Source organism: Sinohyriopsis cumingii, chromosome 1 (genome assembly GCF_028554795.1).
Source record: "Sinohyriopsis cumingii isolate HCF-2022 chromosome 1, ASM2855479v2, whole genome shotgun sequence".
Lineage (NCBI taxonomy): Eukaryota > Metazoa > Mollusca > Bivalvia > Unionida > Unionidae > Sinohyriopsis > Sinohyriopsis cumingii.
In genome coordinates this window covers 5699439-5771527 of record NC_142961.1, presented here as the reverse complement: position 1 = coordinate 5771527, position 72089 = coordinate 5699439, and the positions used below count along the sequence as shown (strand labels likewise).

The window sequence follows — 72089 nt, the reverse complement described above, 5'->3', positions numbered from 1 at the left end:
TTGCCTCGCTTGGCGATCAGCATTAAGAGGTTAGTGTTAGGACAGGTCGGCCTGGTGTCAGGATCATGTGACTAGGTGGGACTCCCTGCTACGTGTATGCGGCATGATTCCCCCAGTGCTAGACATCACTATAAAATGCTAAACTGCAGACATCGTAGCGATATGACTGGAAAATTGTTAAAGCCACGTTAAAAATCAAAATTACACACACACACACACACATATTTATGTTTTGTTGTTTTTCCCACGCATAAGCCTTAAGATATTACGCCAAAAGATGACTAAAAATTTAAATCACAATTTGCAAACATGTAAAAAATATAAATACTTTTTATAATACACTATATTAAATAAATTTGTGATATCCATACATTTCTTCAAGTAAACTGAGAAGACAGTGAAACATATATCCCCATGTTTTTGATAGCTATAAAATAATTTGGCGGTAAATCGTCCCTGACTGTACATTACGATTCACCTTGCATTGATTTGCTCTGAACCAAGATAAACAATCATGCAAATCAAAGAATATAAATCCATGTTATAATTTATTATTTAAATTTTTCTATTTTTCTCCTGTAAACTGAGTAGTAAATAAATTATCCAGGCAATGCATTAAAACACTCCTTAAGAATAAAACGGAGTTAATCCGTGTTTATAACTCCAGTGATTGTGTGGTAACAACCGCCAAATGAATAGTCCGGATATTTACACCTTTTATGCTTGTAAGCAGACCTATTAAACTTACATATCTAGTGCTTGAAAAGCTATGAATCTGTTACATGATGTGCCAATTTTGATCAAGAAGTTAACATAAATTTGCAGTGTAACATATTTTCGAGCTTTCAAAATGACGTCAGTTTCGGTTCTGATTACATACGTGACTCAGTTCATACTCAATTTCAGTAAAGCTGCATCAGCCAAAATTCTCACTTTTAGTACTTTTCTGACTCCAATAATTAGATGCAATTTAAAGCTTTAAGTTTAAAATAAATTACCATCACTATCATCAGCCAATAGGCTTATTCGCCGAAATGAATCATCTAATATGAATCGCTCAAGAATGATTTGTCTAGGTAGCCTGTATTTTAAACGTGCATTTTGTAAAACTTCCTGAATGCATGGTTCGAACTACGACAGAATGTTCTGTCCAGGATCCATTGTGACAATTAAACTGAGTGAAAGGAAAGAGTGTTAATGCCATCATGTGAAAGGGAACAACAAAAATTTAAGACTTTTTCCAGACTTTTTAGTCATTTTTAATTTTTTACAGACCTTTTCAAGGCTTTGAAAAGCAATTTTCGAATTTGAGACTTTTTCATATATATATATATACACACTCTCTCTCTCTCACCAATGCCCATAAATAAAATACATCCAAAGTTTTTATTTTTATAAAGGTACATGCATTCTGGTCTCCACAAGCTATTCACAGTTTTAATTTGGATGTTATATTTTAAAGTAGGTCTCAATGACTGAGACTCAATCAATGCGTTGTTTTCAAGTAACGTCACAAAACGTGTGTCCTTCCATATCCGCCATTTTGATTCTCTAGACACACAAACCGGCACCTAACAACATTGTTCATCCCACATAATTATGAAGGCATGTCTCATTTTGTGCGCAAGGATATAATATAACATCACATTCTGTTGTGTAAATCAAGTGCACGAGACCAAATGTGTGACTTTTCCCCCTTTTTCTTCAAGTAAAACACTGAAATTTCAACCATCTTTGTTATTCTTTCATAAACAAATAGATCCATCAATAAACAGACGCATAAAAAAAATGGATACACAAACAAGTAAAAACACGTAATGATTTTCAATTTACACGGGCTGAAATCAATCATTTGATTATAGTTCAAAATAAAAAGCCGATTTTTAATATGTGTGTGTGTGTGTGTTTTCGTATTTTTTAAAGTATTTCAAGAATAATCGGTTTTGACATTCAGTGCAAAGGCATGCTCTGTTAGGCAACTGTTTCGTTTTAATACACTGAAGACGAAATTTCTTTGAACGATTATTGCTTACATGCAGTGTTATCCTTAGTCCATAATTTCCACCACAAATACAATATTTGACACTACTTATTAAAACTGGTTCGTCAGCTGTCTTTGGAACATGTACGTGTTTGCGAAAAGCATTTGTACATAAAAACATAAAGTTCTGGCATAATACACATACTATAACATTTTATTTCCGTAAATGTTATTGTATCCCGAAGATCATTGTCCGGAAATACTCTTTCAGGGTTACAAGCTTAGGGACATCACACAAAATATTTTTAAAAAGACAATATTGTCTGTTTGTATAAAAAAAATAACTGCATTTATATTTGATATAATGAATAGCAATATGATCGATTTACGGTTTAACTTCACTCTTCTGTCTTTCGATGTAGGCCAGGTAATTTAGTTTTATTTTTATTTTCGTGCTATAGGGGCACATAATTTCAAGTATAATCTATGTGTCATTTCGATTAAGTAAATGTCCTAATCGACAATTAAATCAGATTATTATCTTGAATATACATGATGACTCGTGTTGATAAATGTTTGTTAGGGACTCAAAATGGCGGCGCAAGATACGCGCTCGTTGCATTGTGGGTATTTGCATACACAATCTTGATGTCTGTGAAAACAACCCATTGTAAATGACCAATGACCATAAGCTAATGTATTAATCTGAACCCTTTGTGTTGCATGCATTTTTGCTTAACTTGGGATATTAAAGTGATCTTGAACTGTGAATAAATGAGTCATATTCAACGGCAAACTGTAACCTTTTGCAGAACAGTTTAACATACTAGCAGATTTAGCCAAAGTAACATGACCGACTGCCAACAATATCTATATACACTCTACATTGATTACATGCACAGTTACATGCTGTTTAAAGAACGCCTATGCCTATACAAGACGTCAGGGGGAAAAAAGCTTTCAAATAGAGTCATTTCAGCAGTGTGTATTTAATGCAAAAAATTGATAACCACTGAAATTGCTGTTTTTAGTTTTAACGTCATTCTTCAGCACGTGATAAGACTATGCATCATGACCAGCATAAATGGAGGAATAAACTGGCAAGAACCAATTACCAACTGGTCGCTTCTGACAAGCTCTCTCATGAACCACGTGAGTTGAGCCGAGAATCGGTATCGCACATAGATGAGATGACGTGTGAGTAATCTATAAAGGCGAGCGCCTTACAACACCCTGCCACCCGAGGCGCCGTGAACCAAATAAAGTAATATCTCTGTTCCTACTATAATGTACTTATTTTTGTTACTTAATAATCAGTCAAATTAATAAACAAATACCTTATCCGGCATTTCGTTAGTAGTGAATTAATCTTTGCGCTCTAAGTGTGAAATGGCAACAAATAAATCCCATTAAAAATATTTGTTTTCACATATTATATCTGGTAGTTTACATCATGAGATTTTAGCATCGCCATTGGCTCACGTTAGAAAACAAATTTTGTCTGCATATATTAGTTTCAATAACGACCCGAGCAAATCGAAGAGGAATCTTTTCCTAAACTAACATTTAGAATCACGAATATTTTGCGGGTAGATTCTATCATATGAAGATTATATAATAATTTTACATAAAATAGTGGTTTATATTGCAGCCTGATAGATAATGGCATGCAAGACCGACAAGATGGGTGGGGTGTTTCTTACCCCAGGGCCAGTGATCGCTCTCTACGACCCTGATGGCAGATGATGTTTATATATCAATTTCGGACAAAAAGTAAGTGACTTCACATTTAGATAGACGTACTTGCATATCATGGGTTGGAAAGAGCACCTTGTCTGTGACCTACATCAAGCAAATGAGAACTGAGATTTCAGACGCATCCTGCGTCATAAACATTTTCACGAAGAATCCAAATAATAACGGCTAAATCCTCGTCGCAGTTGGCAGCATAGGCAGATGTCAGACAGTATTGAGCGCGCACATATTTATAATTGAATGTCATCGTGGTCTCATACCAAAAGATGAAATTATTGATCATGTCAAGAAATCCCTGTGTGAACGGTAATACATCCGACAACAGACTATATCCTTTGTGGTCTGCAAAACATTTGGCATGAAACTGCGCAAGCTGTTTTTGTATGACAATTTGGTTGCGGCGGTATATTCAGCTGCAAAAATAAAAAAATAACAAAAATTATTCTATTAAATGAGTTGCCTTGCACCGTGACATGAAGTTTTTCATAGAGATAAGAGTTGTGTTTACAAAGATAGATGATCTCGAAACTGGGGCGCATTATACATCTATTTATGTTCAAAACCCGTGCTCGCATTTGACAAAAACACGGATCTCAAAATCGTTTTCGGCTCGCTCAGTGACAAGTCGATAACGCGAAGGATATGGTTGGATTCTGCTATAACGCGAAGGATATGGTTGGATTCTGCTTGACACCTCAAGATGCGCAGTAACCACATCAAAATGGCCGATCATATATTGGAGCTACCTGCAACAATTAAAGATTGCAAGAATTATATCAATGCGCATATTAATGACACCAACTGTTTTATGTCTCCTGCTTTATGTATTTTACATCAGTAGCTTCAGAGTGCTTTACTCTGTTTGCACGATGACACTAAAGAAAGACATAATATATGGATTAAAAATTTCTCTGGTTTGCCGAATGTCCAATGAACACAAGTGCGAGAAATCTGATTGCAGAAAGCGTCTTTATGGCTTTCCTTGAGAGCAGCTTCTAATTAAGCATGGTAATCACTATGCTGACGTCATGAGAGTGCTCGTGCCATGCAACAATAATAATGTCAAATTTTGGTTACTTCATTCGTGTGATAAGACTTTCCTTTTGTAAAATACGCTGATTTTGTTCTTATATCAGAATGAGATAGCGATCCCAAAAAATTATACAAGAAAATACCATGAACATGTTTCGTGAAGCTACGCTTACAAAGTCGTCTGTGCCAACAAGAAGCTAAGCAAACCAATAAAATTATCTCTCAGCGATAACTGTGGTGAACATTTCATACAGGATTTGCTAGGAGAAGAAGTTACATGCATCGCATTCCACATGCAAAATTAATTTGAGATACTGAGGACAGAGTAAACGTTTTAAAATCTACATCATGTAAGATTTGCGAGCTTCAGAAAGTTCGGGACCACTGTCACTTCACTCGATGACATCGTGTCGTCGCACATAACAAATGTTACCACAATTAAGGACGCCAGAATTTATTCCAGTGGTTTTTCATGATCTGATAATATTCAGCGGTACTGCGATTAAATTGCAACAGGTTAGTTATTACGTTTAGAAATGCAAGAGGTTTAGGTGTATGGACGATGTCTACGCACAACGATAACTTATCAAGATTACTGGCATGACGTCTGATGTTCCTTTAGCAATAAGCAACAATATAATTACAGATTTTACGACTCCAACACGGGTTTGTTCCTGAATGATTTACATGCAGCAAAATTACATATTTTAATGAACAGGTGGCATCATAGCCACAACATCGTCCATCAGTACCAATACAGATTTGTGGGGTTGATTTGTCGGACTAGATTTCACGTAGTTGCATAGTTAGAATACTCGAGCGTGTACAAGGCATTTTACGCAATCACCAACAACGTTGCTAATATAAAACCTGAAAATGAGTCGGCGACAGCTAGTTTTTTTACGCTAACTTCTATATACAATTAAAATGTCCAGATGCGGTTTCATTTTGGAGATTTCAAATTGCTTCCTGTCACAGAAGTGCGAATTTACGAATAATTTACAAATGGAAGGATCAAATGAAGCAGCAAAGTGGATCGCTCTTTATACTATAACGGCTGTACTAAAAGCATTGAAGTATTACTGATATAATTGGGAATATCCTTGAATCAATTCACAATAATCCCCAAGATCTCCACATATATATATATATATATATATATATATATATATATATATATATATATATATATATATATATATATATAAAACTTGTAAAGTGCACGATGAAACAGAATTAAATGGAATTGTGATCAAACTTATAATGGCCATCATAGATAATGGAGATCTCGTCTATTTCGTGGGGAAAAACATTTGAGGCTTTTTAAATCTGTGATAAATACCATCGCAAATATAAATATGATGCGACTGAAAGGCGAGCTGCTATCGACTTCCTTAAAATAACGCTTGGTGGCAATATATGCGTGCTTGGAGGTCGAATGTCAATTAATGCCATCAGGCCAATTTTTCTGGCGCTCCAGATGCGTCAGATTCTTGCTATGTACTACATGGGACGCAAACCACCGAGGTTCGCAACTTTATGCTGCACAAAAAGTAGGTCTACCAGATATTTATTAAAGTATCATTTAAAAATCTATACCTTAAATATCCGCCACCACAGCCACGACTTCAGCCTTCACAGTCACAACCAAAAGCCGAGCCTCCTAAGCAAATAAAAACAAAATTAAAACGTACAGAAGCCTAATATTTAATTACAAAAGATCTGATGCGACTAGATTTTGATAGCAATCCGCTTGTCTTGTTGCGGATTTTAAATACGAAGATGCGAATTCAGAAGACAATGACTTTAATGAGCTACCTGCAAACATTTTCTTCAATACCCCCCCCCCCCCCGATGCTGGTCCTAATATCAAAACAAAATTAGAAGACAGAATTTTCAAATGCTTTTTTTAAGTAGTTTCTTGGGAGGAAGTCTAACTTTGGTTAAGCCTATTAACTCGGTGCTCGCTAGACAGAATCCGATTCTATAAAAGAGATATTGATTACAAATGAAAGACATCGTACTTCAGTCATATTAGCAGGCATCTTGATAGAGAACGGTTTAATGTGCTTACTGTATATTATAATGGGCAACCGCAAAGGAACTTAGGCTACAGATGCAAGAAATCTTATCGACATTACAGGGGCATGTTATGCTTTTTGTCCGCGCTTCTGCAGGTGTTAAGTGCAAATGGATTTGCTGTTACCTTTACTGTCCTAATTCCCTATTTTCCCAATTATATCTGGCATTGCAAATGCAGCTTCTAATGCTTGTAGAAAGAAATGAAGCAAAAAATTCTAACTGAAAGGTCGTGTGCTTGTAAGCGTATATCACGTGCGCTAAACGCTTTAATCAAATCAGGACTTGTTTGGGTTGAGCAGCTGCATACAACATGGCAAATTTGGTTAAGGAATTCAGTATCGTGGACAATATGGCTGACATGCTGAGCCTTATAATGTGCAAGTAGATGCGCAATAAATACGCAACAATATCAACACCAAGGCTCTTTTGATAAAATCATTGGTACTAATGATAGTGCTGTTATATTTTTTTTTAAAAACTAAGTAGACCATGATGAAAAATGAATTAAAAGTTGGTACCATCGATATTCATCATGTTAAAAATGATGCAAAAAGTTTTGCTGCCAAGCGTACTGCATGTTTCCCTTAGTGTTAGTCTTGATTTAAACATGTTATTACCACTGGTTATTTTGTCTCTAATGCAAATAGACTGTGGCTATCTCAGAGCCACTAAGTGATGTCGACATAATTGAGTACCATTCCGTAATGTCTGTTTGATTTGATGTGATCTCGCATGCGATATGATTTATTGTAAAAATTAACTTAAGCACTCATTCCCATTATTATAGTGTAGTTTTTGTTCAATTTTACAGAAAACCATTGCATGAACAACATGTGCCATCATAGCTTATCCGACATTTTTTGAGAGCCTGGACTGTTGTTAAGCAACATGGGTCACACATTTCACTTCTTGATCATCATCAATGCCTCATTACTCATTGTGTTCTGTCCGCAACAAAATGCTCATATTCTAAGGATTTAACAATTATCTTTAAATTGATACGAAGAATCCTTAAATCTAACTCTTGCATCACCAAATTAAGACAGGCAGCGGTGAACTGAGGGTAAATGGCTCCCGGGGTAACGATGATGGCCCCGCGAACGATTTTCCTGCAATTTCATTTTTATAAACTGTTATGGCACCCCAAGACTTCTGGTGCCTAGGGCAACCGCCACGTCCGTACCCTCCCGCACGTTTGTACGCTACAGAAGAGGATAAAATGTTCTAAAAATAGACTGGAATTACATTCATGGGTATTGAACTGGAAGTAATAATTGTGATCCGAGTCCAAACAGGCCAACTTATTTGTGACCAATTTATGTAAACTTTTATACTTGCATGAAATGTCACACCCATTTCAACTTTACTCAGGAAGTTATTTTGAATTCAATTGCAAATAAGGTTTGTGGGTGCTGTCAGAATGTGTAAAGTGTTGGTGTTGTGCAGAGTGCATATTTTGGGGTAAGTGCTTTTGCGACACAAAACTAAGCTTTCTTTATCTACCTTAATGATGGGAATTTTTCAGTGCAGTAGAAAATTATTGTAACGCAAAATAATTTCGCTCTTGGAACTATATAAACAGTTTCATCAGCGCCGCCATTTGCTTAGAAGAGCCCGGATGTACGAGTAACCTTTCCAGGCTCTGTATAAAATGACAATAAAGAAGAAGTAAAGTTGTGATCTTGCAGTTAGTTCAAAATGAAAACAAACAACTTCATGATGTATGAAAGTAATTTTTAATCCAGTTTTAAATACTAGTAAGAAAAGATATTTAGACACAAATTAGTATTTAAAAAATGACTTGTGAACTAAAATATTGTTTTTGACTGAAAAAGGCTGTGATGTTTGTTTCCTTTTTCATTAATTTTAAAATTAGGTTAGGCGTTTTTTTCTCATTTTTTTTAAAAATAAACATTATCTATAAATCAAATAATATTGCAGCACTTCAAAGTACTGGACAAAACCGGCTCAATTATAGTCTGACTATACCAACCCGTTTGTTTGTTGGGAAAGTCCGTTAAGCATGAAAGGTGCAGGGGATGCCAGCATTAGTGCCAATCTGGTCACAGTCAGGTTAGAAATTATAAATCAATGATTCAATTGACTTAGTTCTGTGCACTTTTTATCACATTAAACGTTTTCGTTGTTTAAATCGGTAAGGGGGTACAAACAAACGGGGATGTATAGTCAGACTATAGATACACAAATCAATTTCGGTATTGTGATTTTTTTTTTAAAACAAATTTTATATTATTGGGGAAAAAGTCAAGGCCGGCAATGAGAAACAGGGATATTCCGCCCACTGGAAACACATTTTTTAATTATTTTTTTATTTGCCTAATCAAATATGAATTGACTTCATACAATTAAAGCTTCACAGCACACGATAATGCCATTTTTTACTCGCAATTCTAGAACAACTCTTGCATAGCTCTACAGTGTACGCATGCGCACTTTGAAACTGTTTCTCTGTGTATTATAGAAATACCGATAAAATAAATTTTAATGGAATTGTAAACTGAACGTAAACTTTAATTTTTCATGGAAATTTTAACAATCAAAATGACTAATTTTTAGATAGAAAAGTTGAGTAAGGAATGATATTTAATACAAGTGGTAGCTTTGTTCTGAACACCTTCTAACAATTTGTCCAGAAGTAATGAAGCAAGATAGCTCCGAGTGATTTTTGTAGCAAAGTGCATTATGCCTTTCAGATATATATGAAACTATATGAAACTAAACACATTAAAGAAACACTGTCAAGTGCTATGTTCCACATTTATTGTGTCGGCTATTCGGCCAGTTGTTAGTGTAAATAATAGTGCAATCAAATGTCCCAATTTGATGGAATCAGTGCCATATTTTATAGGAAAAATACGTTACATTTTAATGCCATCAAAAGGGGACAATATAATAGGAAAAAATAGCTCCAGGTAGGCTCTTCCATACTGAACAATGGTGCTAATTTCTTTCATGATAGGTACATTTTTGTTTGGATCCGCATCGCCGGGTGAAATTCATTCGTTCAATCCTCAGGCTTCAATTACATTTCAAACCGGCCTGTACTCCCCGTCTCAGGCAGGAGAAGGTCTTCTATTTTCATAAGAATTTAGACTGACCAACAACCAGATGTTGTTTGATTTCGTCACATTTTATTGTATTGCAATAGGCGTTCCACTATTACTTAGCTTACGTTGTTGTGCCAATGGTCAATATAGTTCTTGATAGTTGTAGAAAAAAACATTGCTTGGGACGCCACGGATTCTCTGATAGCATGTGGATTTTACCAGTTTTAATAGAAGATAACGTATATCACATTAATGATGATGACATTGAAATCGAAATAAAATATAAGCCGTTAATACAAGCTTTATTTTACGGGAATTATTATCAATCTCGTTTGGTGTTTCCACCAGTTCGCATTTTCTTTAGTCTATTTTGTGTGATTTATTTATTAAGAAAATAGTTTTGTTTAAGAACATGTTACAAAATATATGATTTCTTCTTACGAGTGTTGAATTTCATAATAAAATATTCCATATATTTGAGCACTAAATGCCTCTTTGGCGATACAAAGAGTGATATATCGAGCTTACATTTACCACTTCCAATGAATTCCTATGATAAGCAATTAAAGACCGATTTGTTGCTTTTTCTATTATAAAAAGGTTAATCCACGCCTTGCTATGAATAATGAGCAAATATGCGGCTTATCAGGAAGGGCTAAAACTAAAGAATAGTTTCTATAAAAAAGTAGTTTAATAAATTTAAATTCTGTATTCTAAATATTGTGTGATGTGGATCTTTTTTTCACGTAGCTTTAACATATTTTCAGTCATATCGCTACGATGTCTGCAGTGTGGCAGTTTATAGTGCTGTCTAGCACAGGGGCATCAGGCCGCAGACACGTAGCATGATGTCCCACCCAGTCAGATTATCCTGACACCAGGTCGACCAGTCCTAACACTAACCTCTTAATGCTGAGCGCCAAGCGAGGCAGCAGCTGTTAGCAACATTTTTAAAAAATAAGTCTTTGGTATGACTAGGCCGGTTTCGAGCCCACGACCTCCAGCATTTCTAAATATTGTAAAGTGTAAGAAAAAATAATGATGAAGTAATGAACTTGCAACATTCTTAACACGAAAACTAAATCACAGTGCTCCGAAAATGTTTTTAACAGGTTTGCTTTGTGTTTTTTACTTGATGTGGCTCGATCATGGAAAAATTAGAGTACCGAACCAAGCACACACCCCTCTCGCCGAATCAATAAAATAAACATAGAAAGAAAAAAGAAACAAAACGAGAGCAAGACAACACTAGTTTTTTCTTTTATAGTTAGGATAAGATGATTACAATTATCCCATGGAAAAGCTTGAATTGTATAAGAATCCAGGAGCTCTGTTCCCCACAATGGAGTTTTTGCTTTGACGCAACTTGATCAAGGAATAATTATGATACCAAACAATTTTTGTTTCCCACTAACCGTGACTTGATCATTGACTAGTTATGATACATAACAATTATAACTTAGCTTAGTTGTCTTTGCTTTGCATAAGACAAAACATTCGTAACAATCAAGCAATTATAAAGAATTTAAAAATAAAATTAGATCTGTTTATTTATCTGCGTTTCTGTATTTAAGTAAATTTTGCAGATATTTCGGGTCAATAACAATTTGTTGTTCCGTTCCTAATTTATTGTTGTTTTTGTAGTCTGTACTATTGTAGTTGCCCGCCGTTATTAAATACGACGATGACGATGACGATGATGATCTTCAGCTAGCGTTAATTGTGATTCGTGAAACTGTGTGCCTTTAAATGAACGGTTATTTGTCTGCAATCAAGATTGGATGTTTGACAAATACTCCAGTTAACACAATCAGTTAATACTGATTAATTAATCTGTGGGGGGGGGGTAGGTGGGGGGGGGGTCGGAATACGCGTACACATATATTAGTTGAGGGTGCCAATCTGTCATATTAAAAGTGAACTATAGACTTTTGTTAAGTAGGCTTGAAAATAAAAGCTTTGCTTAATTACAAAGAAAGATTTGATATAGATTCAACCTGTATCTGTTTCTTATTTATGTCTCTGTAATTCCAGGTATTTTATCGTTTTCAAAAGCACTCATTTAGTGTGTTTACATTCGTCATTGTTGGGAAATCCCTGTCCAAAAACAGCTACTGTTATCCCAGAATGCAATACTACAACCAGTCTACGCTTGCGCAACGTAGCAGGATGTGAAGTAAAGGAACTAAAAGCGCACATTTCTAGAATTAATTTCTTAGCGAAGTTAGGGAGTTAAGCAACTCAGAGAAGCACAATGTCGATCTCAAAACATAAAGAATGGATTTTGGAGACAATTGACCAGTTAAGACAGCGAAAAGCGCGCCCAGATTTGGACCGAATTGCTCACATGGTTGAACGTAAGTATGGATTGAATCACTCGTCAACACAGTCAATTTTAGAGAAACTGGTGGAGTCGAGGTGTGTGATAAAAGTTGACTACAAAGGGAATACCAGTTATAGAAATGCTGCGAAATGGAAAAAGAGTTTAGTTTCCGCTTCGGCTACAAACTCTGGAATTCGAATTGCCAATGCTTTATTATCTTTAAGAAAGGAAGCCGTTAAATCAGGCTCAGAAGTGAAAGGTGCCACTGCGCTCGAAATTGAGAAATGGCTTGTCGCAAAAAACCCAGAGACTCGCCTTGTTAAAAACAGGTTACAAGCTGCGCTTCAACGTGAAATTAATGCTAATAATATAGAACAGTTGCCTAATGGTGCATACATTTTGTGCAATGACGAAGAATCAGAAACATCGTCAGAAGAGAAAGAAACAAATCCGTCCGAAAAGTCGGCTGGCGAAACACCTCCACTGCGCAGCCCGGGTAAACGGCTGGGACGACCTCCCTCAAAAAGAAAGGTGAGTATTTTATCCCTCTTCATGCGTTTACCTGATTATTTTATTTATTCCATAATGTATATGAACACAGTGCACAATAATGATGATATTGTTGTTGTTATTATTATAGTTACTGATGCTGTTGATTTTTCATTTTATTTAATCAGCGTGTCAGATTTTAAATTTATACCAGGTGTCTTGGAAAATGCTAAATTTGTACAAGTGGTCTTGGAACTTAATGTATAACACGTAATTTCTGCAGCTCGTCAATGTTTATCACGTTTTTGTTCGTTTGGTTGTGTATTTATCAGTGCAATGCGCTTATGACAGTTTCACGCAGACATGTTTCTTGCACACCTGCATCAAAGCATTAATTGTATAATTAGATGCGACGCTTCTGTATGTTTTCGACTAGCTTCATTAGCACGATTTTTTTTTTTTTATATTTTATTATCGGTCGGCAGATACCGTAAAGTTTCAGTTTAATAGTTCCATGTGATATATATATATATATATATATATATATATATATATATATATATATATATATATATATATATATATATATATATTGTGCGCAGTTTTCAGACGACGATCATTACATATTGCATCAACAGTACGTGCTAATCGATATAATACGTGGATATAAATGGTTTTTATTGATTAACGGTCGCCATGTACTATCGATTTTCCGCCTTGTTGCTCACAACCTAACCCAATGTGTAAGTTTTAATGATGCAATAGACAGGCAATCATCGAAAACTCACTTAGCTGCAATAAAACTGGTCTGAAATTAATTTGAGAGCTTTTTTCAGTACAAAATCTGATTAGTGTCTTAAAAACATTCCCTCCCTCTTTGTGAAAGTGGTAAAGGGATAAGTTGTTTGACCAATTTATAATTTAATTTTGATTTGTTGCAGTATTTCAGTTCGTAGCAAAGAGAAGGAGCATTTTTGTCGCTTCTATTATATTACAAAGAATCAGTTATCAATAATGCAACGTGTTCCGTCTGCTATTGGTCAAGACCCTTCATACGATCGATATAGGGGAGTACTTTGTACAATATATTAATATTAATTAATATTTTCCCTAGAATTAAGATTTTTTAAAAATGTGACCATTGTCACGTTACGGTGGGTGAGTTTCTTAGTGCACCCTGTTTCGGGGGGAAACTCCATTTAGGAATTCGTGGTAATATATTGTGTTGGTCGTCAACACCATTTAAGTTTTGATATTCACTCGCGTTATAAGTTGGCAAAACTCAACTGTATTAAATCGGATTTTAAGAAGAAAGAATTTATTTTCACAGCGACTGGACCGCTCTGATGGCTTTGTGGTTAGAGCGTTTGCCTCGGATCCGGGAGGTCGCGGGTTCGAGCCCCGGCCGAGTCATACCAAAGACTTATAAAAATGGTACTAACAGATTCCTCGCTCTTGTGTCGGGATAATGTCACTATTTGGGACATCATGCTACATGTCTGCGGCCTGATGCCCCAGTGCTAGACATCACTATAAACTGCCATACTGCAGACATAGTAGCGATATGACTGAAAAGTTGTTAAAGCTACGTTAAAAACCCAAATCACACATCACACACTCACAGCGACTGTTTCTTTTTTTTCGTTTTTGTTACATGGAGTGATAAATGGTGTATTCACTTGACTCGCTCGCAACTTGTGATCCTTTCTCCCTTCCATTATTTCTCATTTCACAACGTCATGTATTTCTCTTATTTTCATTTGTTTGTTTGCTGTTTGTTTGTTTTGGTGTTTATTTGTTTGTTTCTTAGCTGTCCTTGTCATAGATCAGAAAAGTGTATGGTCTGGTCTGCAGTTTTCATTCCATTCTTTCGTAAGCAAATGCTTATTATCGATAATCCACCTAAACTACTTGAAACATTGCCATGGAAACACCTTCATCCCTTGGTCTAGTTGGTCCTGGATGAAAATGGTGCCGCTTGCACATCTAATATATCCGCCACATAGGTCATCTTAAAAATATTGTTATTTGCTTCTCATCATGAAAGGATGGTCATTATTATATGAGGTTTGCGCTAAAAGACTTCTTATGATGTATAAGTTAATCATAAATAAAAATGTTGGCGAACTGCCTCCAATATGGCGGGCAAGGCAGCCATCTTGAAAATCTTGTTATCGCTGTTCCTCCTACATGGATAGTCAAATCAGTTCGATATGTCACTATTTTTTTTCCTTCGGTATAATGTCTAGTTAATCCTATAGGAAAATGATGCAAGTCGTGCATCCAATATTGCTGCTATGACGGCTGTCTTGGAGATCTTGTCACCACTATATCAGAGACGGTTTGAAAAACAGTCGGCAGTTAAAAGGATGAAATGGTCTTATCTTAAATTGCATCGAAACCAATTCGCTACATAGAGCGTCACTTCCTTTTTTTCGGGGGGGGGGGGGAGGAGAGAAGAGAGAGAACAATAGCCCATTTAATACAGATTTCTTTGAAGATGTTGGATTGTAGCCGTGTTTCAAAAGTAAGGTAAGAACTCTTTATAGTTCTTAACTTTCCTTTGTAATATTTTTAGCGCCGCACTTTGAAACATTATTCATATTAATGTAAAAATGTTCGAAAGTAAAGTTGGATTTGTTTTCTTTGGAAAATGAATGGCTATTGTGTTTGAACGTTAACAGAATTTTGCGGATGCCAATCGTAAAACTAAAAGCTATTCTCGCACATGTCTTAAAATATACCGAATTGAGAATATTCATCATTTTCCTCAAGAAGTAGAAGAAAACAGTAAGTTTCTGTGTTTAGATACAAGGACAGGAAAACTAACGAGGACAAATCAGCGACAGAGATTTTGGTGATGGCTGACGTTCAGAGTGACAAGGGTCGCGTGCAAACATAAGAGAACTCACCGGTGGCCAAAGTGGTTAGAACGTCCGCAGCGGATGCGGGAGGTCGCGGGCTTGAACACCGGCCGAGTCATACCAAAAACTTACGAAAATGGTACTTGCAGCTAACTGCCTCGCTTGGCGCTCGGCATTAAGAGGTTAGTGTTAGGACTGATCGGCTTGGTGTCAGAATAATGTGACTAGGTGGGACATGATGCTGTATGTCTGCGTCATGATGCCCCATTGCTAGACGTAAGTATCAGCTGCCATGCTGCAGATATCACAACGATATAACTGAAGAATTATTAAAGCCACGTTAAAAATCCAAAATCACACACACACTCGCGCACAAACGAAAGTGTGATTTATTTAATTTTCCTGGGCGAGAATTGTTGGAACTTTGAGCAAAATTACATGGAATGTGAAGTGGTGAATGGGGAGAAAACTCGTGACTCGCACGATGGACAAAAATAATGTGGTTAGCTGTGTCGGGTTTAACGCCATATTTCAGTACACGATAGGCTCACATACCCGTTTGGACAGAGGTGATACGTGTGAGTGATTAGTATAAGCCTTAAAAGAAAGCGTCCATTGTTTATCTAAGATTTAACGGCATCACAAATTGAAATATCAAGCATTCATTATGCACTTAAACTTGTTCCTCTTACTCAGGTGGCCAAACTGGGAAATATGACGTAAGAAACTAGTTTTTATGTAATGACTTGTGCACTTTGCATTTGTTATTTCTTGGGGGGGGGGGGGGCTTAATTTACTTAAAATTTGATAGCATATGATATAAAGGGTGTAGTCTCTCGACACACTATTAAAACGAGCAAAGATAGGTTCCATTTTCAGATATAATAATGTCATGGTATATTACCCGGTTAAAAAAATAATGCCAGTTGAAAAAGCGATGACAATCCACAAGGATCTCATTTGACCTGAAACTTTGCATTTTTACAAAGCTTTGAGTAGAAATTTGAATGACAACAGGAATAAAATTGATATTAATGTTGTTGTCGTTATTGTTCAGTGGAAAATGCACTGAATTTGAGGCGATGTTGTTTGTGTTAAATCTGGTTTAAAAAAAATGTCCTTTCACTATCAAAATCAGGGAATATTGCTAATTTGGAATTTATCTGGTCAGAACTGTAGTTATTATATGTTTACACTACATTAATTGATTTTTAATTGCCTCTAGGCTGGAACTATAACCGCCAGCGGATTTGGAAAGGATTCCGTGTACCAATTCGTTCATGTGTGTACATTCGTTTGTATCATATTTTCATACAGTCTAACCATGATATTACTTATCGTTTCTGTTTAAGATAGAGACAAAAAACTTGGTACAGCCATATATCTCTACTAGATTACACGGTATTATCATAGTTTGGATCATATTTTCAAAGTCAGGGTCAAAAATCATAAGTTTTCTTAGATTTGTCTGCAGCGTTATAAACATTTGTCATTTTTGACACAACTGCAGCATCAGTACCTGCAACTCGATACTACAGTGTATGTGACCTTGCATATTTGGGTATCCTCGTGTAACGTCACTCTCTTAGTAAGAGGGGTTGTTAATTGGATTTGGCTGGCGTTATCTAGAGGATGACCAACCTCGATGTTACAGCCCGGTGCGAGTGGAAAAATAAAATATCAGCATAGAATTGAGCAAGACCATTGGGAAGAAATAATGCAATGCGATCGCCCTTAGACAAGAAAAATATATTTTTTTAAAATCAATAACAATTAATGGCGGCAGATCCAGTTCATTAAAGTTATGTCAACAGAATTTAATAGCAGTGTCTAATTTGGATTTATTTCATCATAATAACGAGTGGTGAAAAGAGCAATATGTCCACGAGTGATTGCGTCATCTTCCTCCATTGACCGTGTATCAACGTCTCCCTATTTCCTCGAGCCTTCCTATTCCGAACGCTTCATCCTTTTCTGGACTTGCTAGTCCTTTATGCTGAACTCGTCACTTCTTTTTTTTCGGACTTCTGTCTTCAGACTGTCCTGTCTCTCCCCAGAAAACTGTTCCTTAAAGGACAAAATTACCCCAAAATCTCTATACGTATCACTTTCTACATGTACATAAAATTCCCTGACTTACGTTACTCAGAAGTATAAATAACTATCCGAACACTGCATACATTCTGAACTAATATGATAGAACATCACCCTCGCGTCACAGCGACCGACCATAAGTTAACACGTGAGCGGTATATCTAACATTACCATATCCCTTTATCTAAGCTACCACATGCTCGATTACTATTGTATAGAATTTACAGAATTGTAGCTCACGACATTCCTAACGTACAAAAAGATTATTTAAACATTACAGAATCAAATATAAATATGCGATTATCATTAGCTCACGATAATCAATATCGTTCTAACAGACAAATGACATTATTTCATATAATCCTATCCGTATAAAAGATATGAAAACTTGGATAGCATGCAATCGTCAGTTTTATCAATGAACTAGTAACTGTAAAATTAAAGAGATAAATTACATAACAACTTTAGCATCAACAGATTTCCATGAAATTGAATAAACGATACATAATATAGATCCTAGTCATATCAAACACATTTGCACAAAACAAACAATCAAAAATAGGAAATTACTTGAAAATTAAAATTGCATACCTTAATGCTGTTCTCTTTCAGAAATTGTGCATCCTAGCACTAAACCCTGTCTTTTCTTACAAGACATCCACCTGGTCCCATTTTCTTGTTTAAGGAGGAAAGCACTATTCTTTTTAGGCTTCCTCTAGCCAACCTTCTCCTCTCTCAGGAAATTTAAGACTGAAGAATTTCGAGCAAGGACGTCACTTTAAATTCACCTTACTTTCAAAATGTATGCATTAATTTTACTCTGCCAATTGTAAGCAGCGGTTCCTAAATTACCCCAAGATACTCATTTCTTTCATCAGATTTAAGACATCATAGAATCTCTGAACTACGGTGAATATCAATTTCTCTTTGAAAATGATAATTTTACATGGGTCCCTGTCAAGCAGTTTTGGTTGGTAGCTCAATGTTTTCTTTCTCAGGACAGCGTTGCAATGCCCTGGTCAAATCTCACTGAATCATAAATGCGAGCCTTTCAAGTTTTAACACTGATATGGGGTGAGAAAAGAACAAAGGTTGAAGTGACCCTTTGCAAAGACTTTTTTGGCTTAAATATGATAAAAATTTTAATGCTCAATGCTTTCAACTTTAAGGTTCAATACAATTTAAAATTCGACACTTTACACTTCACAACCTTAACATATTGGACTTGAGGTCATATTGTGTTTTTGTAATTTTGGCATCTGCTGGCAATATACCATAATAGCTGATGAGATAGCTTCTTGTCCATCATCTATAGAAGATCGTTATCACTGTTTCTTATACACTACTAGAGATATTTGAAAATGGTCAGAATATTTTTTAAATATTTGTACTTTTTTGAACCTGTCAATATTTAATGCCGATCAATAGAGAAAGTAATATTTTATAAAATGATATGCATCTGCACAATATATATATATATTTTTTTGTGAGATGTAACATAGAAAATTGACAGTGATGTGAAGCTTTCTGACAATAAGATAATAATGCTGAGAAAAGAGCTTACTGTAATATCTGAACTCTCATAGCATACTCTAACTGATATTAATGCCAACACAGATAAAGTTTACGGAGGTAATTCTGTGTCACATCCTGCAGTTTTGTGGTGGTTTCATAGTTTAATAGTTTATTGCAAATAAATGGAAGATGACCCTCATTCTGGTAGACCATTGTCTGTGAAATGACTCCTGTGAAGGAAGCTGTTGGTGAAGATACTCAGTATACAATGGATGATATTTCTGGAATCATAGGCAATTATAATTAGTCTGCTGTTTTAATATCTAGAAGGCTATTGGAAGCTCATATTGGCTTGTGCAAGACGGGTCTTGAATTTGCTGATGTCTGATTATAAAGCAGAATTGGGTTGAAATTGTCAAGCTCCAAATGATTTTTGGCAACATCCCTATATTGGAGATTACAACATATGTTTGGAAGTGCTGTTTTCCAGCAGATGAGCAAGATAAGTAAAGGTAAATCTAAACTGCCATTTAGTAATTCAATAATCAGACTGAGCAAATGTGTACAGTTGCATGGAAAATATTTTGAGGGAATGCTGTGATGTAATTTTCAGTAATAAAGAATTTTCTTGTACTAATAATATTCATAACTTTTTTTAAATACTCAAATATAGTCTGAGGATTGCCATGAAACTTTTTATGTTCAGCCTATGTTATTGTTGAGCCTATATAAAAATCGTGCCTAACCAATCACCTTTATGGTCTTGAAAATCATGTTATTGCAGCTTTTCTTGGAATGATGTTGATGTACACCAAATGAATGATTATGATGTCTGAAACTCTTGCTGTTGCTCCTACTCCTAAATGGAAAGTTGTGCATACACAGGGTTCACCACAAGACTTTGTATTGTGACAGATGGACTTAAATGAACTATTGCATACAATATGGCTGCCATGACGGTCTGCTTGAAAATTTCATTATTGATTCGCATCCTGACTGGATAGTCATATTTGCCACAGCTATGGCAATCTTTGAAAACTTGTTGTCATCACTCCTCCTGAGTTGATGGTCATGTTGACGTAGTATTTTCACTAAGACTTAATATGATGTCCAGTTTGTCAGAAATGAAAATGATGTTGATCTTACATCTATTATGGCTGCCACAGCTTACCTTCCTAAAGTGCTTGCAGTTATTTTTATTTACATATTTAAAACATAACTGTTAATTGGCTACTTATAGCCAGTATTGTGTTGATATGCCATTAAACATTCATCCCCCCGACACACACACATGTATTGCCTATATGACTTAAGTGAGATATAGGCATGACAGTTTTGATTGCATTGCCATTGTTAATCCTGTACAGTTGAACTTGATGTTTTTTTTTTTTTTTTGCTTTCACATGTTGCTTAATTCTCAGTTACCTGCAAAGTCATGAGAAGTGAGTGTATTTAGTTTGCTGAGTACTTCTCACCACTGAAAAATAAATTACATTGACTTGGCATGGATTTGGATAGTGAGGTAAGTTACTTCTATGTATTTATCTCCATCATGAGATTTCATTTATATACTTTTATTACTGCAAGTTACCATTATGAAAAGTTGTTTTAACATTGCATTGTTTTATGTTTGGTGCAAACATTTATTTCAGTGAGACTAGTGCACATGTTTTGGAATGCTTTTTCCCTCAATATGAGCAAAATCAGTTCACAATGGCTTACTTTTATTTTTGTTTGTTTGTGCATTTTGGTTGATTTTCTAAATAAATCATTGCATATGTAGTGATGAAACATGTGTGCATGCATCCAGTGAAATAATACTCATACTATGGCACCTGATCCTATGATTTGGTGATTATGTTACAATCAATAAAAGTTTTATTAGTTAGATATACTCAAACAGCACGGACTTGACCTTTGATTTCTTTGTTACCATCCCCAAATAATCTTTTGTGTGGTTACATACTATGTTTGTGTTACTTGTATGGCTGAGATGATTTTGTTGATTTCACCTGTAATCAGTTGCATAGCAACTGCCTGAGCAAACTGCAGGTGGGTAGGGGAAAGGTACAGTGAGTGTGAAAAATGCATTGAATAACTATTTCTGTTTGGATGGGATCTCAGAATTAAGTTTGGGTATGGGTTGCGACAAAATTTCTTGCTGTGCCACTGCATAGCATAATAGACATTTTTTGTATCCCCCACCTTTACAAAGCAGTTAAGTTGATCATGAAATAGTGAATTCTTCAGTAAGATAACCAAGGTAATGAAACACAAACATGATAAAGCAAATGCTAAAATATTCTTTCTTATTTCCTTATAGAAGATAAAGAAGACCCATGGGCCAGACTTTGAGACACCAGGGTCAAAGAGAGCCAGATCTCAGTCACAGTTAGAGGATGGGGCAAAATGTGACTATTGCCTACTCACAGCAGAGTGTAACAGCAAAGGAAAGCCAGAGGGTCTACTGACCTGCACTGATTGCAATGCTAAAGGTTAATTTTTAATGGTTTAGCAAATTGAAATTTTCCCAAGCCTACCTGTCACATATAAAGGTCCAATTTGTTCTCGTTTTCCATGGCATTAAGCAAGTGCTAGACTCAGAAGGTTGAAAATTCATTTGTCCAACTGGGCACATTTGACATTTCTTATTTGGACCTTTACCTCAATTTCAAAATGATTATTCATGTGTTGTTTGTTATTTGTTCTTGTTTGTTTGCATATTGGTTGATTTAATTTTATGTTCCGTATTTACAAGAATGTATTGGAAGGTGTGAAGTTTACTCAGTGGCTTACATGGACAGCATTGTAATGAGGGAGTAATTTGCCTTGAATCAGAAGAATCTTTCTCACCCATGTGACAGAGAAGTCTAGCTGTTTTGCTGATCTTAGTTTTCTCATCTCTGTCTGGTTGTCTCAGTCAAGTCATCTCAGTCTGGTTGTCTCAGTCATGGTGTCCATGTGCTAGGAACTACTTTTAACAAGATGAAACCCTTGTTGTCATTTGCTGTGCCTGACAGATTTGTTATAAAATCAGACAACAACAACAGACAAAAAAAATTCACCCATAAAGTAACTTAAGGCCTCTCCAATGTTGATAACACAACATAGAAAACATTTTGATAAAGACAGAAACATAGACACACAAACGTCAAGTCATTTTGGTATTTTTCTAGCATTTTATCCTATCTGTAACTTGGAACAAAAAATGTCAGCACCATTAAATGTAGCTTAACAGTACCTAATTGGATTTAAATATTTTCTGTGAAGTGAATTATATACTTTAAGATCCATTTAATGATGCTGACCACAAAATTTACTGAGCTCTACAGATACGATAAAATGTGTGATGCTGTGTGGAACGAACTATAACAGAAAAACTGTTCCAGTCACACAGACGACTATACACATAACTGGCTACAAAAATCCAAACTCTCAAGAGTTACCACAAAGACTGCATTCTTCAAACTTTGCTAAACACTCTCAACCAACCACCATTGAATCAAACACTGCAAACAAATGAAGATTCCTGCACTTACCAATCAAAGTGGTTAATTCATCCACACACAATTCCACAAGATTTCCAAATAGCATAACATCTTATCGCACTAGTAATTGTAACACTTGCCATACTTCTAGGACAGAAATATAAATTTCCAAGAAACTCCTGAATTAGAAATCTCGTCTGTCACTTCACACTTCATTACAACCGTACCCGAGTGTAGTACTGTATCATGTTCTTGCCTACTTTTTCCAAATTAGAACTGATGGAAGTTAGAAGTTACCTGTATAAAAGATATTAATTACTTATTTTCATATGACATCAGTCGATTAAATGTGATAGTACAATAATAATATCAATCGGTTTTGTGTTTCTATTTTCTCAAGCGATGAACTTGTTTACTTAGGGGCGACAGGTCACCACATTTCCCTCATTAACATATTCATATTAATGCGGAGTATTTTGAAAACTAGTATATGGCTTGAGACACTCATTATGGAATACATCCAACACATAACAGTTGTAACTTTTTCTTAATTTCTTTTTCTTTTCTAAGAGCGGTATATATGATTAGATTATACTTAGATAATTATTCAGATTTTGATAAGAGAACAAAATCCTGATGAATTTTCTTCAGAGTGAGAGGCAATAATAGTACTTAATCCCTATTCTAAGTGAGAGGCAATAATAGTACCTAATCCCTACACTGAGTGAGAGGCAATAATAGAGCGTAATCCCTATACTGAGTGAGAGGCAATAATAGTACCTAATCCCTACACTGAGTGAGAGGCAATAATAGTACCTAATCCCTATACTGAGTGAGAGGCAATAATAGCACCTAATCCTTATACAGAGTGAGAGGCAATAATAGTACCTAATCCCTACACTGAGTGAGAGGCAATAATAGTACCTAATCCCTATACTGAGTGAGAGGCAATAATAGTACCTAATCCTTATACAGAGTGAGAGGCAATAATAGTACCTAATCCCTACACTGAGTGAGAGGCAATAATAGAGCGTAATCCCTATACTGAGTGAGAGGCAATAATAGTACCTAATCCTTATACAGAGTGAGAGGCAATAATAGTACCTAATCCCTATACTGAGTGAGAGGCAATAATAGTACCTAATCCTTATACTGAGTGAGAGGCAATAATAGTACCTAATCCTTATACTGAGTCAGAGGCAATAATAGTACCTAATCCCTATAATGAGTCAGAGGCAATAATAGTACCTAATCCGTATACTGAGTCAGAGGTAATAATAGTACCTAATCCTTATACTGTGTGAGAGGCATTAATAGTACATGATGAATCCTGTGTTTTGAATCTGCTAATTATATTTGCAAAAGCGCAGGGTTATTTTAATTTAAATGGAAAAAATGGGCAAAACAAATAATCTATGTTGGTGTTTGTATCAAGACAAGGAAATCCCATTCATGGGGTTACATTATTTGTCTCCCCACTCAGCATTGCCTTGTGGGGAGACAAATAAAGTAACCCCATGACTGGATTTCCTTTTCGCTGTGCAGACACCAGCATAGAGTCTCTTTGTTATTTATTGCAAATGTAATTTAAGAAATATGAACTAAAACTGATGCAGCATGATATCGTTGATGCCATGTAATAAAAATGTTTTCTTGATTCCTTTGCAGCACACCCATCATGTATGGACTATACAGAGGAACTGGCTCACAGAGCATTGAATTCTCCCTGGCAGTGTATTGACTGTAAAACATGTTATATTTGTGCGGACTCAGAGGATCCGGTAAGTAACTGATGAAAAAGAAATATCAAAATTTCAATAACAGCTGTATGGCTGAATTTAGGAAAATAACTAGCATTTTAAGTTTTCAATGCGTGTTAAAATATTTGACATACATAGCTTGAAAAACTACATGAAATTTAAATTTTTTGTGATGAGTTCAAACTACAGACAAATTGATAATTGACAACAGGTTAGTGGAATTCTGCCCTTTTATGATAACACTGTTCATGAGTTTTGTACATGCCTTGTAAATTGAAAAATCCCGGAGGTAATTGTTCCTCCCCATCAAAAAAAGATTCATGTCCTGTTGCATAGTCCCCTCCTGCCTCTAATAACAATATTTTGCTTCAACAATACAAATTTAGAGTCCCTTTGGTATTGTTACATTTACAACAATAATAATACTGTAGTCAAGTATAAGTTCATTTGCGCATAAGCCGACCCCCCAACTGAATAGGTAACAACATCAAAAAGTGCACATAAGTCTAGCATAAGTACAAGACAACACCACAATATGTGCCCAGTAGGTTCTAGATGCATTTATTTAGGCAAAACACGTTACAAAAATCAAACCTAATGAAAATGAATGTGTGAGAATTATTTTATATGTTGAAATATTCTTGACTTGCATTAGTTGAATGAGCAGTCCTTTCTGTGTTCCATGATAACCTTCTGAAATGATTTTTTTTCTTGGAAGTCTATTGGTAGCTTTTGTCTGATCTTCTTTCACTACATGTGTCAGAAACCATGCTGGTTCATAAAACATGAACACTGTCTGTTGTTTGATGAATCTGCCTACATGTATTTGTCAACTTTCATCTTTTCCATAGCATGCAATTCTTCTGACAATGTTTCTCCTTTGAATATGTTCCCCAATCTCATTACGTTAGGAATATTAACCTGCTACCTCGTGAATCCATTCCTACTAAAAGACAAAAATGATCTTATTCTGTCTAAGTTAATTAGACAAAGGACAGTAGCTCTTGCCCATTACCACACTTTGATAACACCAGGTGTTGCTAGTTTTTAGTTTTGCTGCTGTACCGAGTACATGCCATACAGTTATTCCCTGACAGTTCAGCTGTTTTTGTGTTCCTATAGGCCCATCCAAAATTCATTTTGGATTTATTGTGTAGATTTATCGATTTATGGCAGGTTATATGCATTATTTTACAATTTCTGCCAATATTTAAGTAATTTCTCACTTTTCAGGACTTTGTCTTGTAAGACCACCATTCTGCTACACTATCATTGACCTTATACAAGGTCATTCTAAGATAGTGTACCTTTGGCTTTATTCGCTTACTCCATCCATTATGGAGCTATTAATAGCAAAGTTCTGAAGTACTGCTTGATAATTATGCTTAGTTTATTTGTAATTCTCACTGTTCTGATAGAATTATGGTTTTATTATTAACCAAGTTTTGACTTATAACAGAGCCATAGGTTTCTGGTATGACACTGCTGTTATGACTATGTTTAGTGAACTAGTAATTTCAACACATTACCAGTTTCTGCTCTAGTTTGTGGGTTGTTTGGTGTCATGGCAGCAGACTTGATCCCGCTTGACTGTCTCTTTATGGGGACCTTGCCAGTTCAGTGATGCCTCATTTTATATTGCCTTGATCAGTCATGATCATGCCTGAGATTCAATCATTCCCAAGTCAGTGAGGAATCCAGTTTGTCTGACCAGTGGAAACCCAAAGCAGAAATAACAGTATTTACCACTGCCGGTGCACTGAGTTGGGGTGTCCACCTGTTGCCGACCTATACTACCATCAGCAACACCTGGGAGCCAGGGAAACCACCTTCAACACATCAACATCTTAGAAATTAAGGCTGTCACCTTTCATTTCTGAAAAGATAAACTCTGAGGTGATAATTGTCCTCATTAGGTCTGACAACTCTGTGGTGGTGTCCTATCTCCTCAAACAAAGAGGCACCAAATCACTCAACCTGTGTGTTCTGATTTGGCATTTGCAATGTGGGTGCAACAATCTCTATATCAACATACAAATCAAACAGCATCAGTGTTTTGGCCATGAATCAATCCAGAGGCCATCATGTCCTTCACACGGAATGGTCTCTCCATCAATCAGTCTTCACTCTGATTTGTGCACTCTGGGGGTGTCCGATGATCGACCTCACAAGCTACCCACCTTCATCTCTTCAGCTGCAGACTCAAAAGCTTAGGCTGTGGATGCACTGTCAATCATTTGGGGTGGTTGTGCTAATTTTGCTTTCCATCCCACGGTGCTGATACTGAAAATAATTCAGAACTTACTGGGTCAAAATGATAAGATGATTTTGATAGCCCCTCTCTGATGGGACAAATCCTGGGTCACTGATCTACTCTTTTCTAGTGATAGATATTCCTGGGAAGATTCCATTTACCTGAATCTTCTCTATCATCCACTGTCACAGGGGGTCCTTCCTTGCCCCAACCAATCTCTTCTACTTACTCGGCTCTTACCAGGATAGTCTTGCAAGATAATTTAAACTTTCGATTGTGGAGAGAATCTCCTGAGTAAGAAGACTCTAAGAAGGCTCTAAAGGCTCATGTGTGAAAGTAGCTTGTTTTTAGAGACTGGTGCCATACCAACATAATTCCTCTGCATGCCTCAATCCCTCAACTGGCCAACTTTTCTCAGGCTCTTTGAGGAGGAACAATTGGGCCCCAATCGCTTCCAAAGTATACCGCCCCATGATAGTGGACACATTCCTGCATCTTGGCAAACATGTTTTTTGTGTTGGATAGAGACCTATTGGCTCTTTTAGACAATAATAGTCTCCATCGACAAATATCCCTCACTTTGTGCCCAAATGGAACCATTCCTGGATTTTAACATCGCTTGATTTGAACACATTCGAACCACTAGCCTACACTTTGCTAAAGTCACTATCATACAGGTCAAGTTTCTTGACTTCAGCATGCAGGATAAGAGAGCTGCCTTTATGTCGACCTGAAATAACTTCATTTGTCCCTAGCCAGGATGAGAATAGTAGCCATGTGCTCAAGCACTAACTTGAAGCTCACAGAGACAAGTCGTGTCAAATGCTTCTTCCTTCTGGTGTGAGCTGGAACTCAGGATATTACACTTCAAGCCCTTTCTTTGTGGCTGAACTGGGTTGTACGCTTGGTGCTCAGACATCTCACCAGATCAGAGTTGCCTCATGTAGATTAATGCTCAGAAGCTTCAAGCAATCTCTGCAAGTCTCGCATCCGAATGCAACATTCCAACCCAAGATATAATAGAAGTTGTTGCCTGGCAAGCAGATTCAACCTTTTTGAGCCTCCATTTCAGAGATTTTGCATCGCAGAGGCAGCCTAGAATCTAGTGGGTCCAGTCGTGTCAGCATAAATGGCCACCATATCCAACTGGATCAATCAAAACAGCCTGTTATCTTCATTGAATTCACTGGTGAAATTTTGTAGGTAAGAAGATTTCAATAATCATCTTCTTAACCGTATGTGAGGGTCACAGGTCATGTGACCCCAGGCTGTGTTGCTTATGTAGTTAGAAGAACGGGTTTTAATTTGCATGGGGAAATTCAGCCATTCTTCCCTAGAAGGATACCTGAGGTGGAGTTCAGATACTCAGCATCCCCTCCTCCTATTACTTATTGTCTTAACATAATGAGATTTGGGAACATATTCGTATCTTCCTCATCTAAAAACAGTGTTATCAAGGGGAGGTTACAGGCAAGAGTTATTGCCCTTTGTTTATTAATATAGACACTACCATCTCACCTCTGTCTGCATGGGTTCGAGTCTCGGATTCAGCCAATGTGGGTACGTGAGAAAGCTTGCCAGTAGCTTCTTGTGGGTTGGTGGTTCTTTCTGGGGTTTTCCCAGGTTCTTCCTCGACCATTAATACTGGCCGCCATGTATAGCCTATCGTGTGCTGAAAAATGGCGTTGAACCCTACAACAACAACATGTTTAATGTGATTTTAAAAAATGGTAATTTTACTTTTACCATGGGGGAAAAAAGTGCTAAAGATGGTAATGAGAAACAGTGGCAAATGGCTGACTGGAAGGATACATATTCTTATTGGCCATAGCTGACCATCATTCCACTCTGGTACCCAGAAAATTTTCATCACACTTAGAGTATATCAACAATATAGTATCAAAGTACAATAATAAGCAATATCAACACATTAATGAACTGGTCTTGTATCTGATTGGCTGAGTTTGTTGCCATTCTGGAGGTCATATGTCTGGTTCTATATTGATATAATCTTGAAATATTGACTTGTATCATGAAGATCATGTATCATTGAAATATTGACTTGTATCATGAAGGTCATGTATCATCGAAATACTGACTTGTATCATGAAGATCATGTATCATTGAAATATTGACTTGTATCATGAAGATCATGTATCTTTGAAATATTGACTTGTATCATGAAGATCATGTATCATTGAAATACTGACTTGTATCATGAAGATCATGTATCATTGAAATACTGACTTGTATCATGAAGATCATGTATCATTGAAATACTGACTTGTATCATGAAGATCATGTATCATTGAAATATTGACTTGTATCATGAAGATCATGTATCATTGAAATATTGACTTTTTATCATGAAGATGATGGATGGTTTCAGTAATTAGATCTGCTCTTGCTAAAGATGTAATCTGGATTTGATTGAGTAATTTTCTTCAAACTTTTTAAGTGACATTTGAGATCTGACTTTTATGTCTTGAAATATTTAATATTATATTGTCAAGATCATGAACTGTTTAAAAAATGAGCAAGACTCATGTATATTTATGACTTGAGCTTATAATGAATTGGCTGAGTTTATTAAGATTTTGAAAACCAAAGTTTTTATATAAAATGCTTATTAAGGAGGTGACCTTGTTACCACTCATGAAGCCATATTTGTTGTCTTTTGGGTTTATTATTGTCAAGATCCTGGATGACTTTGATTATGAGGAAGAGAATATTGTGCCTTTCTCTTGAGAATGAATTTGTATCAGGATGTTGTAAATAATGATAGCATCATGTAAAGTTTGGGAGAACATTGACATAGGATGTATTCTTACATTACTATATAAACCAGCTTAACTGTTCAGTTCTGTAAGGCAGGTGAGTTACTTGTTAATAACTTCAGATTTGTTTATGACCATATACATGTACTGTTTTTGCTCACTTATAAGTCGAGTCAAACTGCAGACAACAAAAAAATCCTGATCTACCATAGCATAATGCACCTGCAGATCCAGGTCTGTGTTGTTTGTTCTACTGATTACTGCTGTCAAACTACAATATCAACATGGGATATTTGCTAAATGATTTCTTATGATGTCTTGTTGGTCCTTAAAGTTTGGGAGAACATTGACATAGGATGTATTCTTACAATACTATATAAACCAGCTTAACTGTTCAGTTCTGTAAGGCAGGTGAGTTACTTGTTAATAATGCACCTGCAGATAATAACTCTGTGTTGTTTGTTCTACTGATTACTACTGTCAAACTACATTGACCCAGATCTGCAAGCTTATCATGTGACAGGAGATCTGGATCTGTGCAGTTTGCAGTTGGACTCAACTTATAAGTGAGTTTCTGTATATGGTAGGGGTCTATTTTCATTGACGTAAGTCTAGTAAATTTTTGATAAATTATTTGGGGTTTTCAGTTAGGGCAAGATATAGTTTGAACAATTGCAGGTATAGGGAGGTTTTAATTTTTCAGGGATAATGGTATTATTTGTTAACTCGGGTAAAACATTGTCTTTTTTTGTACATGCTGATTTACTTGTACCTACATACAAAAGACAGATCAGTTTGATATACTTATCATTTGCTGAGGAAAAGAGACTTAATCATGCAATCCGATAATTTCATTTAATTGACGTGCCAGTCTATTCAATAAAAAAAGAAAATGATTTAAACTAAGTTATTGACTGGGATTAGAAACAATAATACAATGTCCTGTCCATTGTGAAGATGATTGACTGCTATGTGTTCACAATTGCAAGTTAAGGTGCGACAGCGGATAATGTCCATAACTGGGGATAGATTGTAGTCCTTGGTGTACTTTACTGACAGGTATCAAAGAAATTTGAATTTCCTTTCTTTTTATAAAATCGTAGATAAAGATGAGCCTAAACTAAGACCTTGACCATAATGTCTTGTCTTCTTACCTGACCATAAGGAGCTTATGGTATAATAGAACTTCATCTTTCATGCATTGTCACCTGTCTATTATCCATTCATATTGTTATTTACAACTTCTTTGCAAAAACTGCTTGACCATTTTAGACATAATTTTGCAGGGATCACTCTGGCATCAAGGCCTTTCATAATTGATCAGTGAATACTGGTCTATCATCCAATATGGCAGTCATTACTTCAAAAAACCTCGCACATCTTTAAATGGTTCCTTCTTACAAACCACTTTACTGAATTTGACCAACTTTGATAGAAAGCATCTTGACATAAAAGCCTCTAAATTTCTTGCAAGTAATATATATCAGTGATAAAATATGGCTACTGTTACTATATATGGAACATGACTTCACAAAACCACTTACCAAATTTGACAGAAAGCATCGTTGCTTGAAGACCATTTCAGATTTAAACAAAAAAGGCATCAGATATGGTTGCTGTTAGTAAATGGGGAAACAAAATCATTTAAACTTTGTCTAAAGATACCCTGAATAAAATTGTGTCAACTTTGACAGAAAGTATCCTGGCATAGAGGCAAACTATGCTAATATATAGATGAAGATACAAAAACTAAAGAAAGCATGAAACCATTGTTTTATAGCTTATGGCAGTCCACAGCATGGAAAGAAACATAAATCATTTTACTGACCCAGGTTTTTTTCTTTATTTTATGCTGATGTCATTCAGGTTAGCAATCATAGGACCCATTAAGCCACATTTGTGGTTGTTGTACTTGGTATGCAAGTACTGTACAAGTGAATATTTATTAAAAGTACAATTGTCATGTTTAGCTCTAGTGGTCATAGACCAGAAGAGTTTAAGGGATGATTCATTGTCCATTTGTTAGTTTCTTATTATTGCTTCTCCAAAGCTACTTGGAGGATTGCCTCAAAACTTTACACACAATCCTTCATCCTTGATTCTAAAAGAACATGCTGCCACTTTTAAAATCCAATATGGTTGCCACAGTTGCATCTTGAAAATTTTGTTATTGCTGCTCCTCTTGATTGGGTTGCAATATCAACATGGGATATTTGCTAAATGATTTCTTATGATGTCTTGTTGGTCCTTAACAAAAATGGTGTTAATCTGACATCTGAAATAAGCCACCATGGCAGCCATCATGAAAATATTGTTATTGCTACTTCTTCAGAAAATAAAGACCTATTGACATGGAGTATTCACTAGAAGACTTTTTACAATGTCTAGTTGGTCATCAATAAAAATGTGCCACTCATACATCCAGTATGGTTGCCACTCATACATCTATTATGGTTGCCACAGTGGTCATCTCTAAAGTCATATTATTGATTCTTCTCTATAATGGATCCTCATATCAACATAGGGGTTTCGCTCAAAGACATCGTATGATGTCAAGATGGGCCTAAATGAAAATGGTGCTGACCTGAGGTCCAATATGGCCACCACAGGAGCCATCATGAAATTACTATCAGTACTCCTGAACAAAAAGTCTTATTTACATGGGCTTTCACCAGATGACTTCATATAATGTCTTGTTGGTCCTAAATTAACATGGTTCTGACCTGAGGTCCAATATGGCCTCCACAAGAGCCATCATGAAAATATTGTTATCAGTACTCCTGAACAAAAAGTCTTATTTACATGGGCATTCACCAGATGACTTCATATAATGTCTTGTTGGTCCTAAATTAAAATGGTGCTGATCCAATATCCAATATGGTCACTATGGTGGCCAGCTTGAAAATGTTATTATTGCCATTCTTCTTAAATGGAAAGCCATTTTGACATGGGGTATTGATCAGAAGAGCAACAATCTCTTTGAGGGACTGTTTGTTTGTATAACTCTATTCTGAATGTTTGAAGTGAAATTCACTTGATTTTAGCAAAGATCCATGAAAAATGAAAGGAAGCAGATATCACAACACTTTTTGAGGGACTGTTTGTTTGTATAACTCTATTCTGAATGTTTGAAGTGAAATTCACTTGATTTTAGCAAAGATCCATGAAAAATGAAAGGAAGCAGATGTCACAACACTTTTTGAGGGAATGTTTGTTTGTATAACTCTATTCTGAATGTTTGAAGTGAAATTCACTTGATTTTAGCAAAGATCCATGAAAAATGAAAGGAAGCAGATATCACAACACTTTTTGAGGGACTGTTTGTTTGTATAACTCTATTCTGAATGTTTGAAGTGAAATTCACTTGATTTTTGCAAAGATCCATGAAAAATGAAAGGCAGCAGATTACACAACTAGTTACTTACATATTATGTCCAGAAGGAATGAAACTGTGCAAGGTGTTTGTTTAAAGTGATATTGGATCAAGTATGCCATCTGTACTCACTTATGAGACACTAGACGAGTCCAACTGCAAACTGCACAGACCCAGATTTGCCATTTTGGGTCTGTGCAGTTTGTTAGGAGTATTGAGTAGAACAAACAATATAGACCCTGATAGGCAGACTCATTATCATACAGTAGATCTGGGTCTTTATAGTTTGCAGTTTGACTTGACTTATAAGCATGTATATACAGTACTGGCACAAAGTTAAACCAGGTTAGGTATTAGTAGCTGGTTTCACCTTATTAAAGTCTTAAAAATTATCTTACATGTCAATCTGCTGAACATTACCATTAATATTGTAACCTACAATGTTGTAAAGACCTGATTGGTTTTTATATGTTCCTATACTTTTATGTATGTATCTGATTATTTTTCAGGATTGTATGTTGTTCTGTGATGCCTGTGACAAAGGATATCATATGAACTGTCATGATCCCCCAGTGTCAGAAAAACCAACAGGTAAATAATACAAGGATTGATACAGTGTATACTCATTTATCAGTCAGACTATAAACAGTATAGATCCTGATCTGCCATCACGTAATGCACCTGCAGATCAAGGTCTGTATTGTTTGTTACTCCTGATGAACTGGACAGACCCAGACCTGCTGGTGTATTATTCAACAGCTGATCTGTGCCTGTGCAGTTTGCAATTGTAATTGACTTATAAGCAAGAATATACAGTATTTAATGTTTTTTTCAGAGAATTTATTGTACATCACTTCCATAAAACCTTGTGCCAATCCAATATATAATGTAGCAGTTGAGTTCCATGGTCAGCATAGAGTATAAATGTATGTGTCATTAAGGTGGTGGAACTAAAGAACTCTAAATAAAGAATAATACATGGAGATTGACACTTACCCTGTGATCCAAACTTGAACTTAGGACTAAATATGTGCAAAGAAAGTATGTACTTAGCTCCAAAAAAGTGCATCTGACATCCTGTAACAAAATCAGGACTTGATTTCGCAAGCGAAATTAAGTCTGTACCTAATCTAAAATTGAGAGTGTACCTAATCGGAAATTAAGTCTGTACCTAATCAGAAATTAAGTCTGGACCTAATCTTAACTGTCCAAAATTAAGGTTGCTCATGACACCTAATTATATAAGTCTGACAATCACAATTTCATTGTGATTATTACATTGTATTGCATATTTTACAAATGTTTGTGTTTAAAAGTGTTAACCACACTGAAGATGGAGCAGACATTACCTCCCCTTCATAAGTGTGTGAATGTGGTATATGAAGTTGAACATATAACTTGCTCAGTGGAGATATTATGTAAGTGACTCACAATAATAATGAAATAGTGATTCTGTGGAAATTTTTAATTATGAAACAACTAATGCTATATCTATAATCAGTATATATAATAATATATCTATCAAGGACTATAAAAAATTAAATTATTAAAAGGTAAAGGAAAATGTACATTCCATTATATTAGCACACCCTCTCATTTTTAAGGAGGTAAATATATTTTCTAACCTTCAACATGCTAGAAAGAACAAATAAGCATACAAAATACCTGACAATTTAGTCAGGTGAAATAGTACATACAGGTACATTTTGTTTATCTTAGTTTATTGGTAAAAGTTAGGGGGGAAAAGTGCTTTCAGTTTTGTTTTCTGGAAGGAAACAATTTATTTTGCAGTGTTCTTTCTGTGATATCAATCCTAAAGTAAGGTTGATACCAGAATTGTCAAAATTTATCTAAATCCATTTTCCAAGTTTAGATGGATTAGGGATGATTTAATTGTTGATTTATTTGTTGTGGATATGCTTGGATTAAATTTGGACTCATCAGTAATCGTATTGGTTGGACATCATTTTTATATGGCTCATCAATATTTTCGGCACATTCCTCAATAGATTTTCTGAAAAATAATTGCCATTTGTAGCTTTTTTTTCAAACATTTTGACACAGAAATCTTTTCATTTTAAATAATGTTGTTCCATCAAGATACTTTGACACTAAGTGATGTTTGCCATATTCTAGAATTGGTCACACATAACACCAACTTGATTCAAAGTCTCTTAACTAGTTTTAGCACATATGTTGATAATTCAGTACAAGAAGTTACATTGGAGCATTGGATTTTTAATTTACACATTATTGTTCATAAAGCAAAACAAAACCCACCACTAATTAAACATTTTACATATACGTATAGAATCCAATGATCTGATTGGATGAAATTTAATGATGAATAAAAAAAGACCAATCATATTTCTCAATCTAGACCTAAATGTAAAAACTTTTTTTTTGAATCAGGTCTCTCCATTATATAATTTTACATAATGTTTTGAGTAACCTCTGTTATCTAGATGCAATGGTCTTGCTACATATGCAGATTTTTTATCGGTCAGTATTATTATGGATGAAGATTTCAGTTTGAATAAAATGTTTTTACTGAGGGGTCATGACTTGGTCCATTCAAGCTTATTTGCTTATAATTATGGCATATCAACTGGCTTCAAATATTAAAATTTCACATGTGATCTGAACATTCAGTAATTGTTTTGTTTATGCCCATTCTGGACCATGTAAGGAGCCTAAAGTAAGATGTAACCTACTAGTAATTTGCAAAGGCATTTTATTCAATCACTACTTAAACTATGGCGCACCTTGCATGTCATACATGCTCTGGTTTCTGTTGCTTAGTGGAAATCAAAAGTGGTCCAGGTGATCAATGGTTTTAAATGCCAGTTTTGTCAGGATAATAAAAAAGTCCTGTCAAATGTCCTACACATTATCAGCCTTTGCCTGTGAAATCAAAAGCAAAGGAATGTTATGTATGGGATAGCCATGTTACCCACCTGGGGTTACCAGTTCAAGACAGAACAAGTATGGAATGGCCATGATAGCACAGACATACCTTGGACAACCAATACACAAGACAGAATAAGTATGTGAATATCATGTTATCATGGACAAGACAGAACAAGTATGGAATGGCCATTTTTTCATAGACCCACCTGTGGCTACCAACACATAAGACAGAACAAGTATGGAATGGCCATGTTATCATAGACCCACTTGTGGCTACCAACACACAAGAATGGATAAGTATGGGATGGCCATGTAATCATAGACCCACCTGTGGCTACCAATACATAAGACAGGACAAGTATGGGATGGCCATGTTTTCATAGACCCACCTGTAGCTACCAACACATAAGACAGAAAAAGTATGGAATGGCCATGTTATCATCGACCCACCTGTGGCTACCAACACACAAGACAGGACAAGTATGGGATGGCCATGTTATCATAGACTCAACTGTGGTTACCAGTGCATATGACAGGACAAGTATGGGATGGTCATGTTATCATAGACTCAACTGTGGTTACCAGTGCATATGACAGGACAAGTATGGGATGGCCATGTTATCATAGACCCACCTGTGGCTACCAATACATAAGACAGGACAAGTATGGGATGGCCATGTTATCATAGACCCACCTGTGGCTACCAATACATAAGACAGGACAAGTATGGGATGGCCATGTTATCATAGATCCACCTGTGGCTACCAACACATAAGACAGAAATAGTATGGAATGGCCATGTTATCATCGACCCACCTGTGGCTACCAACACACAAGACAGGACAAGTTTGGGATGGCCATGTAATCATAGACCCACCTGTGGCTACCAATGCATAAGACAGGACAAGTATGGGATGGCCATGTTTTCATAGACCCACCTGTGGCTACCAACACATAAGACATGACAAGTATGGAATGGTCATGTTATCATAGACCCACCTGTGGCTACCAACACACAAGACAGGAAAAGTATGGGATGGCCATGTTATCATAGACCCACCTGTGGCTACCAACACACAAGACAGGACAAGTATGGAATGGTCATGTTATCATAGACCCACCTGTGTGGTTACCAACACACAAGACAGGAAAAGTATGGGATGGCCATGTTATCATAGACCCACCTGTGTGGTTACCAAAACACAAGACAGGACAAGTATGGGATGGCCATGTTATCATAGACCCACCAATGTGGCTACCAACACACAAGACAGGAAAAGTATGGGATGGCCATGTTATCATAGACCCACCTGTGTGGTTACCAACACACAAGACAGGAAAAGTATGAGATGGCCATGTTATCATAGACCCACCAATGTGGCTACCAACACACAAGACAGGAAAAGTATGGGATGGCCATGTTATCATAGACCCACCTGTGTGGTTACCAACACACAAGACAGGAAAAGTATGGGATGGCCATGTTATCATAGACCCACCTGTGTGGTTACCAACACACAAGACAGGAAAAGTATGAGATGGCCATGTTATCATCAACTTGCCTTTGACTATCAATACTCAAGACAGAAAAAGAATGGGATGGTCATGTTATCACAGACAAGACAGAACAAGACAATACCCAAAGCAGAACAAGTACAAGATGGCCACTGTTATGTATATTTAATTTGTATTATTTGTTGACTTTTCTTAACTCATTAACCCCTGGTGCCTCGTTTACGTGGCAGGAGGTAGTAGCTCTGCTGCTGAGCTCTGTAGTGTCAAGGTCATGAATGATACACTAAAGTGGTTGGTATTATAGAAAGGTAGGCAGATGTAGCTCTACAATGATACCAAAAAATCTGGAAGTTCTGGTTGCACTACAAAATACAGAGGGAAAAACCTAATTTTTGACCCGAGTTTTTTCCACCCAAAATTTGCCCATGGTCGGAATCTGATTTTGTTTCCGGATTTTAGACTTTTTGGCCTCAGATCTAAGGCAGACCTGTTTGAACTGCACACAGACAGAAGAACCTTTGCAAAAAGTAGGATAAGATGGGCATTAATAATAAAGAGTGGTCTTGATACGAAAATGATGGATCCGTTAAAAAACAAAGAACTCCAACTTTTACCCTTCTGCTCATGGGAGAGCAAAATAGCCAATGAAAAATGATGTTTCTAATACAGCTAGGCATTAGGCTGATAAAAAATCACTTGGAAGTTGACTTATTAGGATGTATTCAGAAATAGCCCACAAAATGTGTTTCCTACTCGATGTTCAGGCGAAAATGACAAAAACCACCAAGGGTTAATGTGTTAAACAGTCCATTTTGATGACGTCACCAAATTTGAATATTCCTTGCATATTTAATCACTTGTGCATTGACATTACACATAAATTACAAATTTAGCCATTCCTTGACAGTTTGTAAAAAGATATCCAAAATCCTTGTTAATGCTTATATGTTATGTATATTTTTATTTTGTGCTTGACTTTGTCCAAAGTCAAGTTTACTGTGCACCTGACTAGGGACATTAATTTTGTAAACAACATATTACTTAGCTAATATTTCTCTGTGGGTATAGATTAAATATTAGGATTATTATTAATGGAGGCAAACATGTTTATCTTATCTGCGTCTGGGACATTTGAATTCCCCATGGAAAAACCTGGTATACCTCATGTTGGCCATGTCCGTTATAATACTTTTAGTATAGACCTTGTCTTGTTGACAACTGAGAATATTCTAGAAATGAACTTTTGACCCTTGTCCTGGTTCTGTCTTTATTTCTGAGCTTTGTATATAATGTTGTTTACTTGAGAAATTACTCATTATTGCCCTATCAACTTGAAGCAGAATCAATCTTATTGGTGTATTCAGATTTTCATTTGGGTGAAATTATTTATTCAAATTATTATTAACTGGATATACAAAGTGCTCATCAGTAATATTCTTGCAGACAAGAAAATTTTTGGATTATATTATTGTGACACAGGCCATTTTCACATAATCACATTCAAGACTACAGGCACATCAACACTTTCAATATTAGAACTTATTTGGAATACCAATGGAATTCAGTTTGAACTTAATACATTTGGACTTGTAATAAAATCTTTGTGACTGTTTTGATTTAATTCACAATAACGTAATTTCTTCATAATTTTTCCCTCTGTATTTTAGGGAAATAAATTATTTGTTGAATTTTACAAAACTTGTTGGTTTTTGCTCTTTTCTATTACTAAGATTAAGACCATGTAATCATAGCACCTCACCAAGACATGGCCTACATTTATTATTTCTCATAATGATACCTCACCAAGACATGGCCTACATTTATTATTTCCAATAATGACACCTAACCAAGACATGGCCTACATTTATTATTTCCAATAATGACACCTCACCAAGACATGGCCTACATTTATTATTTCCCATAATGACACCTAACCAAGACATGGCCTACAATTATTATTTCCCATAATGATACCTCAGTTACACATTTGAAAATATACCCATACCAGATTGCCCAGTTCATACAGAACTTATTATATGAACATTACCAACCATATGAAAGACACATAATGAAAATACAACTTATTTCCTACCCTCCAGGTCATAACATAGAAACTATTGAGATATCTGCCCTGTACACAAATTGGGCATGAAAAGAAAAATGTATACATGCAAGTGTCACTTACCCCAGGGCCCATCCCTACCCCCACAAACTTAGTCACTGGTTTATAACTTGAAAACTATTAGAATCACACATACATGTATAACCATATTTACACCAATGAGGCGTGAATAGACAAATGCACAACTCAACTAACATTAAATTTGTTTTTGGGAAAGTCCCTAACCTCAGCAACCAACCTGGAAAATTCAAACTTCATTGTGAAGTCAAAACAGGGAGGCTGAAGGATACATATTTTAGAAACATAAAATTTAGTTTTGCTGAGGGTGTGAATTAGGTAAATTTTGACAGTATTCATTTTAATGCCGTTTATCATATATATTCATGTATAAGTCCAACAGCAAACTACACAGACCTTGATATTCTTCCATTTAATTCATTGACAGGTCAGGGTCTGTGCAGTTTGTTAGGATTAATTAGTAGAACAAAGAACACTTACCCTGATCTATTGGAACATTGTGCAACAGCAGATCAGGGTCTTTATCATTTGCAATTGGAGTATATATGGTATTTTACTGTGAATATGCTGTTAATGGCATCATATTGCAGAATTCTACCACATTATAATGTACAGAAATATTCTCAAAAATTGAAAGCTGTTTTGTTTGTGTGTAGGCAAGTGGGTTTGTGGAAAGTGCCAACAAGAGGATGTTGCTTGGCGATTCGGGGCCAGATCAAAGAGAGAAAAGGGGCCTCAAGACTCTCAAAATGCAGGTAATTATAGGACAGATTAATGGCAGATATATGATAATACTCTCCAGTCATCCTTCACTAAAACAACAAAGTTTGTTTTAACTTATTCAACTTAAATACAGCAATCCCTTACATTAGCTTTCCATCTGTCATGTACCTCTGGATATCAGGATCTATATTATAACTTCCAACTTAAAACAGAGTCTGTTCTGGAATGTATGATTACAGATTCATGCTTAAATTTCAAAATACTGTGCCCAGAAATTTACCAAAATACACAAAACTTGAACCTAATATTGAAAACAACAATCTTGGAGTAATAATAATAATAATGATAATAAGGATTTTGTATAGCACCTAATCTTTAGAAGCTCTAAGCACTTTACAACATTAGACAATAATAATAATAATAAGGATTTTGTATAGCACCTAATCTTTAGAAGTTCTAAGCACTTTACAACATTAGACAACACCTATAACATAAAAAACCCATATATAATGATATTATTACAAAAAACAAACACCATGATTTTTTAAAATTTTTTTATACATATAAAAATTATGACATTTATAAAGTCTGCTGACCATTGGTAAGTTTGAAAGTCTAGTTCACCAGCAGATTTTTGGGGTTAGTGTTTATGTAGATTAAGAATGAAACCTGATTCTTTATTTCAAAAGAAGAATGACAGTTATTTAAAAAAGCAACAATGTCAGAGCTCAGTGTTTTAAAAATTCTTATATTAGTGAAATACTAACGCTTTGATTTCATTGCAAGTTATAGCAAAATTCTCGCTCATCCTTTAGCAAACATCTGAGTGCAAATTTTAAAGTTTGAGTTCAAATTTGGAGAGATTAGGTGAATATAAGCATCTCCATATGCACTTACTACGCCTTTTGCTTGATTCTATGATAGACTCCTGATTAATGTCAGAAAATGATGGCTTGTGACTGGAAATTTGAATCAGCATATTTCACCTTTTAATAAACATGATATATTTTATTAAATGTTCTTTACAAAAGAATTCGGGGCCCTGAGTGGCCGAGTGGTCTAAAGCGCTCTCCATTACGGATCACTGCCATCTCACCTCTGTCTGCATGGGTTCGAGTCTCGGATTCGGCTAATGTGGATATGTGAGAAAGCTTGCCAGTAGCTTCTCGTGGGTTGGTGGTTCTTTCTGGGGTTTTCTGGGTTCTTCCTCCACCATTAATACTGGCCGCCATGTATAGCCTATTGTGTGCTGAAAAATGGCGTTAAACCATACAAAAACAACAACAACAAAAGAATTCAGTACAATGTAAATGGCAATATTAGATGAAATATTAATTCAAGAAAATATTGGTAATGCCCACTGGTGGCAGAACTTCAAGAATAAATACTAATTAAACTAAGTTTTATCAAACAATGTGCACGCATTTCTGAGAACGTAATGAAATGTTTTTTGTATTGTTAAGGTTCAATTGAAAGTGGATCTGCCTTGTATTATCATGTTATTTATGCCTCTTGTATGAAATCAAATAATGGGGAATTAAAAAAGTTAAAAGGCATGCAAATCGTACCCACTTATGAGTTACTGGACGTATAGTAGTTTGTCAGTAAAAGAAATGCTGCCATGAGAAAAAATTCTTTGTAACAAGATAGACCTGAATGGATGCCTGGATCAAATGACAACACAACACAATGCGATGAATGATGATAATTTATATAAAATGAATTAATAAAAATAATATATACATAACAAATACAGTGATTCTTTCATGCTCCAAACATACGTCTCATTCAAATACTCTATTCAAACATTCACAAATAGGAAAACTTAAAATGATTCAAATGAAAGTGAGATTCAAATAATCTACTGGAATGTAAGTAAGATTCACGTAATCTCATGTAATCAAAATGTAGATTCAAATAATCTTATGTAAACAAAATGACTCATTTGTACTCAATTGAAACAACCAGTTGAAACAAACATGACTCAGTCATTTGTACAGCCATATGATTTATATATATTTGTAAAACTTGCAAAATGTGTCCACTGACAAACCACACAGCTCTCCAGAATTCATGGGTTGGCCCTCACTTGTATTAGCCGTACACACCCTTCATGGATCCACCATGTGCACAAGTTTACAAACTAGTGGTTTTGTCTTCGTATGGCCTGATGGTTACATCATCTTCCATATCGACACACAGACTGCCAGACAGATAGCCTGAAATACCTGCACACACATACATACACACTGACATCACACAGTTCTCCTAGATTGGGTTGGCCCACTTGTTTTGGCTACACCCTCCCTTTATGGATCCACCATGCGCACAGACATATGTATAGACATCCGTACAGACAGCTATAGACAGCTTCAGATAGCTCTAAACAGCTTCAGACAGCCCTAAACAGCTACAGTAAAACCAAACTGGTCATAATAATAGGTACGGAATAAATATCTATAGATGTGTGCTACTAAATTAAACTAATAGCAACTTGTAATTCAAAAGTTCACAATGTTTCAGATCTGCATAGTAATAAAGGCATCATTTCATGATACAACATTAAAAACTGAACATGCTTCACATATCAAATAAAATACAAATGTAACACTTAACCCCTATGGCTGGAGAACACAAATGGAGAACGTTCACTCCTTGACAAGATCCATAAACCAGTGTGTCAGTTAGAAACGGAACTTGCCTTAAATCCACAGGCGAGTGAGTATTAGTCAGGGTAAAATACCCATGCTTACCGTGCTTTTAGTGAATCTTGCTGCAATCTTATACGACGAGGTACATGTTAGTTTAGTTGCTTACCTAGAAAAACAATTATTCACTCTAGGTAACGTTGTACACATGAACGACGAAAATGATCAAATTGTTCTAAGGCGAAACCAAGTTATTTCTTGCCTTATTCTGTGACATTCTTTATTTTTGTCAAGATTATTCCTCTGGCTCATTTTGCAACTGCAGATCGGGGTCTGTAATTTTTGTGGCTAATAATATGCATTATACACAAATAAATATCTTGGTGATTTTGTTTAACATTTCAGACACTACTGGAGCTTCCTGTCTGCCAACACCTAGTGCTTCACCGGTACCTTTTGAAACAGAGGAGTAAGCACCATGTTTTGTTCTACAGTCTTTTATTATCCCAGCACTTTTAAAGAAACCTGAAAATATTCAGACACAGTCTGTCATTACATATGTATCTTTGATAGGTCAGGTGTATGTACATACCTGTGCAATGCCCTTGAATTTCTGACCCCACGTCACACACTGATAAAACTTGACACACGAAACTTTAGTAAGTATAGTCCTAGTGATGTAAATCATGCTTTTACTTTTGCAGTTTTGATCAAGCTCATGGTTGCATCTAAGATGCGCGATCGTGCAAATCCCCCTCCTTATAAGATTTCCTGCAAGATTTTTAATCCTATGTTGGCAAAATTGCGCAAAAAATGAGAATTGTGTGCATTTTTTTCAAGCATAATGCATTATTTTATTATTATTTTTTTTGGCTGTAAAATTCCCAGTTGTCACTCTCGGCGAATATGTTGTACTCATATAGTTGTCAATACGTTACATATTTCTGTGTATCATGTGCTCAATTCTGATTGGTTAATAAGAAAGGTCAGAAGAGCACGTTTTGATATGGAGGCATCTTGATGGGAGAACATGTTAAATGGCTAAATCAGTTAAAACTCTGACACGTTATCGTTATTTTAGCAGTAACACTTCTAATAACAGTCAGGGTGCATTAGTTTCTGTCAGTAGGCACAATGGCAGCAAACAAACACTTCTCAGGCTAAAAAAAAAGTACTCTTTCAGTTCAGATTGGAAACAAAATCGACCCCGGCTGGAAATGAATGGAAAAAAATGCTTTGTAGATGGTGTGTAAAAACTAATTTCAGGACATCAACCCTTGACAGACCTGTTGAATTACCAGCTCACAAACAGGTGATTCAGGATTTGAAACTAAGTGAAAATCTTAAAACTACATGTATGGCAGCTATCAGCAAGAAATCTGAATCAATTATTCATGCTATGTCTGTTTCCTATTGCTTGATGAAGGATAATATTGTTTCTCTAAAATATGGCTCACTGTTGGATTTTGTTGACTTTCTGGGTGTTGGTGTTGGCAACATGAAAGTTAGAGGAAACACAACATATTCATCAAGGGCTTCTGTAGAAGAATTTCAAATAAGTTCTTTAATTTTATTTACATTTTTTTCTATTGAATTTAGATGGAAAAATGGTATATGTTAACAAGCAAGCAAAACCTGATCAGTTAGGTTCCAATCAGTGCATATCTTAAGAAATCCCTCTGTTATGAAAATATAGCACCAAGCATCGTGATCAGCCAATGAAATTGCATTTGGTAGCTCGTCGTTAGAACATCCTGTCAACATTTAATAGTGAATAATGTTTTTCTTTTTTAATCAATCTGGATTATTGGTCCCTGTTTCTTTTGTCATGAAATTGTTTACTGTCTAGACAGGTCACATTTCAGTGACACTGTAATGGGTTTTCCTATGTTCAGTTAGCATCTGTGACCATGGTTATGCCATACCAAACTGCTGACTGAGAGAGATGATTCAGCAATAAAAATCAAACCAAAATTGCAGGAAGAAGCTGTTTAGAAGAAAGGGTTCTCAAGAGAGTCATGATGATTTCAATTGAAGTACCTCCTCTGAGAGACTTCAGCTTTAACAAGGCATTGATAGAGTGTAGGATGAGGAAGAACAGGAGGCTATTTAGGAAATAGTGATCATATTTGCAGAACAATGCAGTTATAATTACAGTCAGTCTGGATGCAGATGTATTTATGTTTCAGCTAAGAGTTAACTGTGATTAAAACTGTAGATATACTTTCCATAATTCATTTTGAGCTTTGGACTTTCCTTAAAAATTATTTTTTCTCATCAATGAAAGGAAAAGATGTGCTCTTCTGATCTTTCTTAGTATGAATGTGTAACCAATTAGAACTGAGCATGTGACATGCAGGAAGTACATTGCACTATTTTTTAAGATATACTCTAATATACAGAAGACATGATATGCATTTAATACACTTATTATACTTGCTATTGCTCTTTTTGAATACATTGAGGTTTTTTCACACCATACTGGAAGGCCCTCTAATGGCTACGTTGCCAACCCTCCCCCCATTTTCTTCAGATTCAGTGGGGGCAAATACCCACTTTTATCAAATCCTAGATGCAACCCTGCATGCTCCTGAATTGTGCCTAGTATGGGAAGGGGTGATTTACATAAATGTTAAAGCTGTACCGATTAATTGGTCACACTCATAATCGGGCTGATTATTAGAACAATCGGTATTGACAGAAATAATTGGTGCCGATGTAAACAAATTTCCAAATTATAAATTCAGTCATAACATTCATCTTGACATGGCTTGAATTTTAAATCAGAATTAAATAGTGAAAATTAAGGAACAAGCATTTGTTTGGGGGGTTAATTGAAAGACAAAATATTCTTTTAACACACCTTTTTGTCTGCACACAACAAATTATCAATACGATTCATGCAGTCATCCCAATCACAGCAGCCAACCAGCCAATGAGGCCTCGTGTGGCTGTTGAACTTCCAGGATACACATTAGCAGATAGCTAGGCAGATTAGATAGCTAGCGAAATTTCCAACTACTATGAAACTATGACTCACTATAGTTAATCTGTTCTTTAACCAGTCCTGCAATGCTGCTAATCAATGAATAGCAGTTGCACACTGAAGCAGCTGAATGCTGACATACAAATATGCAGCATTGATATTGGCATGCCAGCACCAGCGACGTTACCCCTGAATACCCCAGCTGCTGAGCTGCTTCAGCACACGATGTGCAGCGTGGTGAGTGCATCCATCCAGCCACATGGACAGCTTAGTAGTATCTTACTTGATTTAAAACATTTTTAAAGAGAGTGAATTGATTAAATTATTAATGTTAACTAGCGATTGTACACTATTAAATATACTACCAAGACTATGCATAGTTTTGAACTTGAAACACTCAAGTTTAGTCTGGAATTACTTCAAAGTAAATGCAGTCGATGAGTCCAAAGCAAATTGCACAATTTGCAAACCATTCCTTTCCAGAGGTGGAAAGGATTCTAAAAACTATACAACATCAAATCTTGCCCAGCACTTGCACTGCATGCACATCGTCGAACATGGCACATAAAAAAGAAAAGGATGCTGCACAGATAACCTCAGTAACTGCAGCAACTCCTAGTACTCTGACTATTGACGCCATGCTGCACCGGAAGCAGCCATTTGCATTTGACTGACTTGAGAGCTATTAATTGGCACAAAGCTGTTGCAGAACTCATGGCAGTAGATGTGCAACCATGTTTTGTTGTTGAAGACATTGGATTTTGACATCTGATGGCCAAGGCAGAACCGCGTTATAAAATTGCGTGATTTAGTTTCTGCCCAATTTGACCTTAGTTTGACCTCTGAAGCATGGTCAGGCCCATCCAACGGCGTAGCCTTGTTGACTTACGGCACACTGGCTGATGAAAGACATTCAGCTGAAACAGGTAATTTTAGCAGCAACGTCTCTTGATGAAATTTCACACTGGAGAATATTTGGCAAGCAAACTGGGCAAATTATGCGAGGAATACAAGATTCCCAAAACTCAGATTTATGTTCTTATGTGTGATGGAGGTGCAAACAAGGTTACAGCAATGCATCTGGCTGAAATCAACAGCATCAGCTGTTTTGCACACACACTGCAGCTCCTTGTCAGTGATGATATTGTGTCGCAATGAGCTGTCAAAGATGTTTTGGCGATTTTGCAATCCATAGTCTGTAAGTTCTGGCACAACAGCAGCTGAAAGAGAAGCAGGAAAAATGTACCGTTGTCCATAAGAAACTCATTTGGGATGTCCAGACACTCTAAAATTCTACATGCAATTTGATGGTTTCATTATATGAACAAAAACAAGTCCTTGGGGCTTATGCTACTCTCTATGACCTGCCTAGCTTAACAGCTCAACAGTCTTGATTAAAAATATTGTGGACATGTTAGGCCCATTTGCAGACATTACCAAGGAAGTAAGTGATAGCCAGAAATCAGTATCCATTATTCTTCCTATGCTGAAAAAGCTCAGAATGTTGCTAGCTCGAGAGCATGAAGTGAGTCAAGGTATTCAGACAATGCCCCATGACATATTGATGTCACTAAACACATGCTTTGCTGATGTTGCAGCAACAATAGTCTTGTCTTGGCCACTATCTTGGATCCACGATTCAAACATCACGTATTCAATGAAGAATTACTTGTGACCAGATCCAAAGAATACCTTAGAGTAGAACGCATCATAGTTGCATCAGCTGGCTAGCAGGAGGAATCTCCAACAAAAAAAAAAAAAGAAAAAGTGAAACTGAAACAAAGGCCACTGGACCATCAACATCACATATCCGGGATTTGTATTCTGTGGCCTGTGACGAACCCGTCCATACCGTCAACAAAACTACCCACTTGGATGATGCCATTGACAGGATGCTTTTATTGTATCTGGCCAGCACTCTGTTGCCACGAGAAGAAGACACATATGGCTGGTGGGGCACTCACAGGTTTCAGTTCCTCTACTTGCCAAATTAGCTGGATGGTATTTGCCTGCACCAGCTTCAAGCATCCAGAGCGAGCAGCTGTTTAGAGGCACAGGCCGGAATTTTTTTTTGATCATTACTATTGTTTAAATACCTAGACTATTCTTTCAGTATTAGCTGCAGCCAATGTACAGTGACGTTTAACTTTAGTCTTAAGGTATGCATATTATTAATTTTAGTTATTATTGGGCTATTGTTATTTACATTTTTAGTTATTTATTGAAAATTAGTGATGGCGACCTGTATCACTTAATGTAAGTTAAAAGTTTTAAAGTTTTTAAAGTTTTATGTTTGTGTGATCATTGTTTTCTATAAATTGCAATGTACGTCTTATCCAGTTTCTGTTTGTTTTTGTATAGAAGTTCAAATTCACTTGTCGCATAAGCAACCTTGTTATAACTCACACGACAAAATACCTTTAAACTAATAGGTTTATGTTTCTGAACTAGTCATTGTTATAAAACAAATAATAATGAAATAATTGGTCTCATACTTGGTGTCTGCAATTTTAATAATTGGCTATACGCTGTATCAGCATAATCAGCAAAAAGTGACATTGGTACATCTTTAAGAAATTCCACCTTGGATGCAGGAGATCATGGGTTCAAATCCCGCCGAATTATAAAAAAGGCATATAAAAATGGTACTAACAGCTGCCTCACAAGGTGCTCAGCATTAAGAGGTTAGTGTTAGGACTGGTTGGCTTGGTGTCAGAATAATGTGACTGGGTGGGACATCATGCTACATTTAGCAGCAATGATGCCCCAGTGCTAGGCATCACAATAAACTGCCACACTACAGACATCTTAGCGATATGACTGAAAAATTGTTAAAGTTGCATTGAAAATCCAAATCACACTTATAAATTCCAGATAATTGCAGAATTGTATTTAGTACATATCGAGAAATTGCCATGTGTGATCAGTGACCCAACCCAGGTATCAATATTTGTCAGACATGCATCCCCTAGGTCATGACCCAAGGTCTTTCAGTAGAGATAGACTGGCCCCTTGGTCATAATATAGAAAATCTTGTGATCCACACCCAGTAAGTACATATTCATTTCCTGGGCATGACAAGATAAAAATTACACATGCAATGACCTTTGTTCTAGGTCCCATCTTTACCCTTTAAAGGAGTTAACGCCTAGGCCACAGCTTGAAAACTCTTGAGATTTCCATATTCAGTTATGTATGTACTTTTTGGACATGAAAAGATAGCTGGGAAATTTGACCTATCAAAGAGATGGGTGTTAAAATAAGGTTTACAAACAAAAAAATTATAGTTTTTGTATGAATTACTTTATATATTCTCTTATAAAATGAATCCAACTGCAAACTGCACAGACCCAGATCTGCCTGTGCATAATGCGCTTGCAGATTAGGGTCTATGTAGTATGTTATGGGTAATCAGTAGAATAAAAAACATAGACCCTGATCTGAAGGTGCAATATGCTATGACAGATCAGGTTCTTTGTTCTTTGCAGTTTGGCTCAATTTATAAATGAGTGAATATATTTGGTAATTATGGTATATTTTGAAGTCCTAGTATAAATGGAAAATAAACATATACATCTCAGTGGCCTAGTGGTTAGAGCATCTGGCTCAGATGCGGGAGGTCATGGGTTTTGAACCCTGGCTGAGTCATGCAAAAGACTTATAAAAATTATACTAACAGCTGACTCACTAGGTGCTCAGCATTAAGAAGTTAGTGTTAGGACTGGTTGGGCTTGTTTCAGGATAATGAGACTGGATGGGACATCATGCTGCATGTCTGGCATGGTGCCCTAGTACTAGACATCACTATAAACTGCCACACTGCAGATATAGTAATATGTCTGAAAAATTGTTAAAGCTGCATTAAAATACCACACATGCACACACAAACACACTTGTTCATTGAAGTCCTCAATGTTAGACTTTGTTAAACCCAAATTTCCATGAAACTAAACTAAGTTTCGAATCCCAAACTTTCCATTCTTTCAATAGAATTATCTCAGTAAACTGTATAGTCCTGAATACTAAAGGTTTTGTTTGGTTTCTGAGAATGTTCAGACTTGCAGTTTAACTAGAGTTTTGTTTGTAACCTACAGGTAAAATTGTATATAAAACATATACTTACGTTAGAAGATAATTTATTCTTATTTGCATTTTACTTACTATACATTATCTAGTGTTTTGGCATCTCTGTGATGGCATAACTGGTTACAGCGTCCACCTCATATGCTGGAGATTGCAGGTTATAAACCCAGCTGAGTCATTTCCAAAGACTTACAAAAATGGTACTAGCAGCTGCCTTGCTTGGTGGTCAGCATTTTAAGGGGTTAGTGTTAGGACTGGTCAGTACAATGTGACTGGGTGGGACATCATGCTGTATATCTGTGGCACGATGCCCCAGTGCCAGACATCACTATAAACTGCCACACTGCAGACATCATAGTGATATGACTGAACATTTTTTTAAAAACTACCTTAAAAACCCAAATCTCACACACTCTTCCATACATATTCACTTATAAGTTGAAGCAAGCTGCAAACAACAAATATGATTTAGCATAATACACCTACATATCACAGCCTATGTTGTTTCATCTGCTGACTACTTCTAACAAACTGCACAGACCCAGGTCTGCCAACACCTAATGCACTGCTAGATCTAGGTCTGCAGTTTGCAGCTGGACTCGATTTATAAGCGGGTACATATGGTATAACGTACTCATCATGACCTTTGCTCCATCTCTCCAACTGTCCATCTTTTGTCTGGCACTCATTAGTGTAACTAGTCTTGCATTTGTTTTATAGCCATAAAAAGTCAAATATTAAGGTCATGACCTGTGGATGCAATATTAAGGTCATAATCTGTGGATGCATATTTTTAGGTCATAACATGTGGATGCACATAAAAAAACAAGCCACTTTGCTCCAGCAGCTGTTACCTCAAATGGTCATCAACCTGAGGAGCTTATGGAATCACCTGTTGTTAGTGATCATTTATCCATCTTTGCACTGACACATTTGTTTTTGCTGCTCCTCCTAAACTACATGCAGGATTGCCATGAAACAGTGCACACTTATTCAGTTTTGAAAGAAAATGTTTCTACTTAGACATCCACAGTGGCCATCTTGAGTGACTTAAGACATCCCTGTTAGACATCCACAGTGGCCATCTTGAGTGTCTTAAGGTCACGCTCTACAGTTTTGTATTTTGCATAGGGTTAGAATTTTAAAGAAAAATAATTTCCCCGGCTTTTCTCACTGGTTATTCTGGCTATTTAAAAAAGACCTTGTATATCTTAGGTATAATTCAAAGAACCTTTAATTCCCTTTTTTTTCATGCATGATTGATGGGTGTAATATGGGTTATAGAGTATACAGCTTGGCCTTACTCCAGAATGTGCACCTTTCAAAAACGTGCTAGCTCTACTTTGTCATTTTCACTTCCTGAACTTCAGAGGTAAATTGTATAAAAAAGAGCTGATAACTTTTTTTACGTTTTATATATTTGGTAATTCATTCATTGCACTTTCAGAAGCTGGTATTGTCTAGTCTGGCAAAATTCATTTTCCCTGTTTTAATAGCTGCTATGGATAGTTTACTTTAGACTAATTCAGGCTGATTTTTTAGCACAAGGGAGCAGTCATTTTAGTTAGTAGTGTGCTTAAATCATGTACAGTTTCCAAAAGTACAATATTCAAAGAAATATCATCCACATTACATTAGTGTAGCACAGAGGTATGCCAACATTCTCTCCATTGTGCATGTTTTAAATGCAAACAACTTCACCTTACATATGTCACTCTGTCAAAAGTACATAATAACTGGTGAGCGCCCCAATAAAGAGAACATAGTTATTATTATTGTGTGATTTAATTTTGATTTTATGGCTGAAACATTTAAGTCGCAAGCATCTAAACAGTCCATTTGAATATTTCTCCTGCATTTCACCCCACAGAACAGTATTTATGAGTGTCAGAGTGTCTAACAAGTCCACCCCCCCCCACCCCATAATAAAAAGTGAGTTATTTTAAAAATGCACATTACATATTGTAAACATAGCAACCAATGTTATACTGAATGACAGGAACATGAAACTAGCCAGAATTATTTCTGAGATATCAACAATGAATTTTAGAGTTTGAAAAGTGATGGAACAGATCAGGTTCATAAAGGTCAAAGTATAAAATATTTGCCTATTGTTTAATATGGAAGAAGCGAATTCTCTTTCTCATCCTTTATTTTTTATTTCATTGCAAATAAATGAAAAGAAACATTTTCACTATATATTTATTTTACTTATTGCAACAGTTTTAAATTTATGTTGACTCTATTCCTATATTCTAAGACTTCTAATTTCCCCATAATTAAGGTCACTACTCACACAAACATACCTCATGGCAAATTATGTAAGCAAGAGCAAAATGAGCATAATTAGTTTATTTTCATGCTTAACATCAATATGAATGTACCATTTTATTCAGAACATCATGCATAATTAAAGGAAAATTTAAAAAATAATTGCATACATTTTTATATTTGCTTTAAGGTGATGCTCTGCTTCCTGAACTTCAGAGGTAAATTGTATAAAAAAAGAGCTCATAACTTTTTTTACATTGCACTTTCAGAAGCTGGTATTGTTTAGTCTGGGAAAATTCATTTTCCCTGTTTTAATTGCTGCTATGGATAGTGTACTTTAGACTAATTGATTTTTTAGCACAAGGGAGCAGTCATTTTAGTTAGCAGTGTACTTAAATCATGTACAATTTCCAAAAGTACAATATTCAAACAAATATCATCCACATTACATTAATGTAGCACAGAGGTATGCCAACATTCTCTCCATTGTACATGTTTTAAATGCGAACAACTTCACCTTACATACGTCACTCTCTCAAAAGTACATAATGACTGGTGAGCGCCCCCTTAGATATCCATGTTATACTTCCACAGTGGCCATCTTGAGTGACTTAAGACATGCATATCAGACATCCACAGTGGCCAACTTGAGTGTCTTAAGACATACATGTTAGACATCAACAGTGGCAATCTTGAGTGACTTAAGACATCCCTGTTAGACATGCACAGTGGCTATCTTGGGTGTCTTTAGACATCCACAGTGGCCATCTTGAGTATCTTAAGACATCCACAGTGGCCATCTTGAGTGTCTTAAGATGTGCATGTTGACAGTCATTGTACTCACGCTATTTTCAGAAGAAATATTTGCATTTCTTTTGCTATTGATTCATCTCCATTATCAGATAAGGGTGGGATGCAAGAAAGATTGGGGTACATTTACATGAGCGAATTCCTCACCAGTCTTCTAGTTTATCAATATAAGAAAAACAACTGGCTTTATTTTGTAGAATAATGTCTAGATTTTATTCTTGTCAGTGCCATGTGTAGGTTTTTATACATTAATTTATGCCTGGTGTTGATGTAAACAGGCAAATTGTCTGAGATTGGGACAGTTAGTACTTCATATTTAACATGTCATTTTTGGTTACTAATGGAAGAAATATCAGAAATGGCAAGAGCCATCAGTTTCTGGTAACAAAACTTTACATATACAAGAACTGTTGTACATGTTCTGTTACATTGTACGAATCAGCACTCTTGGTGGTCTTCTTGTGACTTGAAATCTTTTTAGGGGTGGAAGAAGCTGGAACACCCAGAAGAAAATCTAACATTTTGGATAAGTACAGTGGTTCCTCATTGTAAAGCACCTTGATATAGTACCATCCCAAATATAACACTGATATGTTTATGGAACTTATAATGCTGGTGAAAATATATTTCTATCTAATGTATGTCAGTGAAAGGCAAACTTTCCTGTATCACGTCACACTTTTATGACTGGTTTGCAGTGTTGTAGTGAGGGATCACTATGCCTTAATGCATGCCAAACTGCAAACAGTATTGTCTCAGATCTGCACCTATATAGATCAGGATATGTGCTGATCATGCATCCACATATCAAGGTTGATGCTTCTCATGCACCCACAGTTCAGGGTCTATGCTGATCTTGCACCCACAGATCAAGGTCTATGTTGATCTTGCACCCACAGATCTAACTCCATGCTTAACATGCACCCACAGATCAGTGTCTTTGTTGCTCATGTACCCACAGGTCAAGGTAAGTACTGATTATGCACCCACAGATCAGAGTACATGCTGATCATGCACCACAGATCAAGGTCTATGCTGATCATGTCCCCACTGGTCAGGGTCTATGCTGTTTACAGGAAATCACAAGCAGAATTAACAGCATGTGCCAGGATATTATGTGAACGAAGTCAATGTTCTTTGCAGTTGGATGGATATATACTCTGATAAATCTGATATGAATTGTAGTAACTGAGTCGGTAAAGCATCAGACTTTTATACCTACCCAAACTAAGCCTGAATCAGCTGTCTCATTTTGTTCTTGAGAGAGGCACTTAGCTCCAATTTCTTCTGCCTGATATATTCAATAATATGTTGAAAAGGCCATTAAAAACACCAAATCCAGTCAACCAAAAATAAACCCTTTACATGACCTTGGTCTAGAGAAGCCACAGGTACTGAAGTGGTGCAGAGTGAATGTGTACTCTTGCCCTACCCATTCATATATTCCATTTTTAGGAATTTTTCACTTGCAGTTACTCTTTCTCATATAATTGCATCCATAGATGTGATATTGTTCAGTACACAAATATTGCTGCTGCATGGTGAAATTTCATAAAATGTTATTATCTGCTCCACCTTTTCCAGGAAAGAAAATAAAGTGAAGGCCAATTTACATCAATCCTTGTCACGTCTTAACTCAATGAAGGTTCAACACAATGGTTACCCAGATGCATCCGAGTGGACAATAGCAGACGTCACAACCTTTTTCAAGGAACTAGGCTTTGAGGAACAGGCTCAAGCCTTTAAAGACCAGGTATTAAAATTACAGAAGATATAAAAGATTCACTGCACCTTAGATACAGCAAGAAAAGCATAAAAACAGCTGTCAGTTTTTGAGATAAAATCAAAAGTAGAACCAGCAGCCTATGTCCTCGGTTGTGTTATTATGTATAATTATTCTGATGACAGTTTTGAATTTATTCCAAAGATTTATGCTGTTGTTGTTTTGGGGTTAACACCATTTCTTTATGTAAGATAGGCTGAACATGGTGGCCAGTATAGCTGGTGGAGGAGGAACCTGGGAAAACCGCAGTAAGCGTGACTGACCCATGGAAAGCTACTGGCAAGCTTTCTCACATCCCCACATCAGCTGAGCCCAAGACTTGAACTCACACATGCAGACAATATAGGCCAAATTTTGTGTGATCCTAAGATCATTTTCGGCTGATCCATGAAGAACTGTTCTATCAGTTTTAATTTAGAGCACATTTACAAACCAACTTAGTTTTTTTCACAGGCTATTATTCTGATACAATAATGTCATGGGCAGTGCATGCACTCTTTGTTAAATATCATCCAGAAATGTATATTTTTTGCTTAAATTGCATGACGTGATTACTAACATCATGTGCATATGACATCATAGAGTTCCCATTATAACTCCTACTGGTATTGTAATATTGTAACATTTTATGACAGATAAAACTTTCTATGACAATTATTTACACAATTTTTAGGCCATTTGGAGGGCACAGTGAACCTAATCCTCTGATATTCATGTTTGCATGCATAAGCAGATTACATGGTTACATTTTTATTCAATTGTAATTTTTTAAAAATTTTGGACTCAAACATTTTGGTTTGCTGTGAGAGCATATGTATTTTACAGACACATCTATTCTGTATCAGGAGTCGTCTGATTCTCATGTTGTTGATACTTGTGTAAGGAGTCTTCAAATGCTCATGTTGTTGATATTTGTGTAAGGAGTCTTCAAATGCTAATGTTGTTGATACTTGTGTAAGGAGTCTTCCAATGCTCATTTTGTTGATACTTGTGTAAGAAGTCATCCAATGCTCATGTTGTTGAGACCTGTGTAAGGAGTCTTCCAATGCTCATCTTGTTGATACTTGTGTAAGGAGTCTTCTGATACTCATGTTGTTGAGACTTGTGTAAGGAGTCTTCCAGTGCTCATTTTGTTGAGACTTGTGTGAGGAGTCTTCTGATGCTCATATTGTTGAGACTTGTGTAAAGAGTCTTCCAGTGCTCATGTTGTTGATACTTGTGTAAGGAGTCTTCCAGTGCTCGTGTTGTTGATACTTGTGTAAGGAGTCTTCTGATGCTCATGTTGTTGATACTTGTGTAAGGAGTCTTCCAATGCTCATGTTGTTACTTGTGTAAGGAGTCTTCTGATGCTCATGTTGTTGAGACTTGTGTAAGGAGTCTTCCAGTGCTCATTTTGTTGATACTTGTGTGAGGAGTCTTCTGATGTTCATATTGTTGAGACTTGTGTAAGGAGGTTTCCAGTGCTCATGTTGTTGAGACTTGTGTAAGGAGTCTTCCAGTGCTCGTGTTGTTGATACTTGTGTAAGGAGTCTTCCTATCCTCATGCTGTTGATATTTGTGTAAGGAGTCTTCTGATGCTCATGTTGTTGAGACCTGTGTAAGAAGTCTTCCAGTGCTCATGTTGTTGATACTTGTATAAGGAGTCTTCCAATGCTCATGTTGTTGGTACTTGTGTAAGGAGTCTTCCGATGCTCATGTTGTTGATACTCGTGTAAGGAGTCTTCCAGTGCTCCTGTTGTTGATACTTGTGTAAGGAGTCTTCTGATGCTCATGTTTTTGATACTTGTGTAAGCAGTCTTCTGATGCTCATGTTGTTGATACTTGTGTAAGGAGTCTTCCTATGCTCATGTTGTTGAGACTTGTGTAAGGAGTCTTCCAATGCTCATGTTGTTGATACTTGTGTAAGGAGTCTTCCAGTGCTCATGTTGTTTATACTTGTATAAGGAGTCTTCCAGTGTACTTTAATAATAACCAGTGGACAGATTTATTTCCTGGTACAAAGACATTTTTTGTCAAACTTATTTTTTGCCTGAGCAAGACACAATCACTTTTCCACCTGCTGCAGTGGGATTTGAGTTGAATTTGAACTCAACAAGCAGGCCCTGAACTTCATAGTAAATAAATCCTCCAATATTTTTCTCAAACAGAAGATTTGACAAATGCAAGAAGGGAGTCTTTAAAAGTCGTGAGTGATAAAGTTTACAGTTGTCATTTTGTAACATGGTAGTTTTCTCTTATAAGCAGGTAAAATGGGTATGAAGGACAAGTACGGGTGTCCACATCACAAAGTCAGTTTTTATATCAAGTATGCATATATAGTTTTCATATGTAATTCACAAATTGTTCTTAAAATGCCAGGTATCCTATATATGTAGCTGTCTTATTAGGCAGATTTAATTTAAATCAGTCGATAAACTTGGGATTTTTTCAGCTAGATTCTGGTGGTCATTATGGCAGGTGTTCATTTTGAGTTGACTTGAGTTGTAGTAAACAGATTTCAGTGTAACTTGGTACATGTATTCCCCCTAACCAAAACAGATTTCAGTGTAACTTGGTATATGTATTCCCCCTAACCAAAACAGATTTCAGTGTAACTTGGTACATGTATTCCCCCTAACCAAAACAGATTTCAGTGTAGCTTGGTACATGTATTCCCCCTAACCAAAACAGATTTCAGTGTAGCTTGGTACATGTATTCCCCCTAACCAAAACAGATTTCAGTGTAGCTTGGTACATGTATTCCCCCTAACCAAAACAGATTTCAGTGTAGCTTGGTACATGTATTCCCCCTAACCAAAACAGATTTCAGTGTAGCTTGGTACATGTATTCCCCCTAACCAAAACAGATTTCAGTGTAACTTGGTACATGTATTCCCCCTAACCAAAACAGATTTCAGTGTAACTTGGAACATATGTTTCCCTTGGCCAAAATAGAATCCTATTGATAATGGGGTCAAGATCAATGGGGTCAAGATCAATAATGGGGTCAAGATCAATGGGGTCAAGATCAATAATGGGGTCAAGATCAATGGGGTCAAGATCAATGCTGCTGAAAATGTTCTGACATTATATATCATTCCAGATGGAAATGTAAGTTTTAGATAAGAGGATTACATTTTTGTGTGTGAACGTTTGTTCCCCTTAGCTGTAGAATGAAATCTGCCGAGTTGGGGTCAGTAGCTCTATGATCAAGGTCATTATTTCTAAAAATAGATTTTGCCAATATATTTCTTTTCCAGATTATGACTGAAATTCTAGATAAAAGAATTCAATAGAAGTTATTAAATTTTTTCCCCATAACAACAAAACTTATGATGCTTAATATATAATGTTTTTTACAAATGACGATATGTAGTTTACCAGATTATGCAAATGAATGAAAAGTGCTTTACTCAAGGACATACAACAGTAGCTGATCGGCCTAATCCCCACTCTCTTGGTTGTGCATCCAATGCCTTAAGCAATGAGTAGCTGTGACTCCAATTTTACCCAGTATAAAAAAACAGGCTAAATTTTAATTTATTTCTTTGTTTTTGCTTTATTTATTTGTTTATTTGTTAGATACTTTTCTGTGATATCATTTAATTAAATCCCTTAAGTCTAAAATGAAATCAGATAACACAATAATATTTGTAATTTCCACAAATGTCAGGAATGTTTTCTTCTTCACAAAAATATAATGATCTTTAATGTTAAACTAGATGATTTTATGTATAAAAAAAGGCAGATGAATAAATTGTCCGCATTATAATTGTTGTATTCATGCAATAAATAGTTTGTGATTACACAAACATATACATTGCTATATTTAAGAATATAAACTAGATAGTACACATATTAGTACAGTTCAAAGTAAACTACCTAGAGCTCAATCATTTACCTTGTTTTGAATGACTAATGCAAGCCTACAACATAGTGAACAAGGATTGTCAAGTTTAGTCATAACTGTACCATAAGTAGTACTCAGCCTATCCATTATTATTATTCATGCATAAGTCGACACCAGACCATATGTTTTGACTCCACTGAAGTTTAAAATTAATAAAGTCCATGTCCATGATATTAAGGTCACTGCCATAACTCCATTTATATAAATCCATAAGTTGATGATGTTGTGTTGATTGGTTGGACACACAATACTGTCCTTTAAATTTTCATACATTATTTAAGCTTCCTATAGTTAGTGCTGATTGTCTATATAAAATGTGATGGTGTTGATCATTACCCTAATCCCATAATAATCACTACTGTATATATGCACTTATAAGTCGGGTCCAACTGCAAACTGCATTTAATTATCTTTGTCATCGCATTAAGTACAGGTACATCATGGTCTATGCAGTTTGTTAGGAGTATTTAGTAGAACAAACAACATAGACCCTGATCTGCTGATGCATGCTTGTGTTATTTGCACTTGCAACTTATAATCAAGTATAAACGGTACCTAATCCCAAAATCAGATGATTATTGAACACACTTTGCTTCTGTTTGGCATAGGGGATAGTCTCATGATGGTATGCAGGCAACATTTTATGGCATTTAACCATACAAGTATGTGGGACAGATACTGTATGTATTCACTTATAAGTCAAGTTGAACTTTAGACTCCATGGATCCAGATCTGCCATGTCATTGGCAGTAATCGGTACAATAAACATAGACCCTAATCTGCCAGTGCATTAAGAAATGTTGGATCTGGATTTATGTTGTTTGCATTTAGACTGGACTTATAAGCAAGTATATATGATAAGCCAATAAATCAAACTTTATCATAAATAAAAAGCAAGGGACTTTTGCATGGAAATTGTGTGCCTTTATCCAACATATGCATGCAGATAAGTTGTAGGCAGTTAGTGATATCCACTGTACTTTGCTTTTTGGAAATTAGTTGAGATGACAAACACGTGCACCCAGCTGTCACTTGATTAAGAATCCTGTTACCATATGATACTAATGATCCATTGCTTCTATACAGATTGTTTTTTGGTAGACAGAAGATAGAAAATGCAATAGATAAATAGATGAATTAAAGAATAAAAAAGAACTAATATCTTCATTGGCAGAAATGTGAGGGGTAAGGAACTAAGAGAGAACTGTTTTTATATTGGTATTAATAAATTCCAAGGTCAAGAGACTTGTCAGGTATTCTCAGCTTACTCTTTAACCAGATCAGGTTCTTTAAAATTAAAGATTTTTAAATAAATTGTTTGCATACTTGCATAACACTGCAGAGTCACTCTAGAAAACTTTATCAAAATTGGTAAAATTAAGAGAGAAACATTACATCAAGATGAATTTCTATGTGGTATTGAGGAATGTAAGTCAGGTTTCAGACAGTTAAGATTTGAGTAACAAGTGGTACAGAGATAGTTACATAATAATGCCAGCTGGCTCAAAGTGAAATTGGTTAGAAATCCATCTAGAACACCAGTGAGCAATATTTAATCAAAGGTTGTCAAGATGTACATATTTTATAGATCAATTTTTGTGTTTTAGGAGATAGATGGGAAGTCATTACTGCTGATGAAGCGATCTGATGTTCTGACAGGGCTGTCAATCAAACTTGGACCTGCTTTGAAGATCTACCAGCATGTGATGAAGCTTCAGACTGCTGGCCAGGATCTCTCTTGACAGAATGTTGGACTTAGCATGAACACATGGACATTGAATTTCTCTTCTGTGACTTGATAAGAAGATTAGTTATTTATCAGTGTCATCATTGAAGCTCTTATCCATCAACATATCAGCTTTAAAATTTCCTCTTTTTTTTGTTGTTGTTGTTTTATGCTTCACCACATGGTAGGGGTATATACAGGTATCCTTTTCTGTCAGTCCATCCATCTTTCAGTCTGTCCAATAACTGTTGTGTTTAGTTGTTTTTAGGTGTCATGGCAGAGCATTTGCGCTCCATGAGCACATTTCTGTTCTCACACTAGTTTTAGTTTTGTATATAATGCAGCTGCAACTGACATCAACCAATCTGCTTCTACTCATAATTAATAAGTAGACAGATCAGGGGATATATATATATATATATATATATATATATATATATATATATATATATATATATATATATGTTTGCCAAAGTTCTGGGGGATAAAAGTAAATTTAACAGGTGAATTTGCATATATTGCATAATATTTTGGAATATTATCCCAGCTGCTCGAGTCTCGTTTAGTCAGAATTTTCATTTGAGAATAGTTATGGTATGTTTACATAATGATTCACCAATTGCTTGAATTCGATTGGTCAGTATCCCTCTGACATCACTGAAAAGGTAGTAGTTGATTGATATTTATTGAATAAAATTGTCCTATATGGGGACATAAAATGTGGAAAGTTGGGAGTTCTGCCATGATTAGAAGAGTGTGTTAATGAAATGAAGTAATTTTGAGGAAAATTCAGTTGTTAGGTTTTAAGGCAAAGTTACAGAAAATATTTGCTCTCTGGTATTTTCGACAGATGTTAAATTTATAAATATGTGAAAAATAATGAAGTTAAAAAAAACTTGTTTGTTTGGAGACTTGTCAATATCTGACATATCCAGTGTGTGTTTGACACTGCCATATTGCAGATGTAAAATGTATAAATGATGTGAACGAATCAGGATTTCCAAAAGTTACATTTCATCATGAAGTCAGTTTGGGTTCATTCCTGTGCTTTATACACTGCAGTTAAAAATGTTGTTTGAGTGAAACATTTTCATAAAATCAAAAATGTAACCACAATAAACCTTAGATTTTTTGTGTGTTTTTTTTATTAAGCTATGCCTCTTGTTGCCAATAAGGACTTAAGTATGTGACAGTTTCTGGCCCAAGGACTTAAGTATGTGACAGTTTCTGGCCCAAGTGAAAGTAAAAAATGGTACTGTGATTTCTGGAACTCTGATGTGAAAATAAATTATGCTTTTACTTATTAGAGCCAAAAAGTAAAAGCATCAGTTCCTATTTTAACTTTGGGATCAGTAATGTCTGATTAGTAAGTAAAAAATAGATTTCATGTGCTCTAAATGGAAGTACTGTAACCGTAAGTTTCAACTACACACATTGTATACACAAACTGATTTTGTGACATAATGGACAGTCTCTAATAACAGTCAACAGTGACAGTGATAATGTGGTCCTTTATTTTGTTGAAATACAAAATATTTTTCATTCTGATGTAAACATTGTACACTGTATGTACTCATTCATAAATTGAGTACAACTGCAGACTCCACAGACCTAGATCTGCCATGGCATAGTGCACTGACAGATCTTGGTCTGTGCAGTTTGTTAGGATTAATCAGTAGATCAGACAAGATAGATCCTGATTTGCCAGCACATTATCACATGGCCGGTTTGGGTTCTATGTTATTTGCAGTTGGACCCAAATTGCAAGTATATACGGTAATGGTTGCCTGAATAAAACGAATACCTCATGCCTGGAATATTGATTTATACATCTTGGGATACTTTGCTCCTTTCCTGTTGCATAAAGTGAAGTTGAAAAATAAAACGGTTTAAGGGAGAAGGGAAGTAACTCTGACTTCATATACGTGACAGCTCAGAGATAAATCAAAAGATCTATTCGAGTTCATTTCTCGTCAGAAGAAAAACTGTTGACCTAATTTTCAGTATATAAAAAGGAGAAAAAATGCAGTAATGAAATTTATTTAAGCATTTATATCCCATTAAAATTTATAGGTAGCATACAATCTATCAAACTCATAAGCCATAAAAATAATTAAGCCATTGTAACTGTTTGTGTACAGTAAAGCACATAAAATCATAACTTTCTATCTGGACTCTGATTAGTCCCAGTTTCCAGTTAAATGTGCTTTCATTAATATATAACTGAAGAAAAGGACATGATCACATCTCCACTAACTTTAGTAAAAATATGCCTAATAAAAAACTATATACCTTGTACTTTGGCAGTGACAGTTGAGTTCACTGAAGCATGTAAAGTAAAATATTGCTGTTTTTTTCCCATGCCATCCTCCCAAATTGGATTTCTGACCTGGTCAGTAATACAGATTATGGTTTATTATTTTATATAAAAAGATTTAATGATGGTTGATAACTTTTATGCCATGAAGCATGGATTTTAAAGCAGCAACAAATCTCCCATAGTGTATTTCACCTGCATTGATGATATGACACCAAAATGCATTTCACTTGCAGCAATATAACATAACAGATCACAGACACAACCAGATATGAAAAAAGTTGAACAATAATGGCATACAACAGTAGAGACTAATTGAAGGGAACATTTCTTTTATTTCCCATCTCATGTTTACAAAACTGAGATGCACAAATTTAGTGGAAGACACTTTAACAATTGTAAGTGTCAGCTTTTTTTCAAAATGTCATTTTGTGAAATTGATGAGGATCTTACTTATATAGTTTGTCATCACTCATGCAATAATGTCATCATGATCTGTTTCTGAAGTCTACAGAAGGGATTCTGTTCATGGAAGTGTCTTTCACATAGCTTGTATCAGTATTGTTAAATAACTAAGGCACAAGTAAGTAAGCTTTATATTTAAATAACAAAGCTATTTTATCAAGTACTAACTTAAGAGAACCCATTTTCCCAACCTCAGTCTTACCAAAAACTAACTTTCTGTATTTAGGGGACCAGGTAGCCAAATGGTTTAAAGCACTCCCCTTTACTGATCGTTGCCATCTGACCAAGTTATACTGGCTGCTTTGATCAGCATATCTTGTGCTGAGAAATGGGGTTAAGCCCCAAAACAACAACTTTCTGCATTATATCTGGTATGTCTTGAACCATTTAAGCTTCTGATGATTTGATCTTTAGTAACCACCCACCCTTCTGTTTAAATGGTTAAAGTTGTACTTGACCAAAGCATATGTGTATTGAGACAGTTTTGTTCATTGCTGATCCAATATTTTCTCCAATAGTAGTAGGTTATTGTAACTATGGATTTGGTCCAGATTTCGTCCCATATATATTTTATTTGCTTGCAACGGAATAGGATCAATGGATCAGTTATTTGATCATGTCCTAATTTCCATGCACATACCTTTTTTATACTTTTGTGTAAGAATGCCCAGAGGGCAAACTTTTCACAGTTTTCGTACAACCTTTCATAGCACCCATGCTAGTGCAACCTTTCATAGCAACCATGCATGTGCAAAGAAATAGTAAATTTGCTGTATGTGCAGTGTGCATTACATTACTTGAGATTTTGTGGTTGTTTTACTCGTGCAATAAGACGGCAAATTGTATTATGATGTTGTCCATCTATCTGTCTCTGAGCAGTTCTATTTCTGTAAAATAACTTGAGGTTTCCATCTGCTATAATTACTAGAGTTTTGAGGTAAGGAACAGGCCTGATGATATGGGGCTTAAATAGTCAGTCGTAAACATAGACCCAATGTTTGAGGATGACTTGTACTTGGGGTAAGGAGAAAAACTATTGAATTTGGGTCAAAGGTGAAAGGTGATGAGCAATATGATTGAAAGAAGAAAAATGGTACATGCACACAAATTTCAGTTCTCAGCCATGTACCTAATCCAAGTTTGTGGATGACTTTCACATTGGCTAAGAATGAAGCCTAATGTTTTTTTTTGGTGAAATAGTCAAAGTTTAAAATCACCAACTAGAAGAAGAAAACAGGATTTTGCATGAAAACTTTAGTTCAAGATTGCATATCTTAACCCAACTTTGTGGAGGGATTGCACTTAAGGTATGGAAGGAACTTGTTGATTGGGAGGTCAGCAGGTTGAAGGTCTTGGTCATTGTGACTGCAAACAAAAAAGGTTTTGCAGAATAGCTTTTGATATAGTGAATTATTTGACCAAACTTTGCAAATGACTTGCACTTAGGGTGGTAAAGAAATCTCTAGATTTTGGGCTTAGAGATCGTAGTGTTGAGTCTGATAAGAAATGTAAGGTTTGCTCACATTAAATTAAGTTCAAAGACTGCATACCTATAACTTGATCAAAAAAACCAGGTCAACAATACAACTGTAAGGTCAGAGGTTACCCAGAATTACCATCGTCACATCAAACAACATTTTTAATGGTAGAGGGTTCCAGAATTCAAATTTGCAGGGACTGGTGATCACAGAATTTTTTGCCATGTCACTGCCTCAGGTGACCAAGACCTCTTGGTCATTGATCTCCCAAATCAACCATCCACTACTACGTAGAGGACATTTATAGCATATGAAGCCTAAAGTAGATGGAAACTGTGGACCCTTCCTGTGAGCTGTAGGCCCACCATAAAAGTGACATATTAAGAGGAAATACAGAATGAACAATTTTATTCCATTATTTCTGCAGGTTGATGACATTCTCTTCCTCCTCCCTGTCATCAGAAAACACATCAGTCATAGTGTAACAATACAAACTCATTTTCCCTGTCTGCTGCAGTAGGGACAATATCAATCTTTTCCACATTATACATGCTTTCATAAGACAGAAGCGGTCCACATTTCAGCTATAAACCATTTAAAAAATTATATTGTTTAATTCCTTTTTTGTTGTTTCTTGATGTATGAAACAGGAATAAATACATGTTGTACTGAGCATTCTCACTGGGCAATATTCACCTTTTGATGGTGATTTTTGACCAGTTAAATAGAATTTGCATAAATGATAATGCTTCAGCTTTAGTTTTGAACAGAGTAATAAAATTTCAGATGATTTGCTCAGTCCAACCATATGGGTTGATATAAGGATATTGTCGTTGAACCCCACCATTCCTATGTCCATTGGAACCCCACCATTCCATTACTGACATTTTACAAAATGTATAGATCTGGTGATAAATGCACAGGTCTTGGGCCATTGGTAATTTTGAACTGTACAATTTTTTTAGTGTGGTCAGTATCATTGTAAACATACATAGTGTAAGCTGATAAAAATGGCCAGGTGCTTTCATGTTTCATTGGAATTTTGATTAGTCTGTTCTACTCACCATATAGGTAAAACTCTGCATGCATCTTGCAGGCCTTGCTATTGACAAATTATTCATATCAGTATGTATAGTGTCTATTTCTGGAAATGGACTAGGCTGTACTAGCATATATATCCATGTTTAACACACACAAACACACACACACACTTACAAACAGCTCTGACCTCTACTGTGATTTCAAATTTTTTTTTAGAAGGTAACACTTTTTGCTGATTTTTACTGTTGATAACAAACAATGTAAAGATCCAATCAACAACAATCCTTATGTGGACAACAAAAGACCCTTTCTCAGTTCATGAATTTAAAGATCCAGTCAACAATGATCCTTCTGTGAAAAATAAAAATGACCCCATCACCAGTCTGTGAATTTAATGACCCTGTGAACATCAGTTCTTGTAAAAAAACAAAACAAACACTGATCCCTTCTCCAATCCACAAATGTAAGTCCTTCCCCAGTCCACTAATGTAAGTCCTTCCCCAATCCACTAATGTAAGCCTTTCCCCAATCCACCTAATGTATGTCCATCCCCAATTTAGTAATGTAAGTCCTTCCCCAATCCACTATTGTAAGCCCTTCCCCAATCCACTAAATGTAAGCCCTTCCCCAATCCACTAATTTAAGTATTTATAAATGTTATTTTCCCACAAATTATGAATATTGGTATCCACAATTCCTAGTAACTGCCATCACATAATTCACCAGTCATGGTCAGAGCTGTTCATTTGAAATAAATATGTAAATCAAATAACATAGACCCTGATATACTAAATGCATTTGAAACAGATCTGGGTCTGTCTTTTACACAGTGATAACTATTGTATTTAGTCTAATAAAAGCTTTTGCTACCAATGTTGGAACTAGTATTTTAGTTTGATTTAAATTTCAGCCAGTCAGTAAAGACCTTTTAAATGGAAAGTTATTTTGATTGGTTGACCATGAATTTCAAGCATTAGCTCAAGCCCCAAGGTTTTTTTGATCTCAAGGCTATGTCTCCTTGTGTTGAACAGTATTCTGATTTATATAAATGTTATGTTGGTGCACATAAACCTGTAAATGTTTGATAGTTCTTGATACATGTATTTAACATAATTTTGAGATACTTTATATGCATACATACAAGCAGAGTCCAACTGCAAGCAACAAAGACCCAGATCTACCATTTATGTGATGGCAGATCTTGGTCTCTGCAATATGCAGTAAGACTTAACTTACAAGCGACTGTATACAGTAATATTCACTTGATGTGATTTAAAAATGATTTAAATTATGAAAACTATGCACTATAATTGATTGATGTATCATTTATGCTCTGGATATTGTAATGTTGGAAGGTCCGTTTCATTGATGTATATAGCCACTTTTCTGAATTGGAATAAATGAAGTTCTAGTAATTGAAAAGTGTTTGATATTGCAATTTAATTGTTTTATGCATAGACTGTGTAAGTTATGAATTGAATGCACTTATTGCCCCATGTATTTAGATAAAAAGGATTTCCATGTTTATACATCTGATTATATGCAATAGGACATGCATGGTGTTAATTTGTATATTAATTGTGTATTATACTTCATTAAAGTTTGGTACAAAATTGCAATAACAATTTGAAATGTTTTTGTTTTGGCCATTTAGTAAGCAATGCTATGATATCACATGTTTACACAAGATTCTCCACCAGAGGAACAGACTGGTCAGTCTCACTGAAGAAGTTGTATTTATCCTTCCTAATAATCACAACGGTGCATCTTTTTTGTGCAATAGGAACATGTTGATAAAAATTACAGACTCTCAAAGATTTTTCAGTTTATAATATTAACTATATCTCAGATGAAGAGACAAAAGTGTAGGGGAAAACTTGACTGACTTGTCTGGTGTAATTATCAAACTTGAAAGTTTCCAACTTTGGTTTGGATAAATTTGTACAAAAATGAAACAAAAAACCACGAAAGAAAATATAAGGGTAACATCTTTTGATGGAAGTTACAAATTCTTTGAAATTAATGGAATGATAGATATTATTAATGTACATTTCTTTGGTGTACAAATGTAGGCAATCTCATGTAAAGCTTCTTAGTAATTCTGATTGCCTGTTATATGTTTTTCGGTAACTACGGTAACTTCAGCCATATTCATATCAAGCTTAGCACACGATGAATCTTCAAGCTCCATCTACCCACCACCATGTCACTTGGAGTTATAATAACACAAGCACATCTATATTCTAGTGTACGTTTACCGATGGTATGACTATAAATAATACATTTGTAAATTCAAAAATTTTCAATTATACTCTCTTTTCCCATTTTTTTACAATTTTTTCAGTGTGAACCAGATATTGATCTCAGTTGTTGTAAAGTTGTACATTGCAGCCCCCCACCCCCTTTTATATTATGAAAAAAAGGATGTTCCAATTATATTACAAGTCTCATAGCTCATGTACGTGGTCTAAGTCACTTTATGCAACTACAGATGTCATTTTGGAGAATCTGATTACACATACATTTAAAATGGCATTTATTCACTTTATTTCATGTTGTATCCATCCAAATTCCATTGAAGTCACTTTATTTCATGCTGTGTCCATCCAAATTCCATTTTAGTTACTTTATTTCATGCTGTGTCCATCCAAATTCCATTGAAGTCACTTTATTTCATGCTGTGTCCATCCAAATTCCATTTTAGTCACTTTATTTCATGCTGTGTCCATTCAGATTCCACTGAAGTCACTTTATTTCATGCTGTGTCCATCCAAATTCCATTGAAGTCACTTTATTTCATGCTGTGTCCATCCAGATTCCATTGAAGTCACTTTATTTCATGCTGTGTCCATCCAAATTCCATTGAAGTCACTTTATTTCATGCTCTGTCCATCCAGATTCCATTGAAGATTAGTGTGTAAATTCCTCGCAGAATGCTTAATGGCAAATTTAGTGATAACTTACTTTGACATTTTAAGACATAGTCAAGCAAGCAGGGTGGTCTCATTTAAATCTGTGTTGTTGCAAGCTATGATGTAAGAGGGCATGCACCAGCAGAAGAGAAAACGTTTACTACAAACACAGAGATGTGACAATGTTGTTATTTATAAATAAAGCCTGGGGAAACACCAGCAGGAAAATATTTGGCACACAGGTCCAATAAATTGGAGGCAATTGTAACTTTGTTTATATCTTCTGTATGGTATGTGATATCTTTTATTTCAATTTGTACAAAATACCTATTTTTCCCATACAAGTATGTGCTTTCAGACACATATATGGCTAGAAAGATGGCATTCAATTCAAATTTATTTTAATTAAATTTTACATCATGCTAAATTATCATTTTGAAGAAATGTCAAATGAACATGCTAATAATAAAAATTATTTTATGTTACTCCTATTCCATTCATAGTTGAACATTGATACAGGAGATAATTAAAGATGCACACAAATTCTTGTTCATGCGATCATATACTTGGTCACCCCTAAACTAGTAATAGTTCAATCCAAGAATGGCTTTGAAGATGCACACAAATTCTTGTTCATGCGATCATATACTTGATTACCCCTAAACTAGTAATAGTTCAATCCAATAATGACTTTCTTGACCTAGTGTAATGCCAAACTGCCATTGTAAAAGTCCATAGCAATTGATAATTGTCTGGAATTTTTGTTATGGCAATTAATGTGTAGATCACTAAAAAATCATGACTGAGTAACCTTGTTATAACTATATTATTAATGTGTAGATCACTAAAAAATCATGACTGAGTAACCTTGTTATAACTATATTATTAATGTGTAGATCACTAAAATATCATGACTGAGTAACCTTGTTATAACTATATTATTAATGTGTAGATCACTAAAAAATCATGACTGAGTAACCTTGTTATAACTATATTATTAATATGTAGATCACTAAAAAATCATGACTGAGTAACCTTGTTATAACTATATTATTAATGTGTAGATCACTAAAAAATCATGACTGAGTAACCTTGTTATAACTATATTATTAATGTGTAGATCACTAAAATATCATGACTGAGTAACCTTGTTATAACTATATTATTAATGTGTAGATCACTAAAAAATCATGACTGAGTAACCTTGTTATAACTATATTATTAATGTGTAGATCACTAAAAAATCATGACTGAGTAACCTTGTTATAACTATATTATTAATGTGTAGATCACTAAAAAATCATGACTGAGTAACCTTGTTATAACTATATTATTAATGTGTAGATCACTAAAAAATCATGGCTGAGTAAACTTGTTATAACTATATTATTAATGTGTAGATCACTAAAAAATCATGACTGAGTAAACTTGTTATAACTATATTATTCATGTGTAGATCACTAAAAAATCATGACTGAGTAACCTTTTTATAACTATATTATTAATGTGTAGATCACTAAAAAATCATGACTGAGTAAACTTGTTATAACTATATTATTAATGTGTAGATCACCAAAAAAATCATGGCTGAGTAAACTTGTTATAACTATATTATGATTAATATATTATGATCGCAAATATCTTTCAGTTGGTGCCATTAAAACACTTATGTGTTCATAAGTACTTTCAAGACTGGACTATTGTAATTAAATTCTGTCTAGTTCATCTCAGTATCTACTCCAGAAACTTCAAAAAGTTCAAAACACAGCTGCTCAGATCATCCTTAGAGTACCATGATCAGAGCACACCTCCCAGCTGCTGTACCCTACACTGGCTATCCATTTGATCCAGAATCAAACACAAAATTTGTTCTCTGTGCTACATTTCACTGACGAACTCCAGTCCAACATACCTATCCAACCTCACCCATGTGTACACAACAGCAAGATACTTATGCTCCTCTTCTGACAATTATACTCATCATTTCCACTACGAAAACGAAGTCATATGGACAACGTTCTTTTGCATACCAAGGCCCAGCAACGTGGAATGAATTGCCCACTGAACACAGTGAGCCCATTCAAGAGTGCTCTTAAAACTCACCTATTTTGACTGCAAGAACAAACTTAATGACCTAATAATGTTTCCTACCTTAAATATTTTCAGCATGTTTTTTATGTTTGCTAATTTCATGGCGTTTTTTTTGGTAATCATATCATTATATGTTTTTCTTTAATTATGTTATAGGTGTTGTCTAATGTTGTAAAGTGCTAAGAGCTTCTAAAGATTAGGCACTATACAAAGTCCTCATTATTATTATTATTATATTTTAAAAATAAAATTATTTTTTAAACTTATATCAGTAAATGTGCTTACATGACCCATGTGACTTGTGCTATAGTAGGTATGGTTATCTTTGATTTGTGGCTTTGACAATTGACCTATCGCCTGAGCAACAATCTGACTAAAATCGGATCTCCACTGTCCTACATGAAGATCTGATGATGAACGCATAAGGGTCATGTTCTGGTAACCTTTTGATTTAGCCAATGGAAATGCAGCTTTCAAAAATCTGAAAGTGAATTAAATCAGGCGGTACACATTCATGCTCTTCAGGGGGCGCTCACCAGATAATACGTACTTTTGAGAGAGTGACATATGTAAGGTGAAGTAGTTCGCATTTAAAACATGCACAATGGAGAGAATGTTGGCATACCTCTATGCTACATTAATGTAATGTGGATGATATTTCTTTTGGATATTGTACTTTTGAAAATTTTACATGATTTAAGCACACTGCTAACTAAAATGACTGTTCCCTTGTGTTAAAAAATCAGCCTGAATTAGTCTAAAGTACACTATACATAGCAGCTATTAAAATAGGGAAAATGAATTTTGCCAGACTAGACAATACCAGCTTCTGAAAGTGCAATGAATGAATTACCAAATATATAAAATGTAAAAAAAGTTATCGGCTCTTTTTTATACAATTTACCTCTGAAGTCCAGGAAGTGAAAATGACCAAGTAGAGCTAGCACTTTTTTGAAAGGTGCACATCAGAAGTAAGGCCAAGCTGTATACTCTATAACCCATAGTACACCTATCAATCATACACCAAAATAAAGGGAATTAAAAGTTCTTTGCATTATACCTAAGATATACAAGGTCTTTTTTAAATAACCAGTATAGTCAGTGAGGAAAGCCAGGGAAATTCTTTTTCTTTAAAATCCTAACTATGCAAAATGCGAAACTGTAGAGCGCCACCTCATCCACAGTGCTAAGTCTCCAAACATGAAGATATTAGACTTCACCTGATTGGTTGATAAAATTAGTGATTATGGTAATAACATTGGTTACCAGAACACGACCTTAAGCGGTCACTGTCAGATCTTCATGTATAACGGTGGAAACTGATTTTAATCAGATTGATTGAGCAAAGAATTTATGCGTTTATTTTAATTTTGAGAATTGCTAGCTACTACCAACATGATCCATGATAAAATGTGTGCATTTACTCCCCAAAAAATTTGTTGTAAA

The 72089-nt window shown here is 35.6% G+C and overlaps 1 protein-coding gene and 1 long non-coding RNA gene across 3 annotated transcripts in view; one reads left to right on the top strand and one right to left on the bottom strand.

The window, feature by feature from the left end:
* LOC149806354 (uncharacterized) overlaps positions 1 to 874 on the bottom strand; it is a 9881-nt gene extending 9007 nt beyond the window's left edge. Inside the window, exon 1 of the long non-coding RNA XR_016423846.1 lies at positions 749 to 874. This is a non-coding gene — a long non-coding RNA (uncharacterized LOC149806354). The remainder of the gene's footprint in view (positions 1 to 748) is intronic.
* Positions 875 to 12095: 11221 nt separating this feature from the next.
* LOC149806353 (histone acetyltransferase KAT6B-like) lies at positions 12096 to 67265 on the top strand. 2 transcript variants are annotated; one of them, XR_016420070.1, is made up of 9 exons: positions 12096 to 12772; positions 21527 to 21698; positions 24360 to 24472; positions 33365 to 33446; positions 40077 to 40175; positions 43197 to 43260; positions 54526 to 54694; positions 60221 to 64174; positions 64617 to 67265. XR_016420070.1 is itself a non-coding variant. In XM_089951918.1 (8 exons), the coding sequence occupies exons 1-8, from the start codon at positions 12173 to 12175 to the stop codon at positions 60353 to 60355; spliced, it is 1434 nt and encodes a 477-aa protein (XP_089808044.1). In that variant the 5' UTR covers positions 12096 to 12172; the 3' UTR covers positions 60356 to 67265. The 2 variants fall into 2 exon arrangements, 1 of the variants encoding a protein (XP_089808044.1); XM_089951918.1 differs by having other exon boundaries at positions 60221 to 67265.
* Positions 67266 to 72089: the final 4824 nt, after the last annotated feature.

Excerpts from the sequence above, each read along its gene's own strand:
- LOC149806353 (XM_089951918.1), top strand. The coding sequence starts at position 12,173 with ATGTCGATCTCAAAACATAAAGAATGGATTTTGGAGACAATTGACCAG. Across the intron at positions 24,473-33,364 it reads GTGCGGACTCAGAGGATCCG|GATTGTATGTTGTTCTGTGA; the intron begins GTAAGTAACTGA and ends ATTATTTTTCAG. Across the intron at positions 43,261-54,525 it reads GTACCTTTTGAAACAGAGGA|GAAAGAAAATAAAGTGAAGG; the intron begins GTAAGCACCATG and ends CACCTTTTCCAG.